Below are 72089 nucleotides of genomic sequence, written 5' to 3' on the forward strand. Positions count from 1 at the left end.
GAATATGTTCAAGTTACAATAAAGCCTTTAGGATACAAAGAAAGGAAGAGAGGATGTGTTGCATGCTTGTAGTTGGATATTTCGGGGAGGAACAGATTTAAAGGGTTTGTAAACCCTCTTTTAAAAACAAACATATCTATATTTACCTGCTCTGTACAATGGTTTTGCACAGAGCTGCCCCGATCCCTTTTCTCTGGGGTCCTTCGCAGATGCTCCAGACCCCTCTTCATTGAGTACCCCCCACAGAAAACCGCTTTACATGGGGGGGGCTCCCGTGCAGGCTCACTCCCGAGTTGACACAGACAGCGGGGACTTGGCCCCACCCCCACATCACAGCTTTTTAATGACAGCAGTGGAAGACAATGGCTCCTGCTGCAATCAATCAGTCCAATGAGGAGAGCGACACTCATGCACATTGCTGGATCGGATCGGGCTCAGGCAAGAGAAGAGGGGTCTGGGGAGGAGCTGCAGCACAGAAGGTTTTTTCACCTTAAAGGGGCTGTAAACCTTTGTGTAAACCTGCCAGTGACCGCCCCCCCGTTTTACTTACCTGAACCCTCGAACTTGACCCACAGGGATGCGCTGTCTCTCTTACCGGGGTTCTTGGCTCTTGGTTGGATAGATTAATAGCAGCGCAGCCATTGGCTCCCACTGCTGACAATCAAATGCAATGACACGGGCGCTGAGGGGCAGGGCCGAGTCCTGCATTCAGCCTCTATGGATGCCGAATGCTGGACTCGGGAGCGCACCCAAAAGGTAACCCTCCCCCCCCCCCAGAGAGCGCTTCTCCCAGGGGGTTATCAGATGTGGGGAGGAGCCGCGAGAGCCGCCAGGGGACCCCAGAAGATGAGGTTCAGGGCCACTCTGTGCAAAACGAGCTGCACCGCGGAGGTAAGTATAATATGTTTGTTATTTTTTTTTACCTTTACAATCACTTTAATGCATTCTAAAAAGCTTGAGACTTTACAACCACTTTAAAGTGGAGCTCCACCTTTAAAAAAAAAAATTTTGTTACAAGCCAGCAGCTACAAATACTGCAGCTGCTGACTTTTAATAAATGGACACACTTGCCCGTCCAGGGTGCCCGCGATGTTGGCAGCAGATGACGAGCAATCATGTGTCTCTTGGCTGCCGCCCCCGCCACCATCCTCGGTCAGGGAATCAGGAAGTGAAGCATTGCGGCTTCACTGCCCGGTTCCCTACTACGCATGCGCGAGTCGCGCTGCGCGTCTTCACTGGTCCCCCGTTGTGTTCCGGGAACTGTGTGTTTCCTAGAACACAACGGGGGGGGGGGGCATCTGCGGATATTCTGTGGCTATCTATGCCCGGAAGTGGGTGCAGATACCCCCGAAAGGTGGCAATTGTGGCACGGGGGGGGAAGAATCCAATGAACGGAAGTTCTACTTTAGGGTGGAGCTCCGCTTTAAGTGAGTGGGCACCTACGTCCGACGGGCGAGCCACAAGACCACCTGGAATGATACGTTTTTTGTTTTTTTTCCTTCTTTGTATGTTAAAAAAAAAAAAAATCACAAAATGTACTTCAAAAGAGACAGATGACGAGGGCGGGATAAACGTTTCCTCCGTATCTGCCTTCGCTTTCCTTTCCGGATTCCTTCTCTTCGGTCCTCGTCAGTTTGATCGCAATTAAGGAAGTTTTCAGGACGTTCCGCTCTTTTCTTTTTTCCGCGACACCTCAAACCTCGTGGAGTTTTGATTTAAAAGAATAAAAATAAAAAAAATGTCAGGTGTCGCCCTAATCCTCGATGATTTCCCTCTCCCTGATGTATTTCTCCTTCTGCTTTTGATCAGCAGACTTTTCCGCTCTCCGTCGGAGCGTTTGATGTTGCGAACGAGCGGTAATTACCAGCTAATTTCCATTCGTCTCTCTGGTGCCGGGTGATTAGGACGGAGTAGAAAGGGACTCTGGAAGCGGAAGTAGATCAGAGAGAGACGCTCCGACTCCCACTCTTCTTCTAACTAGGGCAGATATTTTATTCTAACGCACGCCGGGTGGCTTAACCCGTTAACCTGCTCTCTGATTCCGCGCAAGAAAACCTTTTCAACTGTGATAGCGCCGTCAATGCCAGACTTCGGAAAAAAACAAAACAAAGCGACGTCGTGCTTCGCACCACCCACTCCGCGGTTCTTCTAGGGCCGGGTAATTGCTGTACCGCCGACGGTGAAGGAACAAGTCGCAGCAGGTGATGCCGTCCTCCTAAAGCCAAACTGTAATGGCTTTTGGTAAATGTTTTCTTATCTTTCAAAATATTAAACTTTATGAAATAATGTTAGCATTTTTTTTCTTTTTTTTCGTACTACTTGTAAAATATCTTTTAAATACACAGACCTTGTGCAGAATGCAGCCATACACCCAGAAAGCCTAGAGCTGCCTTCACCGATATATAAACCGAGGGGTAGGCAACCCTGGAGAGGCGGTCCTCTTCCTGGACACGGAGGAGATCAAAGATCAGCAGGATGTAGAGGTTTTTTAATTTTTATTAAAGAAAATAACCTAGCAAGGCCCCATTAACAAAAATTAAGAATGGTTTAAACAGTTCAGTGGTCGGTAGTTTGCATTGCTGCATTAAAAAAAAACAGTGCGGGGGTCAGAAGTAACAGCGGTCTGTATGTCAGTGCAGAGGTTAGGTACACATAACAGAGTAAATGTAATGCGGGAGTCAAAAGTAAACAACAGAGTGTAGGGGTCAGGGGTAATTAACACAGAGTGCGGGGAGTAGTAGTATGTAACAGAGTGCGGGAAGTAGTAGTATTTAACAGAGTGCGGGGAGCAGCAGTACGTAACAGAGCAGAGTGCGGGGAGTAGTAGTATGTAACAGAGTGCAGGGGCCAAGTAGTATGTAATGCAGAGGTTAGTAGTAAGTAACAGAGTGCAGTAATCAGTAGTAACGCAGAGGTCAGTAGTAAGTAACAAAGAATGCAGGGGTCATAAGTAACAAAGTATAGTAGTAATGCAGAGTTAAGGGGGTCAGTAGTGTGCAATGCGGTCAGTATTAAGTAACAAATAGTGCAGAGGTTGGAAGTACTGACACAGAGTGCAGAGGTCAGTACTAAATAAGAGAGTGCAGGGGTCAGTAGTAACGCAGAGTGTAGTATGTAGTATGTGATGCAAAGTTCAGGGGGTCAGTAGTATGTAATGCAGAGCTCAGAGGTTAGTAGTGTGTAATGCAGTGTGCAGGGGGTCAGTATTAGTACTACTTACCTCCTTCCACTCTTTGTTACCTAATACTGACCCCCTGCACACTGCATTACACACTACTAACCTCTGAGCTCTGCATCACTTACTACTGAACTATGTACTGTTATTTACTACTGACCTCTGCATTACTACTGATTCCTGAACTGTTTGTTGTTTACTACTAACCTCTGCATAACATATTTCTGACCCCTGAGCTCTGCATTACACACCACTGACCCCTGAACTCTGCATTGCATAATACTAAACTGTTACTTCTGACCCCTGCACTCTGCATTACTACTAACCTCTGCATTAGTTACTACTGATCCCTGCACTTTTGGTATTTACTACTGACCGCTGCACTGTGTTAGTACTCCTTACCTCCTTCCACTCTTTGTTACCTAACACAGTGCAGCGGTCAGTAGTAAATACCAAAAGTGCAGGGATCAGTAGTAACTAATGCAGAGGTTAGTAGTAATGCAGAGTGCAGGGGTCAGAAGTAACAGTTTAGTATTATGCAATGCAGAGTTCAGGGGTCAGTGGTGTGTAATGCAGAGCTCAGGGGTCAGAAATATGTAATGCAGAGGTTAGTAGTAAATAACAAAGAGTTCAGGAATCAGTAGTAATGCAGAGGTCAGTAGTAAATAACAGAGTGCATAGTTCAGTAGTATGTGATGCAGAGTTCAGAGGTCAGTAGTGTGTAACAAAAGAGTGGAGAGGTCAGGAGTACTGAGACAGAGTGCAGGGGTCAGAAGTAACAGTTTAGTATTATGCAATGCAGAATTCAGGGGTCAGTGGTGTGTAATGAAGAGCTCAGGGGTCAGAAATATGTAATGCAGAGGTTAGTAGTAAATAACAAAGAGTTCAGAAATCCGTAGCAACGCAGAGGTCAGTAGTAAATAACAGTGCATAGTTCAGTAGTAAGTGATTCAGAGGTCAGTAGTGTGTAATGCAGTGTGCAGGGGTCAGTATTGTGTAACAAAAGGAGTGGAGAGGTCAGGAGTACTGACACAGAGTGCAGAGGTCAGTATTAAGTAACAAAGAGTGCAAGGATCAGTAGTAAGTAATGCAGAGGTCAGAAGTAATAAAGAATGCAGGGGTTGGATGTAACAGAGTTCAGTAGTAAGCGATGCAGAGTTCAGGGGGTCTGTAGTGTGTAATTAAATGTACAGGGGTCAGTATTACGTAACAAACAGTGCAGAGTTTGGGAGTATTGACACAGAGTGCAGAGGTCAGTACTAAATAACAAAGAGTGCAGAGGTCAGTAATAAATAACAAAGAGTGCAGGGGTCAGAACTAACAGGGTTTTGTAGTATGTGATGCAGAGTTCAGGGGGTCAGTAGTGTGTAATGCAATGTGCAGGGGTCAGTATTATGTAACAAAGAGTGTAGAGGTCAGGAATACGCAGCACAGATTTCAAGTGTCAGTAGTATGTAATGTAGCATTCAGAGGGCAATATTATGTAACAAAAGGTTCAGAGTAGTAGAGGAGTAAATAATGCAGAGTGCAGGAGTAGCTAACACACACACACACACACATAACACCCATCCTGAAGCACACAGGCCCAGTGATGGTGTCATATAATGAAAACGAAAAAGGTTTCATATCAAAATTTTTAATTTTGTATGCTACTAAGGAAAAGAAGGGACCAGAAAAGAAAATGAAATCGGCTTTAAGCAAAGACAAAATCAGCTCATCACCGCCATCCATTTCACTGGCTTTTACTTAATGTTTAATGATACAGAAGTCGCAGTAGTTGAAGGACGGGGTCTTCACACGCACCACTTTCTCCGCATCATCAAGAGATTTTCTCGCTGGACTCATCGCCTTCATTTCCCCACCGTCACTCATTCCAAGTTCAACCTAGACACACCGTCTGGAGGATCTCCAGCTCCTGAGAACTACAAGTCCCAGCATGCCCTCCCTGTAACAAGGTAGCGCCCCAGAAAAAAAGAAAGCAGGGCTGCACAACCCGCAACGGAACACAATCACAGCAGCACACGACGAACATGCATGACACACGCTTAGCGAGTTAGAATTTGATCGCAGCTTGTAAACACGGGCTTATTTACTAGGGTGCCACAGGAAGCACAAGAACCAATCAGATCGCTTGAGAAAAAAAAAAAAAAAGGAATAAAACCAACAATCACCTAGGTCAGCTATATACATTGTGAAAGTTTTAAGCAGTTTTGTTGCAGATCATTTCCTGCTTCCGTTATGTAGATATTTAGATAATTCTTTCTGGGAAAGTTGCTGTTTTAAAAAAAAATAAGTGCTAAATGGGATGTTCTTTCCACAATCACATGATTAGTGTACGTGTCACACGCTGCATATGTGTTTGTGCGTCACAATTAAATGCTGCTACAATACAACACACTGTAGATGTGGTCTGAGATGCAATTACCTTTACACTGCATTGCAGATCTATAGGGCCAGTGTGGGGCACACATATACCCCCCCCCCCCCGCCCTATCACAATGCAGTGCTCAGATCCTGAGATCTCTCTCCAGGCTTAACCCTTTACAAACACTGACTTTTATAAAGTTGGTGTTCACATTGGTCTCCAAAGTGCAGCCCTTTGCTTGCCTTTATCCAGGCCTTGGGGCACTATTTCCCCCACTGACACCAACAATAGGGCAACAATTCCTGCACTGATATAAATGATGGGGCACTATTCCTCCCACTGACACTAACAATGGGGCACTATGCCTCCCACTGACACCAATGGGGCACTATGCCTCCCACTGACACCAATGGGGCACTATGCCTCCCACTGACACCAACAATTGGGCACTATGCCTTCAACTGGCACCAACAATGGGAAACTAATCCTCCCACTGACACCAACAATGGGAAACTAATCCTCCCACTGACACCAACAATGGGCCACTATTCATCCCACTGACGCCATCCCACTGAAGCAGATGGGCCACTATTCATCCCACTGACACCAACGATGAGCCACTATTCCTCCCACTGACACCAAGGATGGGCCACTATTTCTCCCACTAACACCAACGATGGGCCACTATTTCTCCCACTGACACCAACCATGGGCCACCATTCCTCCCACAGATGCCAACAATAGGCCACCATTCCTCCCACGGACGCCAACCATGGGCCACTATTACTTCCAATGACGTGAACCATGGGCCACTATTCCTTCTGCTGACACCAACCATGGGCCACTATTCCTTCCACTGATGCCAACCATGGGCCACTATTACTTCCAATGACACGAACCATGGGCAACTATTCCTTCCACTGACGCCAGCGATGGGCCACTATTCCTTCCACTGACGCCAACCATGGGCCACTATTCCTTCCAATGACGCAAACAATGGGCCACTATTCCTTCCACTGACGCCAGCAATGGGCCACTATTCCTCCCATTGATGCCAGCAATGGGCCACTATTCCTCCCACTGACGCTAATGATGGGCTACTATTGCTCCCACTGACGCCAACGATGGGCCACTACTCCTGCGGACGCCAACGATGGGGCACTGTTCCTCCGACGGCCGCCAACAATGGGCCACTGTTCCTCCCACTGACGCCAACAATGAGGCACTGTTCCTTCCACCGACGCCAAAGATGGGCCACTGTTCCTCCCACCGATGCCAACGATAGACCACTATTCCTCCCACAGACGCCAACGATGGGACAATATTCTTTCCACGGATGCCAACGATGGGACATTATTCCTTCCACGGATGCCAACCATGGGCCACTATTCTTTCCACTAACACCAGAGGTGGGGCACTATTATTCCTACTGACACCAACGATGGAAAATTGGTTACGCTCACTGATGCTGGGAAAATGTATACTCCCATTGTCCAGTCTGGCCCCCTAAAGTCTGAAGCACAGCAAGCTGCCCCTTTGTTTAGTATGTTTGGAGACACCTGGCATAGGCTTATTTAGTGGGGAGGGGGCGGTGGAGCTGTCAAGGTAGAAGCAAACACCAATTTGCGTCCAGTACCATCTCTATGGAGACAATACTGGGTTGCTTTAATTTTAAGACGATCCATTTTGGAGATTAATTCTGATTGGTTACCATGCACGTTATCATGGTCTTTGCATGGCAGTGTTTATCAACCCTGTTTGTATAGTTATTAAAAACTTTGTCAGGCTTGGTCTGCCTAACCCAGCTGCAGGTTATCATGGCCATTTTGGATCAAAGGACGGGTTGGGGTGATGTCAATCATAAAAGTGGCTTCTCAGAGCAAGCTTATTACGAACCTGACTCCACCCACCCCAGAAACCTTGGATTGCTCTGCATACAGCAAGGAATATGCAATTAGCGGACCTCCAACTGTTGCAAAACTACAAGTCCCATCATGCCTCTGGGTGTCATGCTTGTGGCTGTCAGAGTCTTGCTATGCATCATGGGACTTGTAGTTCTGCAACAGCTGGAGATCCATTGATTGCATATCCCTGGCGTACAGTATACACCACATGGCTGCGTTATTTTGTGATCCGTTCAGCTGTATTTATTTATATATATATATATATACACACACACACAAGTCTTTGTCAAAAAGGTGCAGGTTGTCCCAAATGAATTAATATATATCCAAGAAGAAAAGACCAGCTGCAAATCAGAAGAAAATTCAAACGCTGGTATAGAACCTCCACGATTAAGCCCAGCTTTGGGGGCGAAACACGTTGGTGAGAAGGTCACAAGCTGGGGAACTCTTTGTTCATGACATCGGTATGAATAAAGTTGCCAGCGTTTGAATTTTCTATGGAGTGCAGCAAGTCCTGTCCTTTGGATTTGTGTAGTCTGTGGGGGGAAAAATAAAATTCTGGTCCAGTTTTTCATTGGAAATAATAGAATACACCCAGTTTAGGGTGGAAGAAACTGTTGGTAAAAAAATAAAAAGTGGAAAAACTAATAAAATTAAGCTGAATAGTTGATTAACTTGCCGCATGTTCAACAGAATAAGGTGAAAACAAGCAGATCGAGGTGCAGCTTTATAACACATCTAAAATATCTGTTATACTCAATAATTAAAAAGAAACAAAGTAGCCATTTGGACCTTCATAAAGAGGCATTGTCTAGTGTTTCCAGAGGATTTATTAGCATTATATTTCCAGGTAAAATAGGACTCATTAACATTATTAGTAGACGTTGGTTTAGTAACATTCCCTTCAGTAATGAAGTGCTGTAGAAGATTAGATTCGGCTGTAGTTACCGATCAAACAGGTGAAAAAAATATATCCGTAACAAAGGAAATTTCCAATGATACATCTGCACGCAGTAGATAAAATTCGGCATAAAACAACAATAAACATTTGAGTGTCTTTATACTAGATCTCCACCAAAGTGCTAAATACACAGTTGAAATTGATAAGCGATTCTGTTCAGCCAGTCACACATTATGACATCACTATTAATAGACTGCAACTTCCTGCCCCATCTCCAATCCTTTCATTGGACTAGGAGGAAGTATCATCCGATTCATGTAGTCATCACCGCCTCTTGTAAACTGCTCAAATCCCTTCCCTCTTCAGCGCCCAGTGCCTGAAATACACCGATCAGCCATAACATTATGACTACTGCCAGGCCAAGTGAATAACACCGATTATCTTGTTACAAAGGCATCTGAAAGTGGGAGGGATAGATTAGGCTGCAAGTGAACATTTCGTTGCGGAAGTAGATGTGTTAAAAGAAGGAAAAAATGCTAATCGCAGTTTGTTGTGTATGGGGCTCTTAGTCGCATACCGGCCAGGGTGTCCATACTGGCATGTGAGCATCAGAACTGGACCACGGAGAAATGGAAGGTGGTGGCCTGGTCTGGCGACTCACGTTTTCTTTTACATCATGTGGATGGCCGGGCGGGCGTGCGTGCGTGCGTGTGTGCGTCACTTACCTAGGGAAGGGGGAGGCACCAGGATGAACTATGGGAAAGCAGAAAAATAGGCAAGAGTAAAGATGTGAGCGACTTCGAGAACGTCCTAATTGTAATGTGTGGACGGCTGGGTCAGAAAAACTCTAAAGCTGGCGCTCTTGTGGGATGTTCCTGATCTTCAGTAGTAAGGACCGACCAAAAGTGGTCCAAGGAAAGGAAAACCGACCAACAGGCAAAGCATGTGGGAAGCCAAGGCTGGCATGTTTAGGCCAATCCAACAGTAGAGCTACTGTAGCTTAAATAGCTAAAAAAAACTTGATGCTGGTTCTGATGGAAAGGGGTCAAGACAGTTCGTGGTGTATGGGGGCTGTGTAGCCACAGATCCGTCAGGGTGCCCATGCTGACCCGTGTCCTCAGCCAAAAGCATCTACAATGGCCACGTGAGCAGGAGAACTAGACCACAGAGCAATTGAAGAAGATGGCCTGGTCTAATACATTTAAGAATGTTTTGAAGAACACAACGAGTTTGAGGTGTTGACTTGGCCTCCAAACTTTCCAGGTCTCAATCCAATCAAGCATCTGCGAAATGTGCTTGATAAACAAGTCCAAGCCATGGAGGCCCCACCTCAACCTACAGGACTTATAGGATCTACTATTGACAGCTTGGTGCCAGATACCACAGCATACCTTCAGAGGTCTAGTGGCGTCCATGCCTAGACCGGTTATGGTGGGTGGTAATGTGATCGGTGTGTTGAATGCTGATCGGGGTGTTAGAAGGACATCAGTGTGCAATAATAAAGAGACCAAATGGCTCATTATTGCACAAATCTCCCACTCGGAGTCTGAATTCTTGATAGCATGGAAGTTTACATGGGCCTTTAGAGATGAAGTTCATGATCGTTAAACAATACAAAACAGAGAGTGGAAGAGATCCATCTTAGGCTGGATTGACACCTATGCATTTTTTGTGCATTTTGCCGATTTGCACTACAGTCCAGTTATCATGGTTTCCTATGGAATACGTTCTGTAGTGCAAATCCGCAAAATGCAAAAAGAACTAAAAATGCCATAGGTGTCAATCCAGCCTTACAGAGGGAACCTGCCAGTCATAGTGAAGGTGAAAGGCAGCTGTCTGTGCTGGAGTCATCAACAAAAGCAAAGACTCAGCCGGCAATCAAACCCAATTGGATAGTTCTACTTTAACGCAATACCAGCTATTCAACCAGCTAGCTAGCTCTGGAAAATGAAAGGCCCAATGGTATTTTTAATTCCACGATAGGCCAGCAGCTTCCAACCCTACTGAAGGACAAGACTCCTCAAGGTCAACCAAGAAGCTCCACCGGCTAAACATTAACTATGTGAAGTAAACTGCAGGGAAAGAATTATTGAAGGTCAGCAAGGAAACCAGGTGGAGCCAATGACCTATAAAACCATCCGTCTACACTGGGGGGGGAAAACTGGGCCAGAGACAGGGAGATGCAAGCAGAAGCTACAAACAAGGCTGGAAGTTTGGTTCCTAAGGCTGGATTCACACCTATGCAGTTTTAGTGCTTTTTGCACTACAGAGCATTTATCATGATTTCCTATGGAACACGTTCTGTAGTGCAAATCTGCAAAAAGCACTAAAAATGCATAGGTGTGAATCCAGCCTAAAAGGCAGAAGTGTAATATTTTTAAAGTTTATAGATATACATGTCAGTCACCATTACAAAACTCAAGTTTTCTAAAAAAAAAAAAATAAAAAAAAAAATAAATAAATAAAAAAAAGAAGAAGATAGACATACAGGATCCAAAGGGCTGCACTTCCGAAAAACCATCCACTTTATTACAAATGTAAAAATTCCAAAAACAGCAATCCAGACACTGTGAGACCAGGGGATGAAGTCACATTTCTTAGTGCTAGTTAGAGCAAGACACGTCGACCATCCCCGGCTCCCCACAGTGTCTGGTTTGCAGTTTTTGCCATTTTTAAATTTGTAATAAAGTGGATTATTTTTTCGAAGTGTAACCATTTGGATTTTATTTGTCTGGGTTGCATATGGCCAGATGAGCGGAGTTGGCATCCGAGGAGACAAAAAGGTAGAAAGGATTGCAGTGGCACCCACCTGAAGCAGCAGCACCACACGTCATGTCAAGTTTTCTAAAGTTATCCTTTAAATTTACACTCCCCCCCCCCCCCCAACTTTCAGGAAGGCTTAAGACCACTTTGCTTCTTTTTCAGTTGCAATTCTGCATTGCATACATAAGCTAGACTTAAACTTTCCCGCTGGGGAATGCCAACACCCTTTTTGGTCACGCATAAACGTGCATTATGTAGCCCATGCAAATATAGACTGGCTTGCAAAACAAGTCAACATCCCAGAAAATTGTTGAGAGTACATTGTGGGTCCCACCAATGAGGTGAAGATCACTCACAGACCTAACAGCAGGTAGGAGACGGGGAAGTGGCACGGAACAATCAGGATTGCAGGCTGTGAAAGTGGTCCTCACTCCTCTAATGCTATATAGCAGTATGGTGGAGACAAGGTTTGGGAGCAGAAGGATATGTTCACCATTTTTGACGTTTTCTAGCACAGGGGTCTCCAAACTTCATAAGAGGGCCACATTTTTATATTTTACAAATATTCGTGGGCCAAAAAACACCCCATCAGAGTTCCCCCTTTTATTGGGTATCCATCAGAGACCTCCCTTATAAACAGGGTTCCCATCAGAGAGCCCTTTTACACCAGGCTCCCCATCAAAGACCCCCCCCCCTTACATCTAGCTCCCCATCAGAGTCCTCCTTTACATCAAGTTTTCCTATCAGAGAGCCCTCACATCAAGCTCCCCTATCAGAGAACCCTCATATCAGGGTCCCCAACAGAGAACCAGCTTACATCAGGGTCACCACCAGAGTGCCCCTTACATAAGGCTCCCCATCAGAGACCCCTCTTACATTAGGCTCCCCATGATCAACCCTACCCCCTTTACATCAGGATCACCACCAGAGACCCCCCTTAAATGAGGCTTCCTGTCAGACACCTCTTACATCAGGCTCTCCATCAGCGTTCCTCTCTTACACCAGGCTCCCCTTTAGATAGCCCTCTTACATCTGCCTATCCATCAGAGACCCCTCTGACACCAGGCTCCCCTTTAGAGGCCCCTCTGACACCAGGCTCCCCCTTAGAGGCCCCTCTGACACCAGGTTCCCCCTTAGAGGCCCCTCTGACACCAGGTTCCCCCTTAGAGGCCCCTCTTACACCAGGCTCCCCATCAGAGACCCCTCTTACACCAGGCTCCCCATCAGAGACCCCTCTTACACCAGGCTCCCCATCAGAGACCCCTCTTACACCAGGCTCCCCATCAGAGACCCCTCTTACACCAGGCTCCCCATCAGAGACCCCTCTTACACCAGGCTCCCCATCAGAGACCTCTCTTACACCAGGCTCCCCATCAGAGACCTCTTACACCAGGCTCCCCATCAGAGACCCCTCATATCAGGGTCCCCAACAGAGAACCAGCTTACATCAGGGTCACCACCAGAGTGCCCCCTTACATAAGGCTCCCCATCAGAGACCCCTCTTACTTTAGGCTCCCCATGACCAACCCTACCCCCTTTACATCAGGATCACCACCAGAGACCCCCCTTAAATGAGGCTTCCTGTCAGACACCTCTTACACCAGGCTCCCCATCAGAGACCCCTCTTACACCAGGCTCCCCATCAGAGACCCCTCTTACACCAGGCTCCCCATCAGAGACCTCTCTTACACCAGGCTCCCCATCAGAGACCTCTCTTACACCAGGCTCCCCATCAGAGACCCCTCTTACACCAGGCTCCCCATCAGAGACCCCTCTTACATGCAGGTCCCCATCACTTACATCAGAGAGCAGAGACCATAGGCAGCTATTGTTGACCTTAATCCTCAAAGACCATTGAGGACACACCACTGACCCTAGCTGGGGGGCCAGATAACATTTTGTAGTGAGCCAAATGTGGGCCCAGGCCGTAGTTTGGAGACTCCTGTTCTAGCACAATAAAGAGTTGCTACACGTTTCATCTACAAATTTAGCAGCTTCTGTGGAGTGGGGCTTTAAGCGTTAGAATCACCCAATTCTGGCACCCCTGTTATGGGCAGATAACGGTGGCATAAATCATCCCATGACTTCTTATATCTTTCTGAGACGCAAAAGCGGAGATCTCTTTAGCAGGAGCCCTTAAACTGTATACCCCCTTACAATGGTGTCTTACTTCTCCTGCTGCATATTACCCCTTATTATGGTCGCAGCTGGTAGGCGGAGCTTGGAACTCTCAGGGCTAAAATTCCATTGCTGGAAGACTTGAAAAAAATATAAGAAGCCAGAGATGATTGCAGGACAGCCACTAAAAAAAAAAAAAAAAACGAAAAAAACATCAGTCCTGGGTGCACCGAGTATTTAAAGGGCTCAAACAATCCTGACCAGGGCAGCAAAAGCATCAGGAAATAAGGCAACAAATCACATTAAATCTTATACCTATAATATCATATATACATAAAGACACACACTCACACTCTCTCTTAGCCTGAGCCGTGGTTGGCACCAAACATTATAGGTTAGAAGACATAGACCAGGCACCAAACCTGAACTTTAAAAAAGGGAAATCTACGGAGATTTTAGCATTTTTACATATGAATATATTTTAACCTAAATTAATAGATAAATATTATGAATATACAGCAATGGTTTACACACTTTTCAAATTTTCATTCAAAAATCATTCTATTTATGTGGCGGCCAGATCTTCTTCAACATACAAAACCACAAAAAAAAATCTGATAAAAACCTAAAGTGGTTGTAAACCTCAGACATGAAATATGGACAAAGCATATCTCTCTCTAGTGAATACTTGTCTCACTCCAGAGCACTAAGCGGTCAATTTATTAAAGGCAAAAAACAATTATGTGCTTTGTTTCTCCAGAGCTTAGTAAATGAACAGAAGCGCTGTTCACTTCCATCGTGTGCAAAATGCTGCTTCCCCCCCCCCCCCCCCCCCCTCTTGCACCTGATTGGGTATTTTTTTTTCCAAAGTGAAGCTTTCCTCATTTATTAAGCTCTGGAGCAACAGGGTCTATTTGCCTTTAGTAAATCAACCTTTACATGTCATTTCTGTCTGCTGCCACGTGCCTCTGCTATCTGCATAAACTCATGCCTGACAATTTTTTCTGACACCAAGAAAAAAAATGGTGACAGGGGGAGGGACCTCCAGCAGATTGACAGCCTCAGCCCTGTTCCTGTGCGAAGGGGGGGGGGTGTCCCTTCCCTCCAATCAGCTCTCAGAGATCTCCTCACTGAGCTCTGCAGTGTGTAACTTCAGCTCCACGCCCCCATTTTCTGACAGCTCAGACAAGCTTTTTAAAATGATGGATTTAGAGGAGAAAATGCTGCAAACAGGTACAACTTATGTAGGAGGATTTGTGTAATCTCTGTATCACCCGAGGCCAGTCATTTCACTGGGTATATGTGAAGGTTTACAACAACTTTAAAAATATGTATTCATTAAATCCTGTATAATAATAATAATTCATTGAAGATACAATATAGCTTCCCTTTAAGTCCCAGCATGCAACGCAAGCCGCCAGGTAATGTCTGAGATGTGTGGGCAGGGTCGTACATTGGTCTAGTTCAGTGATGGCGAACCTTGGCACCCCAGATGTTTTGGAACTACATTTCCCATGATGCTCCAGTACACTGCAGAGTGCCAGAGCATCATGGGGAATGTAGTTTCAAAACATCTGGGGTGCCAAGGTTCGCCATCACTGGTCTAGTTGGACAGGCAGTAAAATGAGGGAACGTGAGATCATGAAAGCCCAAGTTCCTACTTCTGCTCTGTGTGTTGGGAGCCAAACAGCCACTACCACGCTTCCACAAAAGCAGTCCTCGGGAGCAACCCCAGCATGTCATGTTTTCAGGAATTTCCTAGAAGCAAACAGCTGCGGTAATAACCAAACCAGGGCTGGCTTACGCTTGTGGTGGTCCTCAAACGAGCAATCTGCAGTGAAGAATTTTTAAAAAGGGCCTTTGGCAGGCAGTGAGGAGGCATTATGTTGCCCCCTCACTGCTGGTTTTAAACCCTTGCCTGCACCACCTTGCAGCAACCGCGTGTATTGCACGCAGTGGAAGGACGGTTGCGGCATGGGCCCATTCTCTTGAACGCTATGGCATGTGTATAACCCCCGTACGGCTGCCATGCAGCTTGGGGACTGGGTGCAAAAAAAATAAAAAATAAAATGTGACTCAATCCCCTGTTTTTATTGCACCCCTCTCAACCTCAAAAGTGTAAACCAAAGGCCAATTCCACTTAATAAAAAACAAAGCAAAACAGAAAAACATAATATTTACACTCATACTGATTAATAAAAATAAATGTGCATTTATTATTTTTTGTGCATTGAAGCCTGCAAAGCATCACAACTGCATTCAGTGGATTGCGGTTGCAGTGCTCAGGCTCCTGCAGGCTATTACTCCAGCCACAGGTACGGCCCTTCAGTTACGGGGCTGGAAAAAGTATTGATAGACCACAAGTGTGGTGATGCCACTTCATTTGTAGTCCGCCATTGGAGAACTACAAATCCCTTTACCGCAGTGGCAGATGGGACTTTGTCTTCATTCACAGAGTGCGGTGAATGCTGCGATTGTGCAGGAGGAACAATGCATGGCCGTACTGAATAAAAACTAAAAAATTGAGAATTGCCCCCATATTTTGTAACAAGAAAAGGAACGGTTGGGTGTGGGGGGGGGGGGGGGGGGCGGCTTGCGGACTGTGTCCCTGTTTGATGTTGAACCCATATTGGGGGTGTAACATCAACCATGGTCAGAAAGGTGGACCTATCTTTCAAAACAACCTTCAGCCCCAGAAAGGGACCACTCAATATCCCGCTATACACTGTCGTAAGGTATGTGGACACTTCCCAATGACTGAGTTCAGGCGTTTTCAGTGAAAGGTACGGTCATTGCTCATCAAACACCTGTGTTGCTCTCTACATTGAGTCAGTAACCACAGAGAGGGAAGGAAGGGAGTGGTGGCGCTGCTGGAAGGGGAGCAGGTGCCCTCTGGTGGTGGGAGGATGGCAGTGCAGGTTGTACTGGCTCGTTATCTTGGCATCACGACCCCTGCCAGACCACCAGGCACTAGACAGCCAAAAGGATCCAGATGCAAGCAGCTGCCAATACAGATCAAGCCTTGCTTGCCTGCCCCCCAACAGGCCACGGACCAGCACCGGGGCTGGGGACATCTATTGCAGGCAATTGTAGACTTCCAACCTTGTAGTAACATTTTGGGGATAACCCTTTTCTGTTCCACCATGACTGTTGCCCCGCCTCCCAAATGGGTACAACTTCCCACAAACACCCTCTAAAATCTTATGGAAAGTCTGCCCAGAAGAGTGGAGGTTGTTAGAATTGTAAAGGGAGGCCAACTCCATACTGATGGCCATGATGGGGTGGGGCTCCCTACTGATGGCCATGATGGGGTGGGGCTCCCTACTGATGGCCATGATGGGGTGGGGCTCCCTACTGATGGCCATGATGGGGTGGGGCTCCCTACTGATGGCCATGATGGGGTGGGGCTCCCTACTGATGGCCATGATGGGGTGGGGCTCCCTACTGATGGCCATGATGGGGTGGGACTCCCTACTGATGGCCATGATGGGGTGGGACTCCCTACTGATGGCCATGATGGGGTGGGACTCCCTACTGATGGCCATGATGGGGTGGGACTCCCTACTGATGGCCATGATGGGGTGGGACTCCCTACTGATGGCCATGATTTTTGAATGGGATATCCAGTAGTGGCATACTAGTGTGATGGTAAGATGTGAAACTTTTTGCCATATAGTGCCTATCCCATCGCAGCCAAACTCAGTACAATTTTTGCACTGCATTTCAGTGAAACTACAGCCTCTTCTCACATGATACTGTGCAACCACCCTCTCTAAGGACTACAGAGAAAGGCAGTGAAACGTGCTCTCAAAACGGACAGCCACCTTAGCAGAAAGCCTGAATACATGACCTGCTGAGGGTACCCGAGATACACATCTATTCCAGCAGCTGCGAGGTCACCTTTCTCCTATAAATATATCACATACACATCTGAACACAATAATACTGGAGTGTATCATAATACGGCGTTCGGTTTAAAGAGAACCAGTCAAAGTTGGGCTAATGCAAGAATTTCAACACTAGATAATAGGTTATTTAATTGGGCCTACATATGAAAGAAGCATTTGCCTTTTATTGTGCTTCACATACTTTGTCTAAAGACGGGCTCAGGAGTAGAGACTGAAAGGGTCTGGGAACTACTACCAGTTGCCTGCCGGGTAACTCCCAGCTCCTGAGTCTGCATACTGCATCAAATAACAAAGCCTTGTAGTGAAGAGGAATGTAAACAGCGACGGGTCCCTCTTATTTGATGACGTTGTGCACACTCAAGAGCAGGTCACCAGCGTGTTAATGGTGAAAAGGCCAGTGGCTGATGGGGCAACTGACAGATCTCAGCTGACATTACAATCCCTTCTCTCAGCTCCACAGTTAGAATCAATCTCAGGAAAGCAAAAAGGTGTCAGGAGCCACACATCTGAACAAGAGCCGCTGTGTGTGAACAAGCGTCAGTCTTAGCCTGGACACGTTTCGCTCCACCCACTGGATCCCCATGAGTAAGCTCCGGTGGGCGGAACGAAACGTGCTAGGGCGTGGCCTGGTGGGGTTCCAGGCCGAGTCTGCCACTTGTTCACATACTGCAGGTCTCATTCTGATGTGCGGCTCCCGGGACCTTTAGCTCTTGTCCATCATGGTCTTGCACATGGGTGGGCACAAGACTACACTCCCCTGCAGCCTGAGTGGCTCACATACCATGGGTTCGCAAAGATAAATAAGAGACCAAACACTGCATTCATAGAGGTCTGCTCAACTAGTCAACGTTCAATTTCTTGCAAGAGTCGGGTCGTAGCTGGCTCTCAATAGAGAAAACTTGTGCCAAGAGGTGGCTTCCATGGTTGAACTCCTTGTGAAAATAGGTTGTTTGGCTGCCAATGGCTTCATTACATTCTGTCCAGGAACAAGCACAAAGCCACAGTGCCTCCTCCTGATCTTCATACATGCAACTTAGGCCTGAAGCCAAGGGAACCAGCCAAGCAACATGCATTTCCAGAGGGAGAGGTCACCAGTGGCAGCCTACGTGCCTCGGCACAGGCTCACTTTAAAAATACTGAACTTATTTCATTTGTGCTTTAGAATTCAACTGCAGCTTAAAAACATAACTTTGTATTATGAAAATCTGCCTTATTATATATGGAGGGCTTCACCTTCAGATAACTATACGTTATTATTCATCCACAGAAGGTGCGTCATTTGCTCCGAGGTCTCTGATGAGGAATGCACCCCACAATAGATCTGTTCTATACCCAATGACGGCTGAAAAGCAGAAAAGGAACTGAAATCCTAATACTAAGGGTAGGAACACACTGCAAATGCCTTCTCAGTAGCTTAGACCTGCCAATCCCAACTAGGGTTCCTCCAAAGGTTTCCCCGAGATGTGGCTGATTGGCCTCCCATTTGATGGTGTCTGCATCGTTCCATGACCAACACCACTTGGTAAAGCCAGCTGCTGGACACCAATGATTGATTGTTTTTCTTTGTTTTGTTTTTTTAAAAGGATGGCATTCTGACCCGTATTGTTGGGGCACTGTTCCTCCCACTGACACCAAAGATGGGGCACTGTTCCTCCCACTGACACCAAAGATGGGGCGCTATTTCTCCCACTGACACTAACAAAGGGTGATTATTTCCGTTTACTGATACCATTGATGGGGCACCATTTATCCCACCAACAATGGTTCACCAATCCCACCCACTGACACCGACGATGGGGCACCAATCCCTCCCACTGACACCGACGATGGGGCACCAATCCCTCCCACTGACACCGACGATGGGGCACCAATCCCTCCCACTGACATCGACGATGGGGCACCAATCCCACCCACTGACACCGACGATGGGGCACCAATCCCTCCCACTGACACCGACGATGGGGCACCAATCCCTCCCACTGACACCGACGATGGGGCACCAATCCCTCCCACTGACACCGACGATGGGGCACCAATCCCTCCCACTGACATCGACGATGGGGCACCAATCCCACCCACTGACACCGACGATGGGGCACCAATCCCTCCCACTGACACCGACGATGGGGCACCAATCCCTCCCACTGACACCGACGATGGGGCACCAATCCCTCCCACTGACACCGACGATGGGGCACCAATCCCTCCCACTGACACCGACGATGGGGCACCAATCCCTCCCACTGACACAGACGATAGTGGGAGGATTGATGCCCTATCTTCTGTGTCAGTATTGGTGCCCTGACACAGACGATAGGGCACCAATCCTCCCACTGACACAGACGATGGGTCACTACTCCTTTCACGGACAACCAACAATGGGTCATTATTCCCTTTTACTGATATCATTAATGGGGCACTATTCCTTCCACTGACACCAACAATATGGCACCATTGCCGATTTATCATAAGCAGAACTTTATAAGTGTGTACCTACTAAGAGGGGCATGTACTGTCCTATCTATAATATATTGTTATCTGAAGGCAGAAATCCCCCCATTTTTATTTATTATAACAAAAGCTCAAAAGGGACAAGGACTGCATGCTGCAGTAGTAGCAGGAAAAAAAATAAAAATACTAGGAGTGATCACCAACTGCCTCCAATTCATTAGAAGTCTTCCATTAGCTTTGATTGGTGACCACTCCAGTAATTAGTGTGTAACCTTTTGGTATCACCACAGGGGGGCAGTGTATAAAAAGCTGCCTGGTTGTGTTACCCCAGCTTAGTGTACACCGACAGAATAAAGGGTTAGCCCCCTGGAAATGGAGGGGTTCAGTATGTTTGTGCTTCACATTTTCTTGCTATCTGAGGTCTTGATATACCGGCAACTCACCTCCCAAACCTCAGCAGCAGCAGCAGAACTGGTACAAAGGAGCCACCAGTTGCCTTCCTGCTCGTCCGCTAAGGCCTGTAGTGTATTAAAGTTGTAACAGCTCTGACACTAAGAAAATGTGATGCTTTGTTCACTATTCCACACATACATTCTCTCATCAGATGCTTGTTGAGTTCTGTGAAGATTTGTTCCTATTGACCGAAGCAAGGCCTGCTGCAAAATTGACCTTCCACGACAGCTTGAGATCCGCAGGCCACCCGCTATAGACAGTGGCTTGTTCCCCTTAGGCAATAATATATATTACATATATAAAAGTCTTCACAGGGATATTTGGAATCTTTGCTAGGCTGGTTGACATTCAATGGCCAGTCATTAAAGAGGTTCTCCGAGCAGATATGTCATTAAGCAGCCTGGCTCTTAAAGCGGAACTCACGTCAAAACTTTTTTTTTTTTTGATAGAGTAGAAAAAGTTAGAAGCCCTACATTAGGTTTTTACTGTTATCTGTATCCCCTTGGGGGAGATTTACCCTGACTTCCCGTGCTGGTGACTGCTGTCAGCAGTACAGAACGTTACGAGTAATCTAATGGTCACTGGAAGACAAAACAAGGGAAAACGTCCCTCAATTCCTGTTGCACTTCCAGGTCAAGGGGGGGGGGGGGGTAGAGAATAAAGCAGACCAAAAAGGCAACATAGCAAAAAAACAAAAAACAAATAAAAAAATTAATAAAAAAAAAAAAAAAAAAAAAAAAAAAAAAAAAAGACAGAGGTTCTAACTTTTCCCCACTCTGCCAAATTTTGGTTGTAGGCCCATTTTGACATAAATATCCAATTCCAAGCTTTCAGAAGAGAGCACTTACACCTGTCCGAGGGCCTACTGAGTGCTATGAGACCCATAAGTCAGATTGGATGTCAAGGACGGAATTGGCCGACAATCAGCTAAGATGATAGCCAACGGTTGATATTGCGGGCCAAATTAACTAAAGCGCTTTATTGGAAAACATGGCGTGATATCATGCTTCTTGGTGGCTACCATGCTAGTCATTCGGTGCTGTAGGAAATAATCCAGATGAACTGGCCTTTGACATCACCAGGAGGGGAAGGGGGGGGTGGCTGGCCAGCTTGGTCAGTTGTCAGTCGGCAGGGTTCAGATTAGTAGGACAATGGAAAGGTGAACATCTCTTAAAAGGAAACAGGATGGATATTTCCACACGGTTTCCCACCATTACATGGACTAAAATTTAAAGTTTCGTGCAGAGACCCTTTTTAGAAAATGTATTTTCTCTGCAGAACTAAGATGCAGAAAAAGAACGCATCCAATCCATTCCAAGGTTTTATCACAGGAGTGATCTCTGTATACCAGAGAAACATAGGCCTTGTGTACATCTGGTGCCCATACCACCTCCATGAATTATGCTGGTTGCCAACTCATAATCATATGCATGATGGGCTGGAAAGGATGAAGAACAATTTATTCTGAAAAAAAAATAAAAGACGTCTTCTGTCCTCACTGGTCATTTTGACTGTTCTTTCTGCTTGGCCAAAGTCTTCTTCAGTTCTCTGAGGTTTTCTGTTAAGACCTCCACTTCATCCAGCCGACCGCTGTGCTTGGCATCAAATATGTAGGCCTTGATATTGTCGATCTGCTGCAGAAGTAGGTCTTCTTCTATCACCTCCTCTTCGTTTGTTCCCAGATCATCAGGCTCATCAAACGGGTTTCCCAGACAAGCCCTGTCATCTTCCTCAAATGGATTTTTCAAAGCAGGTGCTTCAGGGGACATGCCGGGAGAGTCCTCAAAAGGATTGGTGGAGGCCATGGTTTTCTGAGCTTGTTCCTCCAGGTTTTCCTCATCATCCTCATCGAACGGGTTATACTGTCTGGTGCCATTCTGCTGGATAGGGTCCGAGGAGGAAGCAGGCACTGGTTCATCGGATTCATCCTCAAAGGGGTTTGTGAGAGCGGGTTTGGTCTCTTCCACCTTTGGCAGAACAGGGGAAATACGGAAGTTGGACACAGTTTCTAGAGACCTTTGAGAAATTGCCGGAGAGGTCTGTAAAGGAGGGCTAGTGTCACGTTTTGGGAGCTGAAGATCCAAGGCTGCCGTTTGCTTATCCTGCCACCTCGCGGGCTGGCTCTGCTCTCGGAAATCCAGCGAATGAGTCCTGTTGTGCTGGGTCAGCCCCTTGCGCAGCTCTCGGCTTTCCTCCCTGATCCTCAGCACCTCTAGCTGCTCTCTCTGCATGGCCTCCTCTTCGGCCAGATCCTTGGACATCCGAATGGCTCTCTCTACCTGCTGCTGGTCATATTCATCCTGCAGCTGCCTCAGGTTGTCCTCCAGCATGTTCACCTCATCCACTCTCCCAGCTTCACGTGCCTGACTGACGTAGGAGGTGATGTTTTCAATCTGCTGCAGAAGAGGGTCTGAGGTCTCTCGAATGCGAAGAGCCCCCGACGTAGGTAGCCACCCCTCCACCTTCCGAATACGACCCCTCTGCTGCAGCTCCCCGTTCACTATGTCTGTGGGACGCGGGAATCCATCTCTCTTCCTCTCATCTCCCTTCTTCTGGGCATCAAGAGCAGCCTGGTGGAAAAGATATCAAAGACAACTTGAGGGAAGGTATACCCAAAGAAAGCCACACCAGGCAGTTACAGTATATACACAGTAAGTGCCGCTTCACACAGGAGCGACTTGTCAGGCGACTTGTCAGGCGACTTAGCCACCTGACAAGTCTCGCTTCGTTCTGTACTATGGAACCGTTCTAATAGGAGCGACTCAAGTCGCTCCGACTTAGCAAAAGGTTCCTGTACTATTTTTGGGGCGACTTCAGGCAACTTGCATTGACTTCTATACAGAAGTCGTTTTGTAAGTCGCTGCTGAAGTCATGTGCAGGTCGCGTCTGAGTCGCGCTGCAAGTCGTGTCGCCCCTGTGTGAACCGGCACTTAGGTGGTGCAGACGCTGTTGCATGCCTATAGCAATTTAAACAGAATAGTAGTGAAGGCTGCCACACCTGTCAGAACCGGCTGGTGAAGCTTTATTTTCATAGAACCACAAATCGAATATGCATTTCAAGCTCGGCGACTTAAGCCGGCCAAAGGCGGTTTGAATGTCGGCCTGTTCAGCAGGAACTGGCAGATTCCACCATATACGGGCAGGCTGAATGTACCCAAGTTGATCTTTAAGTTAAAAAAGAGAATCTTTCATCCGGCGATCCGGACATTCATGTTTTAGTCACTTGGTCTCTCACCTGTCGCTCTCTCTGTAGTTTCAGCTCATTTTCTTGTCTACGCCTCTCCTTCAGCTCTTCATATTGCTCTTTGGTTGGCAGCGACATTAGACCCAAAAGTTTTTCCTGAAAAAAAATAAAAAAATAAAATAAATAAATAAATAAATCAGTAGATTTATTAAAACCCTTATATAACCTCTTCTTAACCGAGAGCAAGAGCTTTTAATCCTGGAATCATGCAACGTCCTCCAGAAGCGCACTTCAGGGGACGTGCACAGGCACGATCTGTCACCTACTGTGTTCATCAGACCCGGCAGAAGGCAAATCGTTGTACCGGGCTGTTCCTGGTATTATGTGATCGCAGCGATCAATGTCAATAGTACACAATGGCTTTCATTCATAGCCATTCAGCTGTACGTTAGTGATTTCGGAAATTGGTCGCAGTGATCACATGGTACGGGGGCCAATCATCTTTACTACATACAGTCAGTGTTCCTGATCACCACCACATCAGTTATATGATGATGCTGCACAGGATTGGTAATCACTAAATCCATAAGGCAAAGCAAATATAGTGGGTATAGAAAAAGACAGATGCAGTTTTTGTTTTATCCAGCTGTATTTTCTGTATGCACTTTTTTTTTTTTTTTTTTTAGAAGGGGGGGGGGGGTCAATTCCTTTCTATACCCACTGTATGTCCTGGCAACAGTAATCATAGGAGCACAGGCAGCACTCTGAAGACAGCTTCCCAAAAAAGTGATAAAATATGACAACTTTAAAAAAAAACTCGCCCTGCCTCCTACTAAATACCTTGGACTGTCTACTTTCCATAATGGAGTCATTTGGGGAGTATTTGTACTGTCCTGGCATTTTTGAGTCTCAAGAAATGAGAGGCCATCAGATATATATCCCATAGTCTGTGGACTCTATAACCTTTCTACAGAATAAATAATACACGGATTTTGGTTATTTTTTTTACCAAAGAAATGTAGCAGAATACATTTTGGCCTAATTTTTAGGCCAGAAATTAAGTGTTTTTTTTCCCCCAAAAATGATTTTGTGTTCATAATATATAGCAAAAAATGTCAAAACCCAGTGGTGATTAAATACCACCAAAAGAAAGCTCCATTTGTGTGTGTGTGTGTGTGTGTGTGTGTGTGTGTGTGTGTGTGTGTGTGTGTGTGTGTGTGTGTGTGTGTGTGTGTGTATATATATATATATATATATATATATATATAATGAGTAAGTGTTACTCAAAGTGTGACAGCACTGAAAGCGGATTTTGGTAGGAAGGGGGTGAAAGTGCCCAGTATTGAAGTGGTAAATAAACCAGCATAAAAAGTTTGACATAATTCAATGTACAGTTCCTCCTCTGGCTGTATACATTTCTCTCCGATGTTGAATGATTTAGCATAGGGGTCTCCAAATTGTGGCCTGAGGGCCCTTGGGGTACTATTCCTCCCACTGACCCCAACAATTGTGTGTGGGGGGGGAACTATTCCTCCCATTGACACCAGAGATGGGGAACAAATTCTCCCACTGACACAAACAATGGGACATTCCTCCCACTGACACCAAGGATGGGACATTCCTCCCACTGACACCAAGGATGGGACACTATTCTGCCCACTGACACCAAGGATGTATGTTTCTTACTCCCACTGACCACCAAGCCAATGGCACGGTTTACTGATGCTAGGGCATTTTCTACTCCCATTGGCCACAGTGCAGCCCCCCCTAAAGTTTGAAGGACAGTAATCTGGCTCTTTGTTTTGAAAGTTTGGCGACCTCCCGATTTAGCAGAATAAAACATCTTATGTCATCTCTCACTCTTTAGTGCTGAATCAAAATTAGTGCATTTTTAAAACGTTAGAAAATCTGAAGCTGCTTTAGGTTGCCGTGAGCGGCTCATGTGATCACAGCTGAAGGAGAGGCTCAAAGTTCAGGGAGAGTTACTGAATGATCAGCTCTGCCTGGTCACCAGTCCACCAAACCCCTTTAGCTGAGCTGGCAGATGGTCCCATGAGCAGGACTAGCAAGAAGAAAGATTCAAGGACTCCAGGGGAAAAAGTAAATTTCTTACTTGTGAACTCTGACCTCTTCAACTACTTATTATGTGGGGGAAGGGAGGGGGGAACAAGTATGTGTTAAAACCATACGCATTACAAGTGGTAATTCTGAAATATTTGAGGGACTAAGAATTCCCCTTTAAAATTGCAGAGCGCATTTCCCGTAGCCACAGTGAAGCCCGTACCTGTACAAACAGTGTGGCCGAGTATCGCACCATCTTCTGCAGCTGCAAGTTTTTCGGGTGAGGTTTGGGCTCTTCGTTTACTCCCAAGATTAGGATTTTTTTGCTAAAATAAACAGTATAACAAAAAAAAAAAAAATAAAAAAAAAAAAAAAAAGAAAAATATGTAAAAAACACACAAAAAGTATAATCGCAAGATGAAATCTTAATTTGTTCTAATTATATAATCCAGTAATCAATGATTGATAGAGGGACTAAACTGTGGGAGATGTGTCCCAAAAAAAAAAGAAAAGGAAGAACACACAGGGCAATGAACAAGTCTTTAATGGGTATTACCAGCTGACTTTTAAATGAACATGGTTATGCTGGAGTCCTTCTTTAAGGTATCCATAACATACAAAAGATAAAACAGATACTAAAAGGAAACCTTTTCTAACAAACATGTTATACTTACCTGCTCTGTGTAATGGATTTGCACAGAGCAGCCCCGATCTTCCTCTTCTCAGGTCCCTCCGCTGGGGCTGCAGGCTCCTCCCCCCCCCCATGCTGAGTGGCTCCATAGGAAGCAGCTTGCTATGGGGGCACGCATGTGTGCCCGCTCCCGAGCCCCACTCTGTGTCCATTGGCACACAAAGCAAGGCTCAGCCCCACCCCCCCTCCTCACTGGCTGTGATTGACAGCAGCAGGAGTCACTGGCTCACGCTGCTGTGTCTGAGCCAATGAGGAGGGAGAGAGTCAGGAGAGCAGATGCTCTTGTGCACATTGCTGGATTGAGATGGGGCTCAGGTAAGTATTAAGGGGCACGGGGGGGGGGGACGGACTGCACACAGGTGTTTTTTCTTTACCTTCATGCATGGGCCTTTAAAGTGATATCAAAGGCTGACATTTTTTTTTGAACAAACATGTTATACTTACATGTTATGGTTTTGCACAGAGAACCCCCGATCTGCCTCTTCTCAGGTACCCCCCCCCCCTCAATCAGCGTTCCTAGCCCCTCCCTCCTGCCCCCATAGCAAGCAGCAAACACTGAGCACACCTTGGCCCGCTCTCACCTCATTGGCTCCCTGGCTGTGATTGATGGTAGCTCCTGGCTCCTCCTCCCTGCTTGCTATGGAGGCACTCTTGCGTGCTCGCTCCCGAACCCTGCTCTGTGCGTCCATTAACACACAGAACAGTGCTCAGCCCACCCCCGCTCCCTCCGCACACTGGATGCGATTGGTTGGCTCCCACTCCTGTCTTAGCCAATGAGGAGGCAAAGACCCTGGAGACCTGCTGCTCTCATGCACAAGCTGGATCGAGATGGGGCTCAGTAAGCATTAGAGGGGGGCTGCTGCACACAGAAGGTTTTTTACCTTCATGTATAGAATGCATGAAGGTAAAAAAAAAAAAAAAAAAACACACACACCTTGAGCCTTTACAAACACTTTAAAACCACCTTTAAAAAATGCATCTTCAACCAGAGACAAGCGCCCACCTTTCTGTGCTCAACATACAAAATAATAATAGCAAACATGATGACACTTTTTATGCAACTACATTTAGGTTTCAGCACTCAAAAAAAATAAAATAAAATATGCATCTTTTTCAATTTAATTCAATGCAAAAAAAACACTTGTTTCTCACCTTAAACCATCTATTAACTCATAGAGCTTCTGCACCTCCACCCTCCGGTTGTTGGCATGGTCCAAATTGTAGGTTGTCTCACCAGCACTACAGGGTAAAATAAATACAAAACAAAAGTCAAAACTAAATCGTCAGATAATTACCCCTTGTCAGCAACACACAAGTAGGAGCTGCAAACGATCACAAGGAAAGTGGGCGTGCAAGGCATGTAGAAGTACAGTAAGACAGCCTCACCAAACACCCACATTGTTTTTGGAAATTTATATTTAAGTATCTTAACTAGTTGAGGGCTTTGTTCAATTTATTCTTAAATGGAGAGTGCAAAAAGAAATAACTTCTGTAACAGCTTCAAAGCAATGCATGATATGAGCTTTGTGCAAGGCTGAGGGTCCAACATTACCCCCTGCCAGCCAGCAGTGCATCCACTCCTAACCTGGAACACCAAGGAATTACCAGGAACAGCAAGGCTGTCATCATCAGATGCCCACATTGGCTTACTGGCTTTACCATAGACCTGCAGGACATTTCCAACATCACAGTTCTGGGAGGGGTCTCTTCTGATGGCCTCCAAGGACAAGCCCAAGCAAGAGCTGGTCTGTCACTTGCTCAAAGCGGGTACAACAACTAGAGCTTGCAGGCCTTGCTGCGCCTCCTAAGGTGGCGGATGAAGGAAACCTCACTGCAGTAAATATACTCCTCAGAGGAAGGGAGTGGAGGCAAGTATCATAAATCTTCCAGGAGGTATGGACAGTGTTATGTCCCCCGTGTTTCTGAGGTAGGCTGGGGGTACTTAGCTGTCCATCCTGTGTGCGTGAATAGACCCCAGGGACAGGGGGACTACAGGAGACAGTATAGGACTAGAAAACCCAGAATTATACTGCAGGGGTGGTGAAGGACTAGTGGGCCCAGCATTACACTACAAGGGGCAGTATAGGACTAGAAAACCTAGAAGTACACTACGGGGGTGGTGAAGGACTAGAGGGCCCAGCATTACACTAGAAAACCCATAATTACACTATGTGGGGTGGTGGAGGACTAGAGGACCCAGCATGCTGCTCTGGGGATATTTTCCTCCTCCATGTTGGACCTCCGATTTTAGACATCTCCTCCAGGCTGTAGACATTATCTGCAGTAGGAGGACATAACCTGATATTGTGCTGACGGGTCTTTCTGCTGTAGAACTACAACTCTAGAGCAGAAAAACCTGGGTGGAGAGGTCTCCACTCCCAAAACTCACCTTATCCAGGCCGTCAGGTTCATTGTTTCTGGGGGACATTCTGAGCTGGATAGTGCAGGAGGTTCCTGCAACTAGCACAAAGCCCTTGCAATATTGAGTTCCAATGAGACAAAAAAGTCAGCTTGTTCTTTTGTTGTGTGGGAGCCTCGCGTTTCTTGTTTTAGGTGGGCAGAGCCACACTCTTATCATGCACTGCCCTGGAAGATGATTGGGGGAAAAAAAAAAAAAAAAAAAAAGGGTTTGAGTGCAGTCCCATTTTAATAAGGAAGGAATTGGGAGCTGCACTGTGAGCAGATTCTACTTATTTTTTTCCAATGAAGGATATGAAATATAAGAAAATATCTGATTGGTTATAGGGTCAGCATAGGCACTGTACTCCACTGGATGCCATCATTCTCAGCACTAAGCTGCTGCGATATCATGAGCCAGAAACATTGCAAAGACTTACTTGATAGACTGGGCCATCCTGATGTATTCAGGGGCCTTCTCATCCACCTTGTCCATGCAGTTTCGAAGTCTCTATGAGGATTTAAGAAAGAAAAGAGATCAGAGATGTTCCCTAAACTGGTGTACAACAATCAGGTCAACGTGCTGTTAAAAAAGTAACCTTACTCCCACAATTGTACCCCCCTTGAAAGATCCACCCCCAAGCCGTTCTGATTTTTTTTGTTATATACTTACCTTTCCCAGAGGTATTAATGTTGGTCATGTGATGAGCCGGTTGCACATTGGTCTTCTCTCAGTAGTGAACGGTCCTCAGTGATACAGAGCAGAGAAAATGTAAGTCAGTTACATTCTCTGCATCAATACATTGTAGGTAGGATGCCATGGAGAAGTCCCCTCAGTGGGCAGGTGAGTGCAGACTCACAGCACGTCCTCGGTCTTCCATGTTTAATGAAGCTGAGCTGCATTTAACATGGACGATGAGGACAGTCCTAGGTAAGCTCTCACTTTGGATTGAGATTTGGTGATGTCATCACTGTGCTGCTCATTGTTTTCCCTGCTGGAGAGGAAGCGGTACCCGAAGGCCTACAATGCAAGGATCTCCTTGCTCCATCTATTCTGTGGAACTGTGCTTCCTCCACCATTTCGGTTGCTTTCTGATCAATTTCTCAACCGTCGGGGTGCAGCTCTGACCTGAAGTTGCAAAGCCCTGCCTGTACCAAGCTGGCCACCTGCACGCAGAGAGTGAAGAACAAAAGCATGGCAAATCAGTACTTAAAGATGAGCTGCAGGGAGCCCACAACAATACCGGTGGTTAGTCCTTTTGCCCTCTGCTTGCGATTTTGGGAACAGCTTCCACAGAACAGGTCTTCTTTAATAAGTGAAGCAAGGATAAGGATGACAGCACTATAGATTTCACCAGCAGTGACAAATTCGATATTACTTTTTAGACAGGTTCCCTTTAGACTTGTTTTGTTGTCCACAATGCTGCCCTATTCTATTAAATGTTCAACCACGCAATACTCAGCATGGAGGGCACAAGACGCTTCTCACCTGGTAAAGGCGGACAATGTCTGGCGTGTGCTCTTTCTCGTCCATTTGCAACTCCCGCTTGAGCAGCGTGTCCTTACAGTGCTGGCAGCAGCGGATCTTGTCGTCATCTTTTTCCTCCAGGACGGAACTGACGCTGCTGAGACTGCTGATGCTGCCACGGCGCGAGGCCTGGGCGCTGGTGATAGGGGACAGATTGGGGCTGCTGTGAGATGAGGCTGAGTGCTTGCTGGCGCTAGTAAGCTTGTCTGTAGAAGGTAAAGACAGATTAAGATACAAATGTTAGAATGAATCTATAAAATAGGAAACTTGTGGGGATTTGGGACTAGGGTTGCACCCATACCCTTTTGTTATCGGCGAGTACCGATACTTTAGGTCAAGTACTCGCCGATAATGAGTACCAATACTTTGTGGTGCGAATTGCGTTCATACAAAACGAATGGGCTCGAATTGCATGCAATTTTAACAGGAATGCGGTGCAATTCCTGTCCAAATCGCATTTGTTTTCCCCACTGCTCCTGTATGAACCCAGGCTTGTAGTGATTTCAGCCTGGGTTCACACATGAGCGGTGCGGGAAACTGCATGCAATCCAGACAGGAATTGCACCTCATTCATGCTCAAAATTGCATGCTATTCTTTGCTGTGCAATTTGCGCCCATTCATTTTGTATGGGTGCAAATCGCACCACAAAGTATCGGCTTTGGAAACATTTTCACGAGCACTCGAGAAAATACTTAGTATCGGTGCATCGGGACAAATAGATTCTCATTACTGGCAAATGGAATGGTGACGAGCTCGGTGCATTTCCTGCACATGATGGAACCACACAGTCGGCAGTGATGGCGTCTGTTGCGCATGGTAAACTTATTGCCGCAATCCGGACAGAAGGGGACATCCTGGTCATTCACCCATGGTACCACGGAACGCTCTATGGCTGGGGAACAGAAATGGCACAACTTAAGTTTCAAGTTTTTGCTGCAGACATTGAGACTAATTTCGAGACCGGCCTACCTCTTATCTTGGCAGACTCTGTGTTCATGCGGTCAAACGATGTGAGCTGGAGGCAGAGAAAAAAAACCCTCTCTTAGTTCCAGAAGTCCCACAATAAAAATGGCGGATAAATCACAAGAGCGGAGCAGTCACTGCACCAAAAACTTTGTTGAGATTTTACAACAATTGACATAAACAAATATACAAAATGTAGCGCAATTTAGCAAAAAATAATATCACTTAAAAATACCAAAAGTCCATAATATAATAAAGACATCTTCCAATAGATCATGCACCTATAGCATCATGCAGATACGGTGCATTCGAAAAGTATTGACAGATTCACTTTTTCCACATTTCGTTATGTTACAGCCTTATTCCAAAATGGATTAAACTTATTATTTTCTTCCAAATTTTTATATATATATATATATATATATATATATATCCCATACACAAGTATATATATATATATATATATATATATATATATATATCCCATACACAAGTATCACAACCTTTGCTCAATGCTTTGGTGAAGAAGCTCCTTTTGGCACCAATTACAGCCTCAAGTCTCTTTGAGTATGATGCTACAAGCTCGGCACGCCTATTTTTGGGCAGTTTCTCCCATTCTTCTTTGCAGGACCTCTCAAGCTCCATCAGGTTGGATGGGGGAGAGTTGGCGCACAGCCATTTTTCAGATCTCTCCAGAGATGTTCAATTGGGTTCAAGTCTGGGCTCTGGCTGGGCCACTCAAGGACATTCACAAAGTTGTCCCGTAGCCACTCCTTTGTTATCTTAGCCGTGTTCTTAGGGCTGTTGTCCTGTTGGAAGATGGACCTTCGACCCAGTCTGAGGTCAAGAGCATTCTGCAGCAGGTTTTCATCAAGGATGTCTCTGTACATTGCTGCATTCATCTTTCCCTCGATCCTGACTAGTCTCCCAGTTCCTGCCGCTGAATGAAAAACATCCCCACAGCATGATACTGCCACCACCATGCTTCACTGTAGGGATGGTATTGGCCAGGTGATGAGCAGTGCCTGGTTTCCTCCAGACATGACACTTGCCATTCAGGCCAAAGAGTTCAATCTTTGTTTCATAAGACCAGAGAATTTTGTTTCTCATGGTCTGAGAGTCCTTCAGATGCCTTTTGTCAAACTCCAGGTGGGTTCTCATGTGCCTTTTACTAAGAAGTGGCTTCCGTCTGGCCACTCTCCCATACAGGCCTGATTGGCGGAGTGCTGCAGAGATGGTGGTTCTTCTGGAAGGTTCTCCTCTCTCCACAGAGAAATGCTGGCGCTCTGTCAGAGTGACCATCGGGTTCTTGGTCACCTCCCTGACTGAGGCCCTTCTCCCCCAATCACTCAGTCTGGCTGGCCTGCTCTAGGACAAGTCCTGGTGGTTCCAACTTCTTCCATTTACTGATGGAGGCCACTGAGCTCATTCAGACCTTCAATTCTGCAAAGAAAAAAATCTCTGTACCCTTCCCCAGATCTGTGCCTCAATACAATCCTGTCTCGGAGGTCTACAGACAATTCCTTGGACTTCATGGCTTGGTTTGTGCTCCGATATGCACTGGTAACTGTGGGACCTTATATATAGACAGGTGTGTGCCTTTCTAAATTATGTCCAATCAACTGAATTTAGGTGTTAAGTTGTAGAAACATCTCAAGGATGATCAGTGGTAGCAGGAGGCACCTGAGCTCAATTTTCATTGTCATGGCAAAGGCTGTGAATACTTATGTACACAAATTTTATTTGGGTACAATATTGCATGACCGCGCAATCGTCAGTTAAAGTAATGCAGGGCCGTATCGCAAAAAATGGCCTGGTCATGAAGGGGGGGAGGGGGGTAAACCTTTCGGAGGTCAAGTGGTTAATATATGGCACCTATGCAGCCTGTCCTGTTAAGTGGTCAAATGCCAGAGAAGCACAAGCTGAACTAAACCCCAGGCGGTGAGGCTCACCTTCTCTAATCGAATGATTAGTTTGTTGACTTCCACCACATAGTGATCTATCCTGGCAGCCCGATGCCTCTTAAAGTCAGAGAGGTGAGTCCGCGTAGCACCTGCCAGAAAAAACAGAGATAAACCATAACTGATAAAAGCAGAATAATGTTGCAATACATAGATTAAAACAGAACTCATAAATGTCACCAGATTACAACGACCAAAAATTAAGTCAATATTTAAAATAGCAGGGCGTGAAAGTGTCAGCAACCTGCCACTGGATCTGCAATAGAGAAGGGAACAAGAAACCCCCGGCTATCATAGAGCTCCGACTGGCACCGCAGGATGGTGTTTAACTCTCCTCTCCTGAAATACTCTGCACCGCTGGAGGACTCTGCTCCTTCCTCTAAAGCCTCATACACACGGCACGATTGTTGGACAACAAAGCATCTGATTTTTGTCAAAAGGGCATGTGCCAGGATCTTGTCTTGTATACCAACGTTACACAAATTGTCAGGCCACAAACACGAACGTAGTGATGTACTATGAGGAATTTCAGGTCTTGCGCGCCACCCTTTGGGCCCCTTGTGCTAGCTTTGTGTTTGGCGAGCATCGATTCCAAGCATGTGCTTTTGTACTTTCAACTTTTCTGCGACAGATTTGTGTATACTGACCATGCGAAAGTCTGATGTGGAGCTGCCATTTGACAAAAATTGTACTAGCCTCTCAGCCAACATTTGTTGGCCGAAAATTGGAAAAACAATTGTTGAAAGGAGCGTACTAACGGTACGAACTTCAGACAGCAGCCTGTCAAATGACAATCCCCTTTGATTTTCGTACTGTGTGTACGAGGCTTAAAGTGGGATTTCACTGGAAAAAAAAAAAAAAATGATTAAAAGCTAGCAGCTATAAATACTACAGCTGCTGACTTTTAATAAATGGACACTCACCTGTCCCGGGTCCAGCGATGCCGGCAGCCGAGGCCGATCGATCGCTCGGTTCTCGGCTGCTGCAGCCACCATTCTAGGTGAGGGAATCAGGAAGAGAAGCGTTGCGGCTTCACTTCCCGGTTCCCTGCTGCGCATGTGCGAGTCGCGCAGCGCAATAGGAACGGTCCGCACTGTCTCTGGGACCCGTGTGTGTCTCAGCAGACAACGCGCCGGGACAGGAAAAGGCATAGACTCCCACGGGAGTGGGTGGAAATACCTGTCTTAGACAGGTATCTGCACCCCCCACCCCCCTGAAAGGTGCCAACTGTGACACCGGAGGGGGGGGGGGGGGGGGGGGAGGGTTCCGATGAGGGTGGAATCCCGCTTTAACTCTCCTCTCCTGAAATACTCTGCACTGCTGAAGGACTCTGCTCCTTCCTCTATTTCCCTCTCCTCTCCTGAAGTACTCTGAGCTGCTGGAGAACTCTACTCTACCTTGTTTCTAACTCTCCTCCCCTGAAATACGCTGCACTGCTGGGGGACTCTGCTGCTCCTCCTCTTTTCCAACTCTCCTCAACTACTCTGCTCTTTCCTCTAACTCTCCTCTCCTGAAATACTCTGCTGGGGGACTCTGCCCCTCCTCTTTTCTAACTCTCCTCAACTACTCTGCTCCTTTCTCTAACTCTCCTCCCCTGAAATACTCTGCTGGGGGGATTCTGCTCCACCTCTTTTCTAACTCTTCTCAAATACTCTGCTCCTTCCTCTAACTCTCCTCTCCTGAAATACTCTGATCTTCTGGAGGACACCCTATATGGCTAATCAAATTATGTAGCAGTTTGTGTGAAAAAAAAAAAAAAAACACCCTTCAAATAAAAGCCTAAATTGGACAAGTGAAAGTGTCCGCTGCTCACCGATCTCTTGGGGGTCCCACATATGTGGATCCACTCCTCCATAACTGTACGCCTCATAGCGGTCCTGGGATCCACCTTCAGCCTTTTCCCCTCCATCTTTCTTCAGCAGCTTGTTCTTTGCCTTCTTGGCGATGTGAACCAAATCTAGGAACATCAACAGATGAAGGTTTTTGCAGCAGGAAAATACAACAACAACAGGACCCCCTCCTTGTAAAATCATTAATTTTCACATATGCAGAGTGAGAAAATATGATACAATGTGAATTATCAGGGTTATCTGTAACACAACATCTGCAGATGACAATATTGCACCAATCGATTAACAGAATGAGAAGAGCACATTAATTGTAGGGATTGCCAAAGGGAAAGGGGCAACAGGACTCTTCTTAGATTTACAGAGAAGGTAAAAAAGTTCATTTTCTGCCTTTCCTGGTCCTTCCCTTCCCCCTTCATCGATATCACATTTTTAAATAAAACCTGTTTTCAATACATACCTTATTTTAGGCCCAGATACTTCCTCACAGGGTCTCTGTGCCCCTCTATGCAATGCAGGCAGATCATGACTGGTGGGAGGGGCCAGAACATCGCATCACCCTGCCTTGGTACTCCTCTCAAGAGCTCCTGGGGGGGGGGGGGCTCTTGGGCGGAGTTATGCAAATATTGAAATTCCTTGATGTGTGGGGTGTGTCAGTCTGGAGGAGTGGGCGTTCCTAGGCAGGCTGTGTTTTGCATAGGTACCGCCCACACGTGATGCTGAGCCTCCATGATTGAAAGAACTGAAATCCAATGAATGAAAAGGGGCGGGCCAGGGACAGCCAAGCTAGGGAAGAAAAAGGTTTAGCTGATGCTGGACGTCCTCCAGTCAGGAAATGAGGAGTCAATGGACATCCTCTCGTAATCCTGCACCGTGCTCTGTGATCGCGGTGTCCGGTGACAGCTGATCACGATGTAAACAGAGACCGGTTATCGGCAATTCTTTCTTCATGCCGACAGCGAGAGGAAAGCCAATAACCAGCTTGTGTGAAAGGGACATCGGCACAGTGCACATCAGTGAAAGACAAAAATAACCAGTTGCTAAATGTTATAACAAAACTAGATTTTTTATTTTTCAAATATTTTTTTTTGGTCTTTTTTCAATTGTTTAACCACTTAAGGACCGCCTCCTGCACATGTATGTCGGCAGAACGGCACGGCTGGGCACAAGCACGTACCTGTACGTTGCTCTTTAAGTGCCCAGCCCTTGGTCGGGAGTGCGCCAACAGCGGCATGCTCCTGACCCGGTCCTGAGCTCCGTGACCGTGGCTGCGGGACCAGCGGACCCGATCGCCGCTGGTGTCCCGCGATCGGGTCACAGAGCTGAAGAACGAGGAGAGGTCTGTGTAAAACAAACCTCTCCCCGTGCTTCCTACTGTGGCTGTCACCGATCGTCTGTTCCATGTTATAGGGAAAGACGATCAGTGACGTCACATGCCAGGCCACGCCCCTCCTACAAAAAACAAACAAACACACAACATCACACATAAACTCCTACACTGCCCCCTAGTGGTTAACTCCTTCACTGCCGGTGGCATTTACACAGGAATCAGTGAATTTGTATAGCACTGATTGCTGTATAAAATGACAATGGTCCCAAAAAGGTGTCAAAAATGTCTGATGTGTCCGCCATAATGTCGCAGTCACAATAAAATCGCTGATCGCCATTACTAGTAAAAAAAAATAAAAAAAAAAAAAGCCATAAAAACTATCCCCTATTTTGTAAACACTATAACTTTTGCGCAAACCAATCGCTAATTGCGTTTTTTTTTTTTAACAAAAATATGTAGAAGAATATGTATCAGCCTAAGCTGAGGAAAAAAAAATTTTTTATATATATATATATATATATATATATATATATATATATATATATATATATATATATATATATATATATATATATATATATATATATATATATATATATATATATATATATATATATATATATATTTTTGGGGGGATATTTATTATAGCAAAAAGTTAAAAATATTGCATTTTTTTCAAAATTATCGCTCTATTTTTGTTTATAGCGCAAAAAATAAAAACCGCAGTGGTGATCAAATACCACCAAAAGAAAGCTCTATTTGTGGGGAAAAAAAAAAAGGAAAAAAAGAATTTTGTTTGGGAGCCACGTCGCACAACCGCGCAATTGTCAGTTAAAGCGACGCAGTGCCGAATCGCAAAAAGGGGCTTGGTCCTTTGGCTGCAAATTGGTCCGGGGCTTAAGTGGTTAAAGAAAAAAAAATAATAAAAAAAAAAAACAACACACAACATAGCTGTGATTAAATACCACCAAAAGAAACCTCTATTTGTGTGAAACAAAAAAAAAAAAACAAAAAAAAAAAAACCACACAACATGTTTGCTAAATTTTATAACTAGAAAAAGAAAAGTTTTTCTTTTTTTTCAGAATTTTTGGTATTTTTTCGCGTTAAGCAAAAATAAAATAAAAACCCCGGTGGTGATTAAATACCACCAAAAGAAAGCTCTGTCTAAAATAAAAAGATAACCAAGTAAAGGCAAATCTGGCTATTATATCTCAGAGCTTCTAAATATTTAAAAGGAGTGTAACCTTTGATAAACACTTTTTTTTTTTTTTTTTTTTTTTTTTTTTTAAATGTGAGATTCCGATGTGGTGCATTATACAAAGCAAACTCTGATCCTTCTTAATATTAAAATTTGTTGGGTGGACCCTTCTTACAGTTTGATCCCATCCGGGGTAGCCGGGGCCTGACTAACAAGAACACATCAATAACTGTTATACATTCTTTTGAAGTACGTGGTTTTAGTTTTCTTCGTACAATATCTGTTGAACATGTAATATGATCAATCCTTCTAATGAAGTGATGTTTAGTATTGCATAACTTTTGTAATGACATTCATCATCATAATAAAAAAAAAAAAAAGAAAGAAAAAAGAAAATACTAAAAAAAATAATTAAAAACAAAATACAAAAAGAAAAAAAAAAGAAAAAAAAAAAAGGGATAATACTTACATATAGGTACAGTGTTGCATTACTGCGCAAGTGCATCAGCACTGAAAATTGGTCTGGGCAGCAAGGGGGGGGGGGGGGGTAAAAGTGCCGGTATTGAAGTGGAGAAGAGTACTCACTTTTTAGCTGCCCTTTGACGTCTCTGTCCTCAATGGAGTGTTCCTCTTCATAGTGGGACTGCAGCTGGTAGAAAGACTGGAGATCCTTCAGGCACAGGGGGCAGAGGAAGCCCTCTCTCACCTCTCCCTGTTCATCGAATGGGGCGTTGTACTGCGAGGCCATGACTGACGCGGTGGCTGGCTGAGGATCGCTCGGAGTGACATCTGGACACCGGCGCACCTTAAAGGGCCGCGGGCGGAGCTGAGGAATAAAAGACAAATTGGATACTTTCATTAGAACCAGAAATTCCATTGAAAAAAAATGTATTTCTATGTTGCATTGCTCAGCGGTGAGCAGCAAAGGGCTGAGTGTCCCCCAGTCCTCCTCCTTCACAAAAGATAAAAAAATTCTAGAAACTCAAGTCGGAGCTCAAAATTGACATCATACTACACACCGCACTGTGAGCCTTAGGGGGAGATTTACTAAAACAGAAGCAGGCAGAATCTGGGTGCAGCTGTGCATGAAAGCCAATCAGCTTCTAGCTTCAGCTTGATCAATTACGCTTTGGCAATAAAACCTGAAAGCTGATTGGTTGCTATGTGGGGCTGAAGCGGATTCTGCGTGATCCAATTTTAGTAAATCCCCCTCCCCCCCATGTCTTGTGTTTAAAGTCGTCAAGTCATATAGTCATGCTAGGGACATAAAGCTCTATGCATATCTTCATGGCCCGCAGCCAATCAGGAATGAGCACCAGAGTCACGATTTTTATTTTATTTTCTGTGACAGTCATCCCTCCCCCGCTCAGTATATTTACTCAGCATCTCCCCAACTCCTCTCCATCCTCAGCTTCACCGGTCTAAAACTGGACAGACACCAATTGAAACTCCATCGGTCGGTGTGTGTGTGTGTGTGTTCCACCGCACCGCTCGACAGAAGTCGATTGTTTAATCAAATTCTATCAAAAGGAACATATTGAAAGATTTTCCACCAATAATTGGCTATAGTTAATCAATGTCCTGGTGGTTCTTCCCTTCCTGCTCTCACCACTCCTCCTCCCCATTCCCCCTATGAATACCTTCCTGTCATTTCACATCCCCCTCCACAATGTCTGCTGTACTCTTCCCTGTCTGTTCTCTATTCTGTACCCTCTGCCCGCCCTCACCGCACCCTCTGCCCCGCCCTCACCTCACCCTCTGCCCCGCCCTCACTGTACTGTCCTCACTGCACCCTTTGCCCCGCCCTCACTGCACCCTTTGCCCCGCCCTCACTGCACACTGTACCCTCTGCTCCACCCTCACCGCACCCTCTGCCCCGCCCTCACTATACACTGTACCCTCTGCTCCACCCTCACCGCACCCTCTGCCCCGCCCTCACTGTACACTGTACCCTCTGCCCCGCCCTCACCGCACCCTCTGCCCCGCCCTCGCTGCACCCGCTGCCCCGCCCTCGCTGCACCCGCTGCCCCGCCCTCACTGTACTGTCCTCACTGCACCCTTTGCCCCGCCCTCACTGCACCCTCTGCCCGCCCTCACTGCACCCTCTGCCCCGCCCTCACTGTACACACCCTCCATACTACCCAATCCTCAGTGTACCCCCTACACCCTCCATACCACCAACCCACCCTCAGTGTACCCCCTACACCCTCCATACCACCAACCCACTCTCAGTGTACCCCCTACACCCTCCATACCACCAACTCACCCTCAGCGTACCCCCTACACCCTCCATACCGCCCGATCCTCAGCGTACCCCCTACACCCTCCATACCGCCCCATCCTCAGCGTACACCCTCCATACCGCCCCATCCTCAGCGTACCCCCTACACCCTCCATACCGCCCCATCCTCAGCATACCCCCTACACCCTCCATACCACCAATCCCCCCTCAGTGTACCCCCTACACCCTCCATACCACCAACCCACCCTCAGCGTACCCCCTACACCCTCCATACAGCCCCATCCTCAGCGTACCCCCTACACCCTCCATACCACCCCATCCTCAGCGTACCCCCTACACCCTCCATACCACCCCATCCTCAGCGTACCCCATACACCCTCCATACCACCCCATCCTCAGCGTACCCCATACACCCTCCATACCACCCCATCCTCAGCGTACCCCATACACCCTCCATACCACCCCATCCTCAGCGTACCCCATACACCCTCCATACCGCCCCATCCTCAGCATACTCCCTACACCTTCCATACCGCCCCATCCTCAGCATACCCCATACACCCTCCATACCGCCCCATCCTCAGCATACCCCCTACACCCTCCATACCGCCCCATCCTCAGCATACTCCCTACACCCTCCATACCGCCCCATCCTCAGCATACCCCATACACCCTCCATACCGCCCCATCCTCAGCATACCCCCTACACCCTCCATACCGCCCCATCCTCAGCATACTCCCTACCGCCCCATCCTCAGCATACTCCCTACACCCTCCATACCGCCCCATCCTCAGCGTACCCCCTACACCCTCCATACCGCCCCATCCTCAGCGTACCCCCTACACCCTCCATACCGCCCCATCCTCAGCGTACCCCCTACACCCTCCATACCGCCCCATCCTCAGCGTACCCCCTACACCCTCCATACCGCCCCATCCTCAGCGTACCCCCTACACCCTCCATACCGCCCCATCCTCAGCATACCCCCTACACCCTCCATACCGCCCCATCCTCAGCGTACCCCCTACACCCTCCATACCGCCCCATCCTCAGCGTACCCCCTACACCCTCCATACCGCCCCATCCTCAGCGTACTCCCTACACCCTCCATACCACCCCATCCTCAGCGTACCCCCTACACCCTCCATACCGCCCCATCCTCAGCGTACCCCATACACCCTCCATACCGCCCCATCCTCAGCATACTCCCTACACCCTCCATACCGCCCCATCCTCAGCATAATCCCTACAAACCGCCCCATCCTCAGCATAATCCCTACACCCTCCATACCACCCCATCCTCAGCGTACCCCCTACACCCTCCATACCACCCCATCCTCAGCGTACCCCATACACCGTCCATACCACCCCATCCTCAGCATACTCCCTACACCCTCCATACCGCCCCATCCTCAGCATACCCCATACACCCTCCATACCGCCCCATCCTCAGTATACCCCCTACACCCTCCATACCACCCCATCCTCCGCATACTCCCTACACCCTCCATACCACAGCCCCATCCTCAGCGTACCCCCTACACCCTCCATTCCGCCCCATCCTCAGCGCACCCCCTACACCCTCCATACCGCCCCATCCTCAGCGCACCCCCTACACCCTCCATACCGCCCCATCCTCAGCGCACCCCCTACACCCTCCATACCGCCCCATCCTCAGCGCACCCCCTACACCCTCCATACCGCCCCATCCTCAGCGCACCCCCTACACCCTCCATACCGCCCCATCCTCAGCGTACCCCCTACACCCTCCATACCGCCCCATCCTCAGCATACTCCCTACACCCTCCATACCGCCCCATCCTCAGCGTACCCCATACACCCTCCATACCGCCCCATCCTCAGCGTACCCCCCTACACCCTCCATACCGCCCCATCCTCAGCGTACCCCCCTACACCCTCCATACCGCCCCATCCTCAGCATACCCCATACACCCTCCATACCGCCCCATCCTCAGTATACCCCCTACACCCTCCATACCACCCCATCCTCCGCATACTCCCTACACCCTCCATACCACAGCCCCATCCTCAGCGTACCCCCTACACCCTCCATTCCGCCCCATCCTCAGCGCACCCCCTACACCCTCCATACCGCCCCATCCTCAGCGCACCCCCTACACCCTCCATACCGCCCCATCCTCAGCGCACCCCCTACACCCTCCATACCGCCCCATCCTCAGCGCACCCCCTACACCCTCCATACCGCCCCATCCTCAGCGCACCCCCTACACCCTCCATACCGCCCCATCCTCAGCGTACCCCCTACACCCTCCATACCGCCCCATCCTCAGCATACTCCCTACACCCTCCATACCGCCCCATCCTCAGCGTACCCCATACACCCTCCATACCGCCCCATCCTCAGCGTACCCCCCTACACCCTCCATACCGCCCCATCCTCAGCGTACCCCCCTACACCCTCCATACCGCCCCATCCTCAGCGTACCCCCTACACCCTCCATACCGCCCCATCCTCAGCGTACCCCCTACACCCTCCATACCGCCCCATCCTCAGCGTACCCCCTACACCCTCCATACCGCTCCATCCTCAGCGTACCCCCTACACCCTCCATACCGCCCCATCCTCAGCATACCCCCTACTCCCTCCATACCACCCCATCTTCAGTGTACCCCCTACACCCTCCACACTACCCCACCCCCCCTACTTCTTCCCTCTCCCTGCCTTTCAGCCTCCCCACCCCCCACACTCTGGGCCCCTCTTCCTGTCCACCCTTCTCGGTGCTCCCATTGAAGAAAGCACAGTGTCAGAGCTCCCGGTGCCGTCATACCCCGCTCCCCGGCGTCCCTCCCTCCTCCTCCATCTCCGCCGGCCGCCATGGCTGTCACTCCCGAATCCACAGATCGGCGATCCCGGCCGCCTGACCCAGGCTAAGAGCTGAGCGCCGAGCGATCGATTGACAGCTCCGCGGACAGGGGGAGGAGCCAACGAATAACATAGCATCGGATAAATGAAGACGAGAGGAAGGGAGGGGCGGGGGCAGAGGAGGAAAGGGGCGGGGATGGAGGAGGAGTGGGACACAGAGCTATTATTAGAGAGGAGGGGCGGAGGAGGAAATGGGCGTGCCCGGAGACTTCTGAAGAACTGGATTATTGGAGGATAAACAACATCATACACCATTATAAACCGTATAATAATAATTCCACTACTAACAATAATAGAAATAAGAGCAGTAATAATAAATACTAGCAATAATCATAGCAGTAATAATAATAAGAGTTTGTATCAATACTGCTAATAATAATAATAAATGTAGTAACAAAAATATTTTTAATAGTCTTTTTATCATAAAACTATTACTACTGCTAATAATAAAATAGTTTTTAATATTATTGTTGTTATTATTTTTATTCTTCTTCTTCTTATTATTATTTTTATTATTATTATTATTATTATTATTATTATTATTAATAATTAAAATAATAATAACAGGAAATTTAAAATAATAATAATGATTGCATTTTTAATAATAATAATAGGAATATTTTCAAAATTATCATTAATAATAATACTAAATAAATTTGGGTCACTTCCAAGGCAAAAGGAGTAGACTAGGAGCGGTGGCAAATGTAATAATTAAACAAGAAAGGGCTGGGATCATTGAAGCCCACAGAATGCTAATAAATCAAAAAAACAGCCGCCACGCGTATGCTTCTTCTTAATGCAGTTTAGTCCAGCATATGCAGCAGTAATAACATGACAAATGCTAACGCGTTTCAGCCGTAGCCTTACTCATAGCATAGAAATCTCATAAATATTCGTTGCTTTATTATTATTATTATTATTATTATTATACAGGATTTATATAGTGCCAACAGTTTACGCAGCGCTTTACAATATAAAAGGAGACAATACAGTTATAATACAATAAAATACAAGAGGATTAAGAGGGCCCGGCTCAGAAGAGCTTACACTCTAATAGGGTGGGGCAGGTGGTACAAAAGGTTGTAGCTGTGGGGAATGAGCTGATGGAAGTGGCAGGAGATTAATTGAAGACGTGATCAGCTTCCCTGAAGAGATGAGTTTTAAGGGATCGTCTGAAGGTAGCAAGAGTAGGTGATAGCCGGGCCGGGGGTGGTAGCGAGTTCCAGAGGATGGGAGAGGCTCTGGAGAAATCCTAGAGATGAGCATGGGAGGAGGAGACGAGAGAGCTTGAGAGTAGGAGGTCTTGAGAAGAGCGGAGAGGATGATTTGGGTGATATTTGGAGACAAGATTGATGATGTAGCTCAGGGGCAGAGTTGTGAATGGCTTTGTATGTTGCGGTTAGTATTTTGAATTTAATTTGCTGGGCTCTCTCTCTCACCCCCTTTCTCTCCCCACACCTCTTTTCCCCCGCTCTCTCTCTCACTCCCCTATCTCCCAACCCCCCCTTTACCCCTCTCTTTCTCTCCTCCATCTCTTTCCTCCCTCCATCTCTTTCCTCCCTCCTTCTCTCTCCCCCCAACTCTTCCCTGTCTCACTCTCACCCCCACCTCTATCCCCCTCTCTCTCTCAACCCACCCCTCTCCTTTCCCCCCTCTCTCTCTCTCATTCCCCATCACTCTCTCCCCCCCACCTCTTCCCCCACCTCTCCTTTCCCTCCTCTCACTCACTCCCCTCTTCTCTTTCCCCCCACCTCTTCCCCCCCTCTCTCACCCCCTTTCTATCCCCTCACCTCTTTTCCCCCACTCTCTCTCCCCCCTCTCCCAACCCCCCCTCCCCCCTCTCTCCCAACCCCCCTTACCCCCTATCTCTCTCCCCACCTCTCTTACCCCTCTCTTTCTCTCCTCCACCTCTTTCCCCCCTCCTTCTCTCTCCCCCCCCCTCTCCCCCAACTCTTCTCCGTCTCTTTCTCACCCCCCACCTCTTTCCCCCCCTCTCTCTCAACCCGCCTCTCTCCTTTCCCTCCTCTCTCTCACTCCCCCTCTCTTTCTCACCCTCCCTTTCTCTCCCCACACCTCTTTTCCCCCACTCTCTCTTTTTTTCCCCCCTCTCTCCCCACCTCTCCCACCCCTCTCTTTCTCTCCTCCACCTCTTCCTCCCCCTCCTTCTCTCTCCCCCCCTCTCCCCCCCCCAACTCTTTCCCGTCTCTTTCTCACCCCCACCTCTTCCCCCCTCTCTCTCATCCCCCCTCTCTCATTTCCCTCCTCTCTCTCTCACTCCCCCTCTCTCTCCCCAACCTCTTTCCCTCTCTCTCTCCCCCCCCACCTCTTCCCCCCTCTCTCTAATACCCCCCTCTCTCTTCCTTTCTCTCTCTCACATCCCCCCCACTTCTTTCCCCCCCTCTCTCTCTCACCCCCCCTCACTTCGTCCCTCTATCTTACTCCCTCTCTCTCACCCTCACAGATGAAGGGGTGGATCTTAAACAGGAAGAGGTGGTACAAATTCAGATGGGGGGTGTACCCGTTTTTAGTCTTGCCCTGGGCAGCACAAAACCAAAATACACCACTGACCGCAGCCTCTGCCCAGCACAAGGGGGCACTTGCGAGAGTTTGCTCCAGGTTCGCAACTCATCAAGACCAGCCCACAGGTTAAATTTGCCACCTCATCCCTTTAACCACTTCAACCCCGGATGAATTTACCCCCTTCTTGACCAGAGCACTTTTTGCGATTCGGCACTACGTCGTTTTAACTGACAATTGCGCGGTCGTGCGACGTGGCTCCCAAACAAAATTGACGTCCTTTTTTTCCCACAAATAGAGCTTTATTTTGGTTGTATTTGATCACCTCTGCGTTTTGTTTTTTTTGGCTATATACAAAAAAAGACAGACAATTTTGAAAAAAACGCATTATTTTTTACTTTTTGCTATAATAAATATCCCCCCAAAATATATATAAAAAAAACATTTTTTTCCCTCAGTATAGGCCGATATGTATTCTTCTACATATTTTTGTTTAAAAAAATTTCAATAGGCGTATATTTGATTGGTTTGCACAAAAGTTATAGCATTTACAAAATAGGGGATAGGTTTAGGGCATTTTTATTAATCATTTTTTTTTTAAATGGCAGCGATCAGCAATTTTTATCATGACTGCGACATTATGGCGGACACATCGGACATTTTTGACACATTTTTGGGACCATTGTCATTTGTACAGCAATCAGTGCTATACAAATGCACCGATTCCTGTGTAAATGACACTGGCAGTGAAGGGGTTAACCACTAGGTGACAGTGTAGGGGTTAAGTGTGTGTGTCCTAGGGGCGTGTTGCTAACCGTGAGGGGCGTGGCTGTGTTTTACACATCACTGATTTCTGCTCCAATCACAAGGAGCAGAGATCAGTGACACTGTTGCCAGGCAGAACAGGGAGATGCTTGTTTACTTTAGCATCTCCCCGTTCTTCCTCTCCGCGAGGCGATCGCAGGTATCCCTGCGGACCCGCGACCTGACTCACGGAGCTTCCAGCAGGCGTACGCCCCCGCCGCCTCTTAAAGGGCAAGGTACAGGTACGTGATTCTGCCTGTACATGCCCTTCTGCCGACGTATATCGGCGCAAGGCAGTCGGGAAGCGGTTAGACCCGAACACATATGAAATACGGGTTCTGAGGCTATTTTAATGCAGATAAGACACTAAGTGAGTTTAATTGCCACCTTACTCAGCACCAGAACCCGTGTAATTAATATGTGTTCGGGTTTAAAGGGTTGAGGTGGTAACTCTACAGGTCAATGTCAATCGGGAGGTGTTCCTCAGTAGACTGTATTTGCATGCAACATATTCGTCAGCACACTATGGATCAACAGTCACCATCCAAAGGTTTCTTTATTGCAGAGAGATCACATCACAAATATAAGTGCCATGTTTCAGAGCCACGCAGGGCCCCTTTGTCAGTAATGTGATGATCATCCTGACGAAGGGGCCCTGCACAGCTCCCGAAATGTTGCACTTAACTCCTGTGATCTCTCTGCAATAAAGAAACCTTTGGGGCGGTGGTTGTTGACCCATAGTGTGCTGACGAATATGTACAACTTGCGTGATGTTTCCAGGACCCAGCTGGTAATCGCTGCAGCACCCACCATTTTATGACCCTTGTTTGCCAGGATCGTGTGCAAAAGGAATATCAATAAGACTGTATTTGCATGCAAACTGCCCTAGGTAACGTCCACATGTGATCGACAGAGCTGAAATCCAAAGAATACGAAAGGGACGGTGCCAGGGAAAGACAGGCTGGGGAGGCAAGATGAAAGGGGCGGTGCCACGGACAGACAGGCTGGGGAGGAAAGATGAAAGGGGCGGTGCCAGGGACAGACAGGCTGGGGAGGCAAGATGAAAGGGGCGGTGCCACGGACAAACAGGCTGGGGAGGAAAGATGAAAGGGGCGGTGCCAGGGACAGACAGGCTGGGGAGGAAAGATGAAAGGGGCGGTGCCACGGACAGACAGGCTGGGAAAGAAAGATGAAAGGGGCGGTGCCGGGGACAGACAGGCTGGGGAGAAAAGATGAAAGGGGCGGTGCCAAGGACAGACAGGCAGGGGAGGAAAGATGAAAGGGGCGGTGCCATGGACAGACAGGCTGGGGAGGAAAGATGAAAGGGGCGGTGCCAGGGACAGACAGCCTGGGGAGGAAAGATGAAAGGGGCGGTGCCAGGGACAGACAGGCTGGGGAGGAAAAATGAAAGGGGCGATGCCAGGGACAGACAGGCTGGGGAGGAAAGATGAAAGGGGCGGTGCCATGGACAGACAGGCTGGAGAGGAAAGATGAAAGGGGATGGGCCAGGGACAGTCAGGATGAGGAGGGAGGAAGCTAGATGATGCTGGACGTCCTCCAGACGGAAAATGAGGCGGGGCTCTATTTGACTTGCTGTAGCTTTTAATCCACATTGTGAGAAGTTCACAGTGTGCGGTGAAATCAGAAATAAGCCATTTCAGTGCCAGGAGAGGAGCTGGTACAACTGTGCAAGACTGAAGGAAAGGCCCAGGGTTCAGCTTTAAGCCATGACATCTGTGCGAAGCTTTCACAAGGTCACCCCAAACCTCTGATCTCTATCACTGTACTTGCTGAGTACGAGCACTGCGGCCCAGGATTATGCAAATTAGCCCATTTAAATATTAATTTGCACCTTCCTTTTTAAGTTACTCGACAAGAATCAGAATCCACCATCTCCATATTATAGTCATGTGGATGACGATAGGCAAAAATAAACACATCAAAGTCCAAAGTATTAATAGCCAATGAATAACAGCAGTGGGTATAATGGGAATTTCAGGGAAAGCCAAAGAAATTAATTTGGGAAGTAGGGAGGGGGGGGGGAGGGGGGAGTAGATGGTTTTATCTCCGAGACAGTAATGGGAGATTTACATTTGGAAGATAAAAGCATTGAGATACTTTGTATCTATTACAGCACAATCGCATTACCGATTCCGAAACTGTACAGATTTCCGTGTCCACGCGCCTCGGAGCAGGCGTGGAATTTTTTATGGCCGCCTCTCTAGTGGCCATACACTATTCTGGTATTTCTTAAACTCTTTTCAATCACGGCACCCTTTAAAAGTATGGAAAAGCTCAAGGCCCGCCAAGTCGGAAAGGGGGTCCCCTTCCATATCAGCATTGCATTACGGCAGCTTGTTCAAATAAATGGGGCTGCCAATGTACCAGAATGGAAAAAAAATGGACATAAACCATTGTTTTCCAATGCAGCACACCACAACATTCAGTATTGTGCTACAGTGGGCCATAATGCGCCGCAACGCGTTGGCACGCAATTGGCAATAAATGGCAATGCACTAAGGGCTCCTTTATACCCCTTTCAGACTGGGGCTGCGACCACGTTAGTGCTAAAGCACCGCTTGTGTTATCGGCGCTTTTCGGCCGCTAGCGGGGCGCTTTTAACCCCAAAGAAGGAAGCACTGCCCATTCATTTCAATGGGCAGGGCGTTTTGGGAGCACTAAAAACAGCGCTCCCAAACCCCCCCCCCCCCCCAAAGATGCTGCTTGCAGGACTTTTCCTAACGTCCTGCAAGCGCACCGCCCCAGTGTGAAAAGTCACACTGAAATGAATGAGAGGCGGTTTTCAGCCGCTTTACAGGCGCTATTTCTAGCGCTAAAGCGTCTGAAAACCGACTCAGCGTGAAAGGGGTCTTACACTCGTGCTTTTACAGAAATATGAAGGTTCCCCTCCCCCCTGTGGCACTGCCAGTAGGGGTCCCCAGGCTCTCTTGTTCCTCCTGGGACCATGGTAAGTGGCCAGGGTGGCTGCCAATAGAAGAGATGAATGAACAACCATTCCCTTATCTCCTCTGTGATGAATGATCCCAGAAGTGATGAGGATTTTGTCACTTCCAGTTTCAGAGCTGTAATTCCCTATCACAAGGGGGCCCTTCTTCCTTTGTGAAAGCAATAAAGTTAAATGAAAAAAAAAAAAAAAAAAAGTTTAACTGCCTCCTGCCAAATGACGGGCCGGTGGCAGTCCTCTCATTTTGGGAGACCTGTGACGTGTCCCAGATGATTGCCTAGAGGGAGAGGCGATCTCCCTTCCTGCGCCAAGGGAAGTGATGTCGGGAGCCCATGCGCCAAAGGAGGCAGACTACGAGGGACCCCCTAGCAACAGGCATTAAAGAGGTGAGTAAAAAAAAATAATTTTTTTTCTCCAAATGTTTTTCTTTTTTTTCATGCACATTAATGAATTTTTTTTTTGGGTGGAACTCCACTTTAAGGTGAAAAAAACACAAAGGTTCACAACCCCTTTAAGCATCTCCCATGGACAATCTTAAGTATGATAGTTTTTCGACATTTCACAGGCTTGCGCAATTTGGTATCTATTTACTCATTGCCAGATCATCTTTTACATTTTACAAAAAAAAAATTGGGTATTTTAATTGTGCACTAAAATTCATTTAAGTGTATTTTTTCATGAAAGTTTGCTTTTGATAAGCAGCTGCTACATAAAAAAAAATTGCAACACCCACCACTTTATTCTCAAAAAGGGTGCTTTAAAAAAAAAAAAAAAAAACATGTTCTAAGCAAACAAATGCACATTTTTACATGTGTGTATAAAATGTAAAAAATTGCCCTGGTAGGCAAGCGGGTGATGTGCGTTGCAGTAATGCACAGGTGTGTTCCTGCAGCGCATTGGAGAGCAGCCATGCATTACTGGCGCATTGCAATGTAGGTGCATTGTCTAATGCCATGTACACACGGTCGGACATTCCGATGACAAAATCCATCTGGATTTTTTCCGACGGCTTTTGGCCCAAACTTGTCTTGCATACACATGGCCGCAACAAATTTGTCGGAAAATCCGATCGTTCAGAACGCGGTGACGTAGAATACGTACGACTGGACTATAAATAGGGCAGTAGCCAATAGCTTTCGTCTCGTAATTTATTCTGAGCATGCGTGGCACTAGTATTATTCCATGTAAATGCGGTATTTACATCCCTGAAGAAGAACATGCTTTGTTAAAGCTCCGAAACGCGTAGGGTGATTTTCTCTACATGGACTATATGGCATCAAGTGCTGTATAACATTATAAATACCGGTTGTATATGTATACCCTTAGATATGTATTTTAGATGTATACTGTATACTATATTTCTTTTGTGTGTTTTATGAAATAAAATAATTTTTTGTACTATTCTATAAACATTGTTGTACGTGCCTTAAAAATCCACCCCCAGGGGATTCTTCTTCTAGTATATGTTGTTTTTGGATGTGGCACAACAAACAAATGCAGCCCTGCCGTACCTTCCCTTTTTCTTAAGATTTATGGGTGTATTTGATAAAGCAGTCAGTGTCACTTTCACCAAAACCTTCACCAATGGTGAATCCATTTAGAAACACATGGACCTGAAAGTGACTGGTGAATTTTAGATTCACCGCTTATACATTCACCCCCTAGAGGTTTCAGATTTTTTTTCCCCACTAATAAGGAGACTTTTGATGCCGCACGACACTTCTGAATTGAATTAAGCGGCACGGTTAGGGAAAAGGGTTTTCAAGAATGTTGACAGTGAATTAAAAAAAAGAAGAAGTAATGTATGTAGACTCTTGTACGACACATAATTCTCATCAGCGGAAAGCCGTATAAAATATTCTGTTATAATTGGGTCACAGGGGGGCGCTCTACCTCTGGAGCCTGAATTTGATTAATTTTTACGTCAGTTAGAGGGTTTTGTAGCAGCTGTCAGTGTAGAGCCGCACGTAATGGTCATCCTCAGGACAATATAACTTTAGAAGGTCTTTTATAGTTTAGAAAGATACATGTAGAGGATGCTCAAAAGACTGTCTGAGCCCTTGTACACACGGTCGGAGATTCCGACAACCAAATCCGTTGGATTTTGTCCGACAGATTTTGTCCGAAACTGTTGCATACACACGGTCGGACAAAGTTATCGGAAAATCCGATTGTACATAACGTGATGACGTTATTTCGTTATGACGGGACTACGTTCAGGCTAGTAGCCAATAGCTTTGGTCTAGGAATTTGATCTGAGCATGCGTGGCACTTTGTCCAAATGGAATTCTCTACACATGATCGGAGTATGTCCGATCAGAGCATTTTGTCGGAAAATTTTACCGGCAAGTTGGAAAAGTTGGTCCGTCGGATATTCCGACGGAAACTAGGCTTGTGCAATTAGTTTCGTAACGAATCGAAATTCGGCCGAATTTTGCATCTTACATCCGAATGTCCGAATAAAAAAATAACAAATTACAACGAATACGAAAGAAATATAACGAATGAATTCGAATGAATTCGACATGATTCGAAATGATTTCAACCGCATTCGAAATGATTTCAACATGATTCGACATTATTTCAACCACATTCGAAAATATTTTGTGTCCCGACTTTAGGGCCATGTATCTCGGGGTCACTTGGTGCTAGACACTTCAAAACGGTCCGATAGGACACATTCCGTCGGAATCTCCGACCGTGTGTACAAGGGTTTAAGGAAGGACCTTGAAAGAACTTTGGTGGGGGTGGGCAGGATAAAGAGGGCTTCTGCTTTAGGAGAAGCAAAGGTGCCAGAAGTACCAGAGGCATCACTGATCAACTAAACTACATGAGGACTGATTGTCCCATTTGTAATCATCTTCATGTAGGTAATTGATTAGTGATGCCTCCAGTACTTCTGGAACCTTTGTTTCTTCTTCTGAAGCAGGAGCCCTTTTGATCCTACTGGAGTGGATCCGGGTTAAAGAGGTGTCAGTCAAGACTGCTGTACGAGTCGCTGCAATCACCATCTCTGGTTCCTTGAAAGGAGAACACCTCATCAACCTCGATCCACTACAGTAGGATAAAGAGGGGGGCTCCTGCTTCAAGTGAAGAGACAAAGGGGCCAGAAGTACCAGAGGAATCACTGATCAAATACCTACATGAGGACTGATTGTCCTATCTGCAAAAGTCTTCGTGTAGGTAGTTGATCAGTGATTCCTCTGGTACTTCTGGCGCCTTTGCTTCTTCTTAGTCCTTGTACACACGGTCGGAGATTCCGACGGAATGTGTCCTATCGGACCGTTTTGCCGGATATTCCGACTGTGTGTGGTCTGCATCCGACTGTTTCCGTCTGAATATCCGACGGACCAAATTTTCCAACTTGCCAGTAAAATTTTCCGACAAAATGCTCCTATCGGACATACTCCGATCATGTGTAGCCTACTCCGACGAACAAAGTGCCACGCATGCTCAGATCAAATTCCTAGACCAAAGCTATTGGCTACTAGCGTGAACGTAGTCCCGTCGTAACGAAATAACGTCATCACGTTACGTACGATCGGATTTTCCGACAACTTTGTCCGACCGTGTGTATGCAACAGTTTCGGATAAAATCCGTCGGACAAAATCCAACGGATTTGGTTGTCAGAATGTCCGACCGTGTGTACAAGGGCTTAGACCTTTTTATCCTTCTGGAGTGGGTCCAGGTTGAAGAAGTGTCAGTCAAGACTGTTGTGGATGTCGCTGAAATTATCATCTCTGGTTCCCTGAAAGGAGGTCACCTCACCAACCTGGATCCACTCCAGTAGGATAACGGGGGCTTCTGTTTAACCACTTGCTTATTGGGCACTTAAACCCCCCTCAGTCCCAGACCAATTTTCAGCTTTCAGCGCTGATGCACTTTGAATGACAATTGCGCGGGCATACAACACTGTACCCAAATGAAATTTTTATCATTTTTTTCCCACAAATAGAGCTTTCTTTTGGTGGTATTTAGTTACAGCTCAGAGTTTTATTTTTTGCTAAACAAACAAAAAAAGATGCAAAAAAAAAAATCATGTTTTAATAGTTTGTTATAAAATTTTGCAAACGGGTAATTTTTCTCCTTCATTGAAGTGTGCTGATTAGGCGGCACTGATAGGCTGCATTGGTGGGCACTGATGGGCTGCATTGGTGGGCACTGATAGGCTGCATTGGTGGGCACTGATAGGCTGCACTGGTGGGCACTGATAGGCATAGTTAAGGCGGCACTAATAGGCACAGATAAGGCGGCACCGATGGGCACAGATAAGGCGGCACTGATGGGCAAAGATGGGCACAGATAAGATGGCACGGATGGGTGGCACGGATGGGCACTGATAGGTACCACTGATAGATGGGACTGATGGGCACTGATAGGTGGCACTGATAGGTGGCTCTGATAGGTGGCACTGCTGGGCACTGATGGGCGGCACTGCTGGGCACTGATGGGCGGCACTGCTGGGCACTGATGGGCGGCACTGGGGTGCAGCACCTTTGAGGCAGATTGTGGACACTGTGGGTGGCACTGTGGGTGGCACTGCTGGGTGGCACTGTGGGCACTGCTGGGTGGCACTGACGGGGGGCACTTACTTTTTTTTAGGGTGGCACTGCAGGGGGCAGGTGGGCACTGGCAGGGGGCAGGTGGGCGCTTGCATTGCTGGCCGTGATCGGGACTGATGTCCCGATCACGGCCGCCGGTGATCGGCTTTTTTTTTTCTCCTCGCGCTGTCAGCGCGAGGAGGAATACTAGCCGATTACCGGCTCCGTTATGTCACCTGATCAGCTGTCATTGGCTGACAGCTGATCACGTGATAAGGGGTCGGGATCGACCCCTTGCACGGATCGGTGATCAGGCGAGTCTCATGGACTCGCCGATCACAGAGCGCACCGCGCGCGCCCCTCAGGGGGCACACAGGCCGCTCGTACACGGGACGACGTCAATAGACGTAGTCCCGGAAAAGGAGATCCGCGCTGTAGCCGTCATTTGGCTATAGCGCGGATCTCAAGTGGTTAAGGAGACTAAACAAAGGTGCCAGAAGCACCAGAGGCAACACTAATCAACTACCTACATGAAGACCATTGAAGATAGGACAATCAGTCCTTATGTAGGTAGTTGATCAGTGAAACCTCTGGTACTTCTGGCACCGTTGCTTCTTCTCCCAAAGCAGGAGCCCTCTTTATCCTACTGCAGTGGATCCAGGTTGATGAGATGTCAGTCGAGACTTCTGTATGCAATCACTGTCTTGGATCCTCCTTCCAGGGAACCAGCACAACATACAGCAGTCTTCACTGACAGCTCCCTAACCTGGTTCCACACCAGTAGGAGAAAGAGAGCTCCTGCTTCAGGAAAAGAGACAAAGGCGCCAGAACAGAAGTACCAGAGGCATCACTGATCAACTACCTTCATGAGGACTGATTGTCCTATCTGCAATAGTCTTCATGTAGGTAGCTGATCAGTGGTGCCCCTGGTACTTCTGGCGTCTTTGTGTCTTCTCCCGAAGCAGGAGCCCTCTTTATCCTCCTGTAGAGGAGTCTAAGCCCTTGTACACACGGTCGGAGATTCCGACTACCAAATCCGTCGGAGTAATTCCGACGGATTCATTTCCAGAAGAGGTCCAGAAGTGATGTTGCATGTGTGACGGACTGGGGTTTATATGGTCACAAAACAGACACCCCAAAGCAAAGTACATATTCATTTTTTTTTTATATTTCTAAACATCTCCCTTCTATTCTATTAACAACCAGTAGATGGCAGAGAAGGTACACAAACAGAGTCTATATAAGGCCACACACCATGTGACTGGAAATTAAACTACTTCCAGCCATAAAGTCAGTGGTCATATCTCATGCTGTTTGTGTGATTCTTTGCAGGTATGTACTCTAAATTGTTCCTAATCTGTATTAACCTGTGATAGAAAGATTCCTAAACATCTTGAGCAGATGCAGAAAAAGTCTCAGCAGATTTTATGCTATAGTTTTGCTGTAATTAGAAGTTTAGAACAGCATGTGTCAGAAACAAGTGAAAAGTGCATAAGAACATGAAAATACTGCATTAATCAGAACAAATGTCTATGATAAACACTAAACCTTTCTAAATAGGTATATTTAAACCTGATTTATTGGAAATTGCATAGGATTTATAGAAGCACATGTTTTCTGTTATTTAATATAGAGAAAAACCTATTGTATGTAAAGCTTATGTATTGCATCATACAGACATGCAATGTGCACCATCTAGTGGTTAAAAAAGAGTACTACCATGGAAATATTTGTATTAAAGCAATGCATTGCTAGTATGATTATTGCACAGTTAAAGTGTACCAGAGAGATAAAGATAATTATCTATAACACTGAATAACAGGGATATATATGTTATTAAATTTAGTAATGTTCATTGTTATAACTACGTTTTAAAATACTTTAGTTAAAATCGGTATTATATATATTGTTAATGGTTATAAACATGTGACTATAAAAATGTAAAAGATGTATTGTTATGTAAAAATTAAACTACTTCCAGCCATAAAGTCAGTGGTCATATCTCATGCTGTTTGTGTGATTCTTTGCAGTCCACGCCAAGCTGATCACCTTATCTCATCGCGTCTACAATCATCGGCTCTCTTAATTCACATTTTGAGGCCGGTAACATTTTGGGGGCTCGTCCGGGATTCGTTGTGTTACCAGTGAGAAGGAAGCGCGAGACAAGCGTGAGCCTGCTACAGAGCTACAAGGAGAGTCCTGAGTGTCGTCTGCCTTGTGAGTGCAAGTCTTCAGATTGCAACAGAGATGGCGTTTCCTCGTCGTGCGCTGATGTGGGATATCCGGAAACAAATTCATCTGCTTAATGAAGAACAGCTGCATAGCCTCGCTATTACGCTGGAAGATGAAAGAGACGTGGACGTTCCATCAGTGACTGGTACCAACGAAATGGAACTTGTTGAATTTATTAAAGGCTACTTGAGAAGTGATCAGCTGGAAAAGTTGGAAGATCAAGGTATGTCTTACCTACTCATCATCCAAGACAAGATCAATGAACTAAAACTTAACAAGGAAAGTACACCAACTGTGGACATTGCAACCGCTGCAAAAAAAATAAGTAGTGGGACTACAAGGACTGAACAGGTATCGGAGGTGGTGAGATTAACTGATGTTGTTGCTTTATTGCCACGTAGAGAATTTAAAATGCATGGTGGTATAATTTCAGATCATGGTTCGGACATGAGTTACAGTAGCGTGTGCAGACAAATTGACGAGGGTCTAACAGAAAAATTCCCTGAATCTGAAATTATACGCACAGTGTTGAGAATAATCAAACCTGGTAATTTTAAAGATATGTTGACTGACAAAGATGATCTTACTGTTGCTGAATTGAAAAGGTTTTTGAAGTCACATATGAGAGAACGAAGTGGTAATGAGTTATTTCAGGACCTTAGCAATGCTACCCAGCAAGAAAGAGAAACAGCACAACAATTTGTTTACAGGCTAGTGGGGTTAAAACAAAAAGTTCTGTCTACATCACAACATGATAGGCGAGAGCTTAGCTATGACAAAAAACTGGTGCAAGGCATATTCCTTCATACACTGTATCAGGGACTAAATGAGAAAAATTCTAATGTTAGACGAGATATCAAGCCTTATGTGTCTGATTTGACAGTAACGGATGACTTTATCATAGAGCAAGTCACCAGATCAGTTGATGAGGAAACAGAAAGGCAGAGACGCTTAAACAGTGCACCTAAACATAAACCTCTTACTGTTCATTCATCACAGACACCAGGGAATAGTGAAAAAGACACCTTGCAAAAGAGAGTTGAGGGAGATGTTAAAGCAAATCACACTGCATTAATGGAACTAACAACACAGGTCTCTGCTCTCACAAAGAACCTGGAAAAGATGATGAAGCTAACTCCTATTGTTGGAAACCAAATGACTAAGCCACTAACCAATGTTCAAGTTCCAGATACAACTCACTGCAAGCCCAGGTGTGATGATTGCATTAAACGAGAGAGTCAGAACTGCTACCATTGTTTCTACTGTGGTTGGACAGGACACAGAGCGGTTGATTGCTTGAAGAAAAGAAGGCAGTCGGGAAACGACAGATGGTCACTGGGAAAGGGACAACCAGTGACCACCTCAAATGATCTGTCCCATGCTAAGGTAAACAGGGTATTCACCCACCGGTCAACTAGAACACTCCCAAAAGAGAATGGATTCTCCAAACAACACGTAGCACAATTAATTGGAGGAAAATGCCTACTGTCATGTCAGATGAATGGTGTACCGGTTGACATGTTGATGGATACAGGAGCTGAGGTCAGCATTGTCGGGAAGGCATGGTTAGAAAAGTTTCTACCCAGTGTCTCCATTAGGCACATACAAGATTTACTTTGTGATGACAACTTATCCATTACAGCTGCAAATGGTTCTCTCATTCCATTCATCGGATGGATTGAAGTCTGCCTGGAATTCAAAAGTAGTGGACATGGAAACTCAGCCATTTATGTGCCAATGCTGGTGAGTGACTGCTGTAATGACAATCCAATTCTTGGGTTTAATGTTATCGAGGAATTGATCAGAGAAAACCGTGACCGACCAAACAGCACCCAAAACCTGACTATCTTGCTGAGTGAAGCTATGAAAGTAAGACGGAGTGTAGCGAATAACATTGTCAATGCTGTCAGTCAAGCAACTGACCCAGGAGAAATATTCGATAGTCGTATGGTCAAAGTGGGGAAGAAGGGACTCCAGATTAAAGGAGGCGAGCTCTGTGAAGTCAAATGCAGAATTAGAGCGTGGCCGAAAGGAGGAATCATGTCATTTGAACCACTTCCCGAATATCCAGTTGAGGAAGGACTTGAACTATTTCCTTCAGTGGTAGATGTGCCAAATGGGTTCTCTAAACTGGTGAAGATACCTATACTGAACCGTGCTCAACATGACATCTACCTTCCACCCAGAACAGTATTGGGTACCATTTCTCCGGCAGCTGAGATTCTACCATTGTCTCCAAACAAAGACGACGGAAAGGGAATTGACCAGAAGAAAAGGGTGTTTCATGTAAACCAGTTGAATCAAGTGGACACTGGAAATCAGCTACCCACTAACAAATCTGTTAAGTGGCACCCACCTGTCAATTTGGAAGATCTCTCAGAAGAAGAACAGGAGATAGCGAGACAAGTGTTATATGATGAATCAGATGTCTTTGCTCGAGATGAGGGAGACATAGGATGCATCCCTAACCTGAAACTGAGGATAAATCTGAAAGATGAAACTCCTGTCCAGAAACGTTACAATTCGATACCGAAACCCCTATACAAAGAAGTGAAAGAATATATCCAAAACCTTCTTGACCGAGGTTGGGTAACAAAATCTTCTTCCGCATACTCATCACCAGTTGTTTGTGTTCGAAAGAAGGACAGTAGCCTACGACTATGTGTTGACTTTAGGGAGTTAAACCGAAAGACTATCCCAGATAGACATCCACTACCCAGAATACAAGATCTGCTGGATAGCTTAGGAGGATTTACGTTGTTCTCAATCCTGGACCAGGGTAGTGCGTATCATCAAGGCTTTGTGCATGAAGACTCCAGACATCTGACGGCTTTCAGCATCCCCTGGGGACTCCTGGAGTGGAACCGTATTCCATTTGGATTAACGAATGCCCCAGCAGCTTTTCAGAGATGCATGGAGAATGTATTAGAGGGCATCAGAGACAAATGTTGTTCTCCATACTTGGATGACGTACTTTGCTACTCCAAAACCTTTCAGGAGCATGTCAATGATATTAGGCAAGTGCTTAGTCGAATGCGTGAGCATGGTATCAAACTTAGACCGAAGAAGTGTGAACTCTTTAAACGACAGATTCGATACCTTGGACGAATGGTGTCAGAAGAAGGCATAAAAATTGACCCAAAAGATCTTGAAGCGGTATTACATTTGAAAAGGAAAGAACCAAAAACAGTGGGAGGAGTCAGATCGTTGTTAGGATTCCTGAGCTACTACAGGTCCTTCATTCAAGATTTCTCTCGACTTGCTAAACCACTGTATGAACTTTTGCAGAACACTGAAAAAGAATCTGCTACATCCATCCCCAAAAACAATCGGATGGAATCTATGAAGAAAAACAGGAACAAAGCACAAGTGCCATCTAAAACACTGATTCAATGGACACCCAAACATCAAGCTGTAGTATCCAGACTGGTGGACATGCTAACCAATCCACCAATTCTAGCATACCCTGATTTTGACTTACCCTTCGTCTTACACACTGATGCTTCCAATGAAGGCCTAGGTGCTGTACTATACCAACGACAAGGAGAAAAACTTTGTGTTATTGGGTTTGGCTCCAGAACATTGACTCCAGCAGAGCGCAATTACCATCTTCACTCTGGTAAACTTGAGTTTTTAGCTCTCAAGTGGGCAGTCTGTGACAAATTCAGAGATTACTTGTACTACGCTCCAACATTCACCGTTTACACAGACAACAACCCATTGACATATGTATTGAGTACTGCCAGACTGAATGCTGTGGGTCATCGCTGGGTTGGCGAGTTGGCCGATTTCCACTTCGATATCAAGTACAGGCCAGGTAAACAGAATGCAGACGCAGATACACTGTCACGATTTCCGGTGGAACTCACGAAGAATCTGAGTGAGTACACAGAGCTTGTACCATCCGAGGTTGTGTCAGCTATGTGGCAAGGGAGCAAAGCTGTTGACGAAGAAGAGGCATTATGGGTGACTCTTCACTCAGAAAGTGATGTGGCCGAAGAATTGCTGAAAGGACAGACAATCTGCCCAATGACTCAGGAGAATATCAGAGCATTACAACAAGACGATACCAACATTAGAGAAGTGGTCTGGCTTAAGGAGAACGACTGGATTCCAAACCACAAAGAAAAGGAGAGTATGACCAGCAAAACAAGACGTTTGATACATGAATGGAATAAACTCAGAGTCGATGAAGGAATCCTCTACCGACACTCTGGAACTCGAAAACAGCTAGTTCTACCAGAAAAGTTAAAACCATTGGTCTTAAGAAATCTTCATGATGACATGGGTCACATTGGTACTGACAAGGTAACCCACCTAGCACGTGAACGATTTTACTGGCCATTTATGCAAAAAGACATTGATGAATATGTGCTGAAGAAGTGCAGCTGCATCAAACAAAAGCGTCCAAATATCACCGATAGAGCACCTATGGGTTCGATTACTACCAGTTCACCTTTGGAGTTAGTATCCATTGATTATCTTCACTTGGAGAAAAGCAAAGGAGGATATGAGTATATACTAGTAATAGTTGACCATTTCACACGCTTTGCACAAGCGTATCCAACTAAGAACAAATCTGGAAAAACGGCGGCAGAAAAGATCTTTCAAGATTTCATACCACGTTTTGGCTATCCAGAGAAACTCCACCATGACCAAGGAAGAGAATTTGAAAACAACTTATTTCAGACATTGCAACGATTGGCAGGGATTTCTCATTCAAGAACTACTCCATACCATCCACAGGGTAACCCAGTGGAGAGACTGAACCGTACTTTGTTACAGATGCTTCGCACCTTAGAGGAAGAGAAAAAGTCAGATTGGAAAGAACATCTTCCACATATGGTTCATGCATACAATTGCACCAGGCATGAAGCCACAGGATACTCGCCATTCTTTCTATTGTATGGAAGATCTCCTCGTTTGCCAATTGACCTAATGCTCAACCTAAATTTGGAAAAGGAATCAGAAAGTCAACCAACATTTACTCAGAAATGGGCATCTAGAATGCAAGAAGCTTACAAAATCGCATCCGAGAATAGCAAAAAATCATCTGCTAAAGGGAAGAAGTACTATGACAAACAGATAAAAGGAGCACCTCTTCAACCGGGTGATCGGGTCTTAGTACGAAATCTCTCTGAAAGAGGAGGACCTGGTAAACTTCGTTCATACTGGGAAGAATCAGTACACAAAGTGGTAGAAAGAATCAAAGATGGGCCTGTGTACAAAATTCAGCCTGAAAGTGGTAAAAAGACTATTCGAGTACTGCACAGAAATCTTTTACTACCAGTAAATGACCTACCAATTGAAGGACACATTCCAAAAGTACCGATGAAACAAAGACAATCAAGTAACAGAAAGGATGCCAGAATGGATGTGGACCAGGAGGAGGAATGTTCAGATGAAGAAAGATGGTATTATCCTTATATACCAGAGACTACAGAAAGTCATGATTGTGTTGTGTCTCAACCAAACTCTCAAAACGTACAGAAAATCCCATTAAGAGTTTCTGCTGAGGAGTTCTATCCTACAACTACCACACCCAATCTTGAACAAGAACAAAATGATGGAACAGTAGTTGGCGACCAAATCTGGGCTACAGACATGGTGGGACTAGACACTGCAGAATTACCCTCATTAAGTCAAGACTTACCTGTGAACCAAGATATGCAAATGGAGAATGATGTTGATGGAGAAGACTCAACTCCTGTCAGAAGATCTACCAGACAAGCTAAGCCTAAAGAGATCTTTACATATGACACACTAGGTCAGCCAAGATACATACCAAGTCAGATTCACACCATACAAACTCCTACAATGCTAGCTACTCCCAGGACATGCTAGGTAGTTAACGTTGCTCCTTGGTGGCAACAAGTACCTATTTGGGTTACTTAAATCACTAAATAGTGTTCAGATAACAATTGAGTTTAATGTCGGGAGCCATTAACTGAAGGAGGGGAGAGTGTGACGGACTGGGGTTTATATGGTCACAAAACAGACACCCCAAAGCAAAGTACATATTCATTTTTTTTTTATATTTCTAAACATCTCCCTTCTATTCTATTAACAACCAGTAGATGGCAGAGAAGGTACACAAACAGAGTCTATATAAGGCCACACACCATGTGACTGGAAATTAAACTACTTCCAGCCATAAAGTCAGTGGTCATATCTCATGCTGTTTGTGTGATTCTTTGCAGGTATGTACTCTAAATTGTTCCTAATCTGTATTAACCTGTGATAGAAAGATTCCTAAACATCTTGAGCAGATGCAGAAAAAGTCTCAGCAGATTTTATGCTATAGTTTTGCTGTAATTAGAAGTTTAGAACAGCATGTGTCAGAAACAAGTGAAAAGTGCATAAGAACATGAAAATACTGCATTAATCAGAACAAATGTCTATGATAAACACTAAACCTTTCTAAATAGGTATATTTAAACCTGATTTATTGGAAATTGCATAGGATTTATAGAAGCACATGTTTTCTGTTATTTAATATAGAGAAAAACCTATTGTATGTAAAGCTTATGTATTGCATCATACAGACATGCAATGTGCACCATCTAGTGGTTAAAAAAGAGTACTACCATGGAAATATTTGTATTAAAGCAATGCATTGCTAGTATGATTATTGCACAGTTAAAGTGTACCAGAGAGATAAAGATAATTATCTATAACACTGAATAACAGGGATATATATGTTATTAAATTTAGTAATGTTCATTGTTATAACTACGTTTTAAAATACTTTAGTTAAAATCGGTATTATATATATTGTTAATGGTTATAAACATGTGACTATAAAAATGTAAAAGATGTATTGTTATGTAAAAATTAAACTACTTCCAGCCATAAAGTCAGTGGTCATATCTCATGCTGTTTGTGTGATTCTTTGCAGTCCACGCCAAGCTGATCACCTTATCTCATCGCGTCTACAATCATCGGCTCTCTTAATTCACATTTTGAGGCCGGTAACATTTTGGGGGCTCGTCCGGGATTCGTTGTGTTACCAGTGAGAAGGAAGCGCGAGACAAGCGTGAGCCTGCTACAGAGCTACAAGGAGAGTCCTGAGTGTCGTCTGCCTTGTGAGTGCAAGTCTTCAGATTGCAACAGAGATGGCGTTTCCTCGTCGTGCGCTGATGTGGGATATCCGGAAACAAATTCATCTGCTTAATGAAGAACAGCTGCATAGCCTCGCTATTACGCTGGAAGATGAAAGAGACGTGGACGTTCCATCAGTGACTGGTACCAACGAAATGGAACTTGTTGAATTTATTAAAGGCTACTTGAGAAGTGATCAGCTGGAAAAGTTGGAAGATCAAGGTATGTCTTACCTACTCATCATCCAAGACAAGATCAATGAACTAAAACTTAACAAGGAAAGTACACCAACTGTGGACATTGCAACCGCTGCAAAAAAAATAAGTAGTGGGACTACAAGGACTGAACAGGTATCGGAGGTGGTGAGATTAACTGATGTTGTTGCTTTATTGCCACGTAGAGAATTTAAAATGCATGGTGGTATAATTTCAGATCATGGTTCGGACATGAGTTACAGTAGCGTGTGCAGACAAATTGACGAGGGTCTAACAGAAAAATTCCCTGAATCTGAAATTATACGCACAGTGTTGAGAATAATCAAACCTGGTAATTTTAAAGATATGTTGACTGACAAAGATGATCTTACTGTTGCTGAATTGAAAAGGTTTTTGAAGTCACATATGAGAGAACGAAGTGGTAATGAGTTATTTCAGGACCTTAGCAATGCTACCCAGCAAGAAAGAGAAACAGCACAACAATTTGTTTACAGGCTAGTGGGGTTAAAACAAAAAGTTCTGTCTACATCACAACATGATAGGCGAGAGCTTAGCTATGACAAAAAACTGGTGCAAGGCATATTCCTTCATACACTGTATCAGGGACTAAATGAGAAAAATTCTAATGTTAGACGAGATATCAAGCCTTATGTGTCTGATTTGACAGTAACGGATGACTTTATCATAGAGCAAGTCACCAGATCAGTTGATGAGGAAACAGAAAGGCAGAGACGCTTAAACAGTGCACCTAAACATAAACCTCTTACTGTTCATTCATCACAGACACCAGGGAATAGTGAAAAAGACACCTTGCAAAAGAGAGTTGAGGGAGATGTTAAAGCAAATCACACTGCATTAATGGAACTAACAACACAGGTCTCTGCTCTCACAAAGAACCTGGAAAAGATGATGAAGCTAACTCCTATTGTTGGAAACCAAATGACTAAGCCACTAACCAATGTTCAAGTTCCAGATACAACTCACTGCAAGCCCAGGTGTGATGATTGCATTAAACGAGAGAGTCAGAACTGCTACCATTGTTTCTACTGTGGTTGGACAGGACACAGAGCGGTTGATTGCTTGAAGAAAAGAAGGCAGTCGGGAAACGACAGATGGTCACTGGGAAAGGGACAACCAGTGACCACCTCAAATGATCTGTCCCATGCTAAGGTAAACAGGGTATTCACCCACCGGTCAACTAGAACACTCCCAAAAGAGAATGGATTCTCCAAACAACACGTAGCACAATTAATTGGAGGAAAATGCCTACTGTCATGTCAGATGAATGGTGTACCGGTTGACATGTTGATGGATACAGGAGCTGAGGTCAGCATTGTCGGGAAGGCATGGTTAGAAAAGTTTCTACCCAGTGTCTCCATTAGGCACATACAAGATTTACTTTGTGATGACAACTTATCCATTACAGCTGCAAATGGTTCTCTCATTCCATTCATCGGATGGATTGAAGTCTGCCTGGAATTCAAAAGTAGTGGACATGGAAACTCAGCCATTTATGTGCCAATGCTGGTGAGTGACTGCTGTAATGACAATCCAATTCTTGGGTTTAATGTTATCGAGGAATTGATCAGAGAAAACCGTGACCGACCAAACAGCACCCAAAACCTGACTATCTTGCTGAGTGAAGCTATGAAAGTAAGACGGAGTGTAGCGAATAACATTGTCAATGCTGTCAGTCAAGCAACTGACCCAGGAGAAATATTCGATAGTCGTATGGTCAAAGTGGGGAAGAAGGGACTCCAGATTAAAGGAGGCGAGCTCTGTGAAGTCAAATGCAGAATTAGAGCGTGGCCGAAAGGAGGAATCATGTCATTTGAACCACTTCCCGAATATCCAGTTGAGGAAGGACTTGAACTATTTCCTTCAGTGGTAGATGTGCCAAATGGGTTCTCTAAACTGGTGAAGATACCTATACTGAACCGTGCTCAACATGACATCTACCTTCCACCCAGAACAGTATTGGGTACCATTTCTCCAGCAGCTGAGATTCTACCATTGTCTCCAAACAAAGACGACGGAAAGGGAATTGACCAGAAGAAAAGGGTGTTTCATGTAAACCAGTTGAATCAAGTGGACACTGGAAATCAGCTACCCACTAACAAATCTGTTAAGTGGCACCCACCTGTCAATTTGGAAGATCTCTCAGAAGAAGAACAGGAGATAGCGAGACAAGTGTTATATGATGAATCAGATGTCTTTGCTCGAGATGAGGGAGACATAGGATGCATCCCTAACCTGAAACTGAGGATAAATCTGAAAGATGAAACTCCTGTCCAGAAACGTTACAATTCGATACCGAAACCCCTATACAAAGAAGTGAAAGAATATATCCAAAACCTTCTTGACCGAGGTTGGGTAACAAAATCTTCTTCCGCATACTCATCACCAGTTGTTTGTGTTCGAAAGAAGGACAGTAGCCTACGACTATGTGTTGACTTTAGGGAGTTAAACCGAAAGACTATCCCAGATAGACATCCACTACCCAGAATACAAGATCTGCTGGATAGCTTAGGAGGATTTACGTTGTTCTCAATCCTGGACCAGGGTAGTGCGTATCATCAAGGCTTTGTGCATGAAGACTCCAGACATCTGACGGCTTTCAGCATCCCCTGGGGACTCCTGGAGTGGAACCGTATTCCATTTGGATTAACGAATGCCCCAGCAGCTTTTCAGAGATGCATGGAGAATGTATTAGAGGGCATCAGAGACAAATGTTGTTCTCCATACTTGGATGACGTACTTTGCTACTCCAAAACCTTTCAGGAGCATGTCAATGATATTAGGCAAGTGCTTAGTCGAATGCGTGAGCATGGTATCAAACTTAGACCGAAGAAGTGTGAACTCTTTAAACGACAGATTCGATACCTTGGACGAATGGTGTCAGAAGAAGGCATAAAAATTGACCCAAAAGATCTTGAAGCGGTATTACATTTGAAAAGGAAAGAACCAAAAACAGTGGGAGGAGTCAGATCGTTGTTAGGATTCCTGAGCTACTACAGGTCCTTCATTCAAGATTTCTCTCGACTTGCTAAACCACTGTATGAACTTTTGCAGAACACTGAAAAAGAATCTGCTACATCCATCCCCAAAAACAATCGGATGGAATCTATGAAGAAAAACAGGAACAAAGCACAAGTGCCATCTAAAACACTGATTCAATGGACACCCAAACATCAAGCTGTAGTATCCAGACTGGTGGACATGCTAACCAATCCACCAATTCTAGCATACCCTGATTTTGACTTACCCTTCGTCTTACACACTGATGCTTCCAATGAAGGCCTAGGTGCTGTACTATACCAACGACAAGGAGAAAAACTTTGTGTTATTGGGTTTGGCTCCAGAACATTGACTCCAGCAGAGCGCAATTACCATCTTCACTCTGGTAAACTTGAGTTTTTAGCTCTCAAGTGGGCAGTCTGTGACAAATTCAGAGATTACTTGTACTACGCTCCAACATTCACCGTTTACACAGACAACAACCCATTGACATATGTATTGAGTACTGCCAGACTGAATGCTGTGGGTCATCGCTGGGTTGGCGAGTTGGCCGATTTCCACTTCGATATCAAGTACAGGCCAGGTAAACAGAATGCAGACGCAGATACACTGTCACGATTTCCGGTGGAACTCACGAAGAATCTGAGTGAGTACACAGAGCTTGTACCATCCGAGGTTGTGTCAGCTATGTGGCAAGGGAGCAAAGCTGTTGACGAAGAAGAGGCATTATGGGTGACTCTTCACTCAGAAAGTGATGTGGCCGAAGAATTGCTGAAAGGACAGACAATCTGCCCAATGACTCAGGAGAATATCAGAGCATTACAACAAGACGATACCAACATTAGAGAAGTGGTCTGGCTTAAGGAGAACGACTGGATTCCAAACCACAAAGAAAAGGAGAGTATGACCAGCAAAACAAGACGTTTGATACATGAATGGAATAAACTCAGAGTCGATGAAGGAATCCTCTACCGACACTCTGGAACTCGAAAACAGCTAGTTCTACCAGAAAAGTTAAAACCATTGGTCTTAAGAAATCTTCATGATGACATGGGTCACATTGGTACTGACAAGGTAACCCACCTAGCACGTGAACGATTTTACTGGCCATTTATGCAAAAAGACATTGATGAATATGTGCTGAAGAAGTGCAGCTGCATCAAACAAAAGCGTCCAAATATCACCGATAGAGCACCTATGGGTTCGATTACTACCAGTTCACCTTTGGAGTTAGTATCCATTGATTATCTTCACTTGGAGAAAAGCAAAGGAGGATATGAGTATATACTAGTAATAGTTGACCATTTCACACGCTTTGCACAAGCGTATCCAACTAAGAACAAATCTGGAAAAACGGCGGCAGAAAAGATCTTTCAAGATTTCATACCACGTTTTGGCTATCCAGAGAAACTCCACCATGACCAAGGAAGAGAATTTGAAAACAACTTATTTCAGACATTGCAACGATTGGCAGGGATTTCTCATTCAAGAACTACTCCATACCATCCACAGGGTAACCCAGTGGAGAGACTGAACCGTACTTTGTTACAGATGCTTCGCACCTTAGAGGAAGAGAAAAAGTCAGATTGGAAAGAACATCTTCCACATATGGTTCATGCATACAATTGCACCAGGCATGAAGCCACAGGATACTCGCCATTCTTTCTATTGTATGGACGATCTCCTCGTTTGCCAATTGACCTAATGCTCAACCTAAATTTGGAAAAGGAATCAGAAAGTCAACCAACATTTACTCAGAAATGGGCATCTAGAATGCAAGAAGCTTACAAAATCGCATCCGAGAATAGCAAAAAATCATCTGCTAAAGGGAAGAAGTACTATGACAAACAGATAAAAGGAGCACCTCTTCAACCGGGTGATCGGGTCTTAGTACGAAATCTCTCTGAAAGAGGAGGACCTGGTAAACTTCGTTCATACTGGGAAGAATCAGTACACAAAGTGGTAGAAAGAATCAAAGATGGGCCTGTGTACAAAATTCAGCCTGAAAGTGGTAAAAAGACTATTCGAGTACTGCACAGAAATCTTTTACTACCAGTAAATGACCTACCAATTGAAGGACACATTCCAAAAGTACCGATGAAACAAAGACAATCAAGTAACAGAAAGGATGCCAGAATGGATGTGGACCAGGAGGAGGAATGTTCAGATGAAGAAAGATGGTATTATCCTTATATACCAGAGACTACAGAAAGTCATGATTGTGTTGTGTCTCAACCAAACTCTCAAAACGTACAGAAAATCCCATTAAGAGTTTCTGCTGAGGAGTTCTATCCTACAACTACCACACCCAATCTTGAACAAGAACAAAATGATGGAACAGTAGTTGGCGACCAAATCTGGGCTACAGACATGGTGGGACTAGACACTGCAGAATTACCCTCATTAAGTCAAGACTTACCTGTGAACCAAGATATGCAAATGGAGAATGATGTTGATGGAGAAGACTCAACTCCTGTCAGAAGATCTACCAGACAAGCTAAGCCTAAAGAGATCTTTACATATGACACACTAGGTCAGCCAAGATACATACCAAGTCAGATTCACACCATACAAACTCCTACAATGCTAGCTACTCCCAGGACATGCTAGGTAGTTAACGTTGCTCCTTGGTGGCAACAAGTACCTATTTGGGTTACTTAAATCACTAAATAGTGTTCAGATAACAATTGAGTTTAATGTCGGGAGCCATTAACTGAAGGAGGGGAGAGTGTGACGGACTGGGGTTTATATGGTCACAAAACAGACACCCCAAAGCAAAGTACATATTCATTTTTTTTTATATTTCTAAACATCTCCCTTCTATTCTATTAACAACCAGTAGATGGCAGAGAAGGTACACAAACAGAGTCTATATAAGGCCACACACCATGTGACTGGAAATGAAACTACTTCCAGCCATAAAGTCAGTGGTCATATCTCATGCTGTTTGTGTGATTCTTTGCAGGTATGTACTCTAAATTGTTCCTAATCTGTATTAACCTGTGATAGAAAGATTCCTAAACATCTTGAGCAGATGCAGAAAAAGTCTCAGCAGATTTTATGCTATAGTTTTGCTGTAATTAGAAGTTTAGAACAGCATGTGTCAGAAACAAGTGAAAAGTGCATAAGAACATGAAAATACTGCATTAGTCAGAACAAATGTCTATGATAAACACTAAACCTTTCTAAATAGGTATATTTAAACCTGATTTATTGGAAATTGCATAGGATTTATAGAAGCACATGTTTTCTGTTATTTAATATAGAGAAAAACCTATTGTATGTAAAGCTTATGTATTGCATCATACAGACATGCAATGTGCACCATCTAGTGGTTAAAAAAGAGTACTACCATGGAAATATTTGTATTAAAGCAATGCATTGCTAGTATGATTATTGCACAGATAAAGTGTACCAGAGAGATAAAGATAATTATCTATAACACTGAATAACAGGAATATATATGTTATTAAATTTAGTAATGTACATTGTTATAACTACGTTTTAAAATACTTTAGTTAAAATCGGTATTATATATATTGTTAATGGTTATAAACATGTGACTATAAAAATGTAAAAGATGTATTGTTATGTAAAAATTAAACTACTTCCAGCCATAAAGTCAGTGGTCATATCTCATGCTGTTTGTGTGATTCTTTGCAGTCCACGCCAAGCTGATCACCTTATCTCATCGCGTCTACAATCATCGGCTCTCTTAATTCACATTTTGAGGCCGGTAACACATGCACACGGTCGGACTAAGCTGTCAGAAAATCCGATTGTACATAATGTGATGACGTTATTTCGTTAGACGGGACTACGTTCAGGCTAGTAGCCAATAGCTTTGGTCTAGGAATTTGATCTGAGCATGCGTGGGAACTTTGTCCGTCGGAGTAGGCTACACATGATCGGAGTATGTCCGATAGGAGCATTATGTCGGAAAATTTTACCAGCAAGTTGGAAAACTTGGTCCGTCGGAATATTCTGACGGAAACAGTCCGATGCAGACCACACACAGTTGGAATATCCGACAAAACGGTCCGATAGGACACATTCCGTCGGAATCTCCGACCGTGTGTACAAGGGCTTAGGGAAAATCTTCCTGTAGAGGATCCAGGTTGGTGAGGTGTCCTCTGTTTGGGGAACCAGAGATAGTGATTATTCTCCTCTGTATTTTTCTCATCTTTCTCACATCACTGCGAGAAGTTGAGGGCGAGCCGCGCAGCCATTACTTTGGCACTGAAACCGGCCCACTGAGCTCCGGCTCTAATCAGGTGCTTAAAAAAAAACATTAGAAATCATGCGTCCAGCGCCCTGCATGTAGATTATGGAACAGGCCCTTGGATTAGAGGGGTGGCACCCCTGCGCCCCTAATTCGCTATTGTCACACAACTGAGTGGGCTCAGGGCGCACTGCTCTGCCCCCCGAGCCCACTCTTTTTTGAAGCCAATTAGAGCCTCCGGCTCTAATCAGGTGCTTAACCTCTTGCTTACTGGGCACTTAAACCCCCCTCCTGCCCAGACCAATTTTCAGCTGTCACATTTTGAAGGACAATTGCGCAGTCATGCTACAATGTACTCAAATGAAATTTTTATCATTTTTATCACACAAATACAGCTTTCTTTTAGTGGTATTTAATCACCATTTGGGTTTTTATTTTTTGCTAAACACACAAAAAAATACAGAAATTTTTGAAAAATCATAGTTTAGTTATAAAATTTTGCAAACGGATAATTTTTCTCCTTCATTTATATTCGCTGATGAGGCAGCACTGATGGGCACTGATGGGCTGCACTGATGGGCACAGATAAGGCGACACTGACAGGCACAAATAAGGTGACACTGATAGGCACAGATAAGGCGACACTGATAGGCTTAGATAAGATGGCACTGATGGGCCCTGATGGGTGGCACTGATGGGTGAGACTGATGGGTGGCACTGATGGGTGACACTGATGGGTGGCACTGATGAGTAGCACTGATGGGTGGCATTGATGAGTGGCACTGATGGGCAATAATAGGTGGCACTGATGGGCACTGGTAGGTGGCACCGATGGGCACTGGTAGGTGGCACTGGTATCTGGTATTGATAGGCAGCACTGGTAAGGACAAACTGATTAATTTATAGGCGGCACTGTGGGCACTGATAGGCAGCACTGTGGGCACTGATAGGTGGCACTGTGAGGTGACACTGTGGGCACTGATGAGTGGTACTGTGGGCACTGGCAGGTGGCATTGGTGGGCACTGGTAGGTGGTGCTGGTGGGCACTGGGGGGGCACTGGTAGGTACCTTCACGTCGCACACGTGCACCGCACATCACACCAGTGTTGGGGTGAGAATCGGGCACATAGAAAACGACTGTTTGACATGCATCATTTTTTGGCAACACAACCCATGGTAGTGCCTTGCGGTGCTTTGTGGTGAGTTGCTACACATGTTGGAGCTCCATCAAAATGAATCCCAGTGCAAGGCTCTAACCATAGGTGTGCCCAGCCTATTGTATTAGGGTGTGCACCCCAAAGCGCAAACACATGTCTGTCTGTATATTCAGAACTGTGCAAAAGTTTCATGCTTTCAGCTACTGCATGTATAGTCATATAGGGGGTTCAGTTCTTGTGATTGACCCCCCCCCCCCAACAAAACCTAATATGACAGGGAAGCTGTGCTGCACGGGACCTCCAACCCCCCCCCCCCCCCGAAGCTCTGCCAGGGACAATAATGCTAATGTGCACAGGGTGATTAGGGTGTGCTTGGACACACCCGGCACACCCCATGCCCACACCTATGGCTCTACCGCACTTTACATACATTACAGTAACATGTTTGTTACTGCTACTACACACTGCGGTGGAAAAGTGTTTTTTGGCACTAAGAATTTTTTTGGTTTGTTACTGGAGCCTCTGAAATTAATTGGAACGGCTTCTGTATTTTCACACTGGGAATGCCCAACCCTCTTATGGAATGTTCCGGCATAATTCCGAGCAGATGTGCAATATGTGGGTTTTGCAGTGAATACAATATCAGAATCAGAGGGACAGTGAGAATAGAAAATAATCGCCCCTCTCCAACCACTTCACCCCCGGAAGGTTTACCCCCCCCCCCCCTTAACGACCAGGCCATTTTTTGCGATGCGGCACTGCGTTACTTTAACTGACAATTGCACGGTCATGTGACGCTGTACCCAAATAAAATTGATGTCCTTTTCTTCCCCCCGCTAATAGAGTTTTCTTTTGGTGTATTTGATCACCTCTGCGGTTTTTATTTTTTGCGCTATAAACAAAAAAAGAGCCAAAATTAAAAAAAAAACTAAAAAAAGCTTTTTACTTTCTGCTATAAAAACTATCCA

General features: G+C 45.6%; 1 protein-coding gene across 1 annotated transcript; it reads right to left on the bottom strand.

Annotated features, from left to right (window-relative positions):
- Positions 1 to 20990: 20990 nt before the first annotated feature.
- Positions 20991 to 42404, bottom strand: RBSN (rabenosyn, RAB effector). Its single transcript, XM_077451596.1, has 12 exons — positions 42254 to 42404; positions 37786 to 38026; positions 34638 to 34781; positions 32816 to 32916; positions 30870 to 30915; positions 30631 to 30792; positions 29861 to 30105; positions 28812 to 28882; positions 27127 to 27213; positions 25507 to 25609; positions 23274 to 23378; positions 20991 to 22608 (listed from the first exon to the last, which is right to left on the bottom strand). The coding sequence occupies exons 1-12, from the start codon at positions 42284 to 42286 to the stop codon at positions 21541 to 21543; spliced, it is 2406 nt and encodes an 801-aa protein (XP_077307722.1). The 5' UTR covers positions 42287 to 42404; the 3' UTR covers positions 20991 to 21540.
- Between the last annotated feature and the right edge of the window lie 29685 nt (positions 42405 to 72089).

This window comes from Lithobates pipiens, unplaced genomic scaffold (genome assembly GCF_037356315.1).
Source record: "Lithobates pipiens isolate NorthernLeopardFrog02 unplaced genomic scaffold, aLitPip1_a1.2 Scaffold_23, whole genome shotgun sequence".
NCBI lineage: Eukaryota > Metazoa > Chordata > Amphibia > Anura > Ranidae > Lithobates > Lithobates pipiens.

Bases quoted from the DNA above. Each gene is read 5' to 3' on its own strand.
- RBSN (XM_077451596.1), bottom strand. From the start codon at position 42,286: ATGGAGGAGGAGGGAGGGACGCCGGGGAGCGGG. The intron at 28,883-29,860 runs GTGAGAAGCGTC...AAATCCTCATAG, and splicing joins ACATTGTCCGCCTTTACCAG to AGACTTCGAAACTGCATGGA. The intron at 22,609-23,273 runs GTGAGAGACCAA...CTTTTCCACCAG, and splicing joins AACTACAGAGAGAGCGACAG to GCTGCTCTTGATGCCCAGAA.